Raw genomic sequence first — 72,089 nt, forward strand, 5'->3', positions numbered from 1 at the left:
CATGGTACCACTTCAGGCCAATGAGGAGATTCTCCTATTTCCTAGACAGGGAACAAGGTGACCAATCCCAGAATGCAATTGGTGCTTTGGTTACAGCAATTATCTGTCAGGTTCTGAGAGCTACTTCTCCTACAAGGAGACCAGGAAAAGGGGGACAATTCAGTTGATGGACTGGAGTGTTCGGGGGAAATGTCTTTCATTTCTAGTCATCTTCCTAGTTGCTTGTTTGTGCTTCTTCTCCAAAATTACTAGCTTTACGTCTGGATATGGGTGAGATATTTTCAAAAGTTCACCTGGGTAAGTCCTTTTTAAACCTTTTGTTTTCAAATAGTCTGCCACTCTTTTGCTCAAATTGCCTACAAACCACAGACTTGCTGAGGTCTGCAAAAAGGACATGATAAACGTTAACAACGGTAATAAAGATCTAACCAAACTCCAAATCTTAGAGAATTTGTTTTCCAATAGAAATCTGCCCCTCTCTTTGTCTCTCTGTCTGTGTCTCTTTTGTCTCTCCCTGTCTTTGTCCCTTTTAGTCTCTCTCTTTCTGTCTCTCTTTGTCTCTGTCTCTCTCTGCGTCTCCATATCTATGTATCTGTTTGTCTGTCTGAAACATGCCATTAAAAGGTTTTATATTCCAGAACTTCTCTTTCTTTGGGAGATTCCCTCCTTTGTTGGAGTTAGACTGGCCTTTTCTAAACATATTGAATATGCCCTCAAATCTTTTCTTCTTCTAGCCTTTTCTGTGTGAGCTGCTTGTATAAGTAGACTACCAGTCCATCCATGTAGTACTTCCTTGAGATTCCTAACCTTGGGCTCCAGGAGGACGATAATGACCTCACCACAGTCTGCTTCAGCCAGACAATTGGATCTGCCATTTACCTGAGCCGGTGCCAGGAGGGGAGCGTGTACTACATTTCAGGAAAAACAGACTGATTTGTTCAGGTGTGAGTCGTGGTTTCTCAACTGCCTAGGCATTCCAGTTCAACAAGATGTTCCAGGAAAATAGAATTTTGGAACCAGAGGAGAGACTGCTTAATTACTCTCAGGTGGTCAAACAGGCCAGACAAGAACTTAGCTTCCCAGCAACCAAAGATGTCATGAATAGGAACCCCTCCCCCCACTACCCTCCCCCATTGTGGGGTAAGACGGGGAAGGGGAAGGAACTGGATGGGGTCTGTGTCACAGCAGAAGTTACTGGAAAGTTCCAGAACTAAGTCATGAGCAAAGAAGGAAAGCACTAGGCAGAGAGCGCAGCAAGCCTGCACCCCATCTGTCTCAGATTCCTGAAGATCTTATCGGGGTCTGCCCCTGACGTTTTCCTCTCTACATTCCTGCCTCTCCCCCTGCTACCTTCTATTACTTTATCTCTCACTTGAAAAGGTTTCATTGTTTAATAATCTGCAGCATTTCTGCTAACGAACCAATTCCAATTTTTTTTCTTTTAGCTTGCAGGTTGAGTCTGCCTTGCAACGACTCTCTCCTTCATTTCGCCCTAAATAAACATAACCAAGTCAGGTTGCACGGGAGAGCACCACCTTGAGGGACCCCCACAGCCTAGCTGTAGTGAGCTGTTGAAAAACTGGATTTGATTCTGAAACTTTCAAAACTACAATGTATCTAAAAAATACCTCTCCTTCCAGCTGTGGTTGACTCGTATTCTGAAAAGGGACTAAGGATCATGGAGGGTTAAAGAAAAAGAATTCCAGGACTTAACATAAAAGAGAGGTTCCCAGGGTCCTAGGAGGATCGCCAGCTTACAAAGTTACTGATTTTTAGGTTCAGTGTCCCTACAATGGAGAAACAGCGACAGAGACAGAGACTGAATCAATGTATATAACCGAGATGTACAGAGATCATGAAAAGCCTTGAAATGAGTGAGAAAGAAGAGAAACCCATCGGCAGGGCAGAGTGAGGAATTCTAGTCTCTGGCCATGGTTTTTTTCCCCAGAGCTTTATTATAAATAAGGTTCCAAAGATATCAGAGTCAACTGAAATATGTGGCCCTCAACAACCAGTCTGTGTGAGGCGGGGAGTGCGTGCACAAACTAGTTTGACTCTTTGACATGTATGAAAATCACTTTAGCTCTAAGAACAGATTAAATTCACAAGTGCTCTCTCCTCTCCTACATATTGCCAAACGACTGGCTTAAATGAGTTTTTTTTTTTTCCTTTTCACCGCTCTCTGAGCACAGGATAAATAATTGTACAAATAGTAAGAACACAGGAAAGAAAGGCAATAATGTCGGGGAATTTGAAGAAGGTTGATCCAAAACCTACAGCAATGTTGCTTTGAGACTTCCATCCGGGAGAGGCCTTAGAAGACAGAGCAGCACCATTCACCACAGCGAGACTGGGCTCAGCCAAGACACCAAGCACTCTGTTTTCTTTACAGCCTATTAATAGTATTTCTTATTTACCTTACGGGGATATTTTAAAGAATTAAAATGGTGGCCTGGACCCACAGGCAAGAGAAGTTTAGTAAGCACAAGATTTTGTGATAGTGGCTAGTTTCATATCAAGATTTCATTAACCTAATTTAGATTTACATATCGTTCTTTATTCAAGTGTATTCCCCCCCCAAAGGAGAATGCATCCAGTCTGCTAAGGAGATAAATGAAGGGGGTGGGGCTAGGGAGGACATTTGAATTTAGTTCTAAAAGCAAGACAAACATCTGACTGATTCAAACAACGAGAAAAGTTGGTCCTGAGCAGGATACAGTATAACCGATATGGACACTGGGCTTTTAAATTACTATTTGCCGTCTGAGAAGCTGTTTAAAAATAGATTTCTAAGACTCCTAACGAAATTCCTTGCAGTACGAAAAAAAAAATACTTTGAATGCAAAGATGTTTAACAAAACATTTTCATTGCAGTGGAGGGGGTGGTGGGTGGAAACGAATCTATTCTCTCCTAAAAGCTGAGCAGATTGCGTTACAGATTCACTCCTTGGTACTTGCTTCTAAATATGGCGCTTCTTTTCCAAAAATCAGTAGAGAAAACTTCTGTAGCGTAAGGTGATCTCGAAAGCTATTTAAATACTAGAAAATGCACGGTCTCATCTCGCTGAGGGTACGAGGTTAACCTGGGTGAAGAAAAATAGTAAATGCAAAAATACCGTTATCATGATAGGATGAGATGGGAGAGATTTTTCTCCCAGTTAATAGTATCTATTCATTTTTTGTTTCCCACCTTTTAAAGAAATTTAAGGGCTAGAGGTATAGTTCCGTGGTAAGGTGATTGCCCAGTGTTGAGTAAAGAAAGCTTCAGACTTTACCCTTGGTTTCAGACAAGCAAAACCAGGCAGAAGCAAAACGAAAAGGTTTAATCGCTACTTCAAAGCGGGGCTGGAGAAAAAGAAACAATGAATATTTTGGACAAGGGAACTACAAGTCATTGCCCTATCCTAAAAGTAGCAAAACAGCTTCTCTTCCTAAGAGGAACAGCTGCAAAAACGGTCTAACCTAGAGACAGGCGCAGGATTCAGGTGAAATTTGCTGATTGATCTGGGGTACAGCGTCCTGCCCTGGTTTCAGTTACTGTAGTTGAAAACCATCTCCAGGTTGTAGGAAAATGAGAACGAAGCAGCTTGGGCTTCTGAAGAAAGATTTGAGAGGTTAAATATGTTTCGTCTGGGACAAAGATTCTGATCTGATCTCATTTCAGTATTTGGATACTGGCAGCCGAACGAGGAGACCTGTCCTGTCCACTCAGAAGCGATAAGAAACTGCAGAAAGAGGGGGCTGCGTTAGAAAGAATTCCTCTCAGGGATAATTAGATGTTTATTCCAGTTTTAGTCTGAGTGACAGGATTACGGTCCCCTCCCCATCTGTAATCCACGGAGAATAATGTCTGCCGTATACATTTTAATGGCTACAACATCTGTAAAATACGTTGAGCCTTTGAGCCCTTCAGATGAAAGATGCTATGTGAGGGCAAAGAATTATTGTTATTATTTTTGTCTCTTGTCTTCCTGATTGCTAGGCGTCCTCCCGGTGACATTTATGAGACCCCTCCAGCCAGCCAGCTGCTTCCATAGCGCTGTGCTCCGTGATATTTTAAATCCTTCAGGTGGTTCTGATTGGACGCAGAACAAGAGACGCTCGGATGTTAATTGTTTGTCCTGAAGGAAGTGGAGGTAGTCACAGCATCTGTCCAGGGCTCAGGGATCAAGGCTTTCCCTAAAGTCGACTTCAAGGGGTTGACCTCATAGCCGTGGCCTGTTTGATGGCTCTTGTTTTTCCATTCCTTTTGAACATCCTCGGATGTCCGGATCCTAGGCATTCGTTCTCCTGCTGTCGTTTGTGATTTATGAGTTTGTATTTGGAGTCAACAAACACCAGTGAGGTAGCACGTATTCTGTGGGTACCTAGCTGAGGGTATTTGTGGGCTCTTGACACATTATCCTCTTACTTTTGTTTTCTTGTGCTTTTCAATATTTGTTTTCTTGTACTTTTTTCCCCTTATTTAACAATGACATATAATTATTTTTAAGACTATTTTATTTTGGGTACATGTATGTGTTAAATGTATGGGTTGTATGTATCGTGGCACATGCACAGAGGTCAGAGGGCAGCTTGTGGGAGCTGGTTCCTTACTATCATCATAAGGGTCTCCCTTCCACTGTGGGTCAGATTAGGGAACTGTGGTTATGGGGTTTGGCAGAACGCACCTTTCTCTACTGAGCCATCTCACTGATCCCACGTGCTTTTGGTTTTGTTTCTTAACTTTGCAGACCTAAAGTTTTAAAGTTATGGAAAAACATACATTTATGAATCTCGGTATTCTAAGCAATAAGTGTGATTGACAGCTGGCTTTACTTTTTCTCAGGATTTATCCCTTTTACTGCGTGTGTGTAGAATATCCTTCAACTCAATGTTATTTCGTATATTTTTTGTAGATTATTAACTTTTCTGTACAAATGCTCAGAGCAGCTAGGCAGTCTGTCCTCTGGAGGGAGCGCAGGCCTTTTACACGTTACCTTACCTCACTTCTATACCACGTGCATCTGAGGTGAATCCCAACCCCTGTGGATTACTTGGGACACATTAATCTCTCGCTACTTACTTGGTCCTGAACATAACAGAGATGGAGAGCACAGATCATCTTACTGATGATACCGTTGAGGGATACCCAGAAGGATAAATGCCCTGGATCTGGTTCAGATATATACAAGATGAAGAAATAGAATCCCAGTCTAATAGCAGCACCTGCTCCAGTCTCCCTTATGGCACCTCTCTCTCTCTCTCTCTCTCTCTCTCTCTCTCTCTCTCTCTCTCTCTCTCTCTCTCTCTGTGTGTGTGTGTCTTTCTCTGTTTCCCTCTCTGTCTCTCTGTCTCTGTCTCTCTGTCTCTCTCTCTGTCTGTCTCTCTCTCTCTCTCTCTCATTTATCTATCTTCATGGTGGTATATATAGATTTATGCTGAACATATTCTCCTTCTAACCTGGTCCCCCACCTCACCCCTCCCATTTGTTCCCTTTGACCTTCTAGAGGATTCTTCTTCAACTTTCACTTCCTATATACATGCATCCTTGTTGCCTTGTGTGTGACCAAATAGAATCTAGGAGCCGCAGATGGTTTTATAAGATCATGATATTTGTTTTGCTTTGCTTTTGAACAATGTCTTACGTCTCCACCTCAGTGAACGACATCAAATACTGAGCGTCCAGATGATTCGATTGGATTCCACATTGATGGTCCAGATAGAGGGGGAACCGGGGGGGGGAGCCCTTAAATAAAAGCAAGCAGACTGTGGGGGTCTTTAAAACAGTGTCCTTGTTGTCCTTTCCCAAACACCTGCATTCACCCATCATGCCTCGCCCTTTACATGTATATAGCATATCTGTGTGACCCCCATCTCTCCTCTGACCCTCACATACATCTTTAGAGTCGGGCTGGAAGTACTTGACTCACTAGCAAGCTTAGGAAGCCAGCAACCTGCTAGGACCCTGAGGGAGCACACAGACCAGTTCTTCTCCCACCGAGTCCTGTGGTCCAGATGCACAGTTATCTGTCACAGTCCAGCACTTTATGGTTAGTGCTAATCTATCAACCTTCTTTTCAGTGCATTGTGAAAACTGTCTGACTCTTATATTTGATTTTTTTTCTATCATTTTGTATTAGTACTAAATGAAAAGATCATTGTCCTTACTCAGAACCTCCTCAGATTTCAGGGGGGTGTGGAATGTGTGTCAAAGAAACTGACCATCAAACCCTTTCTCTGGGTGAACTGTAGCAAGGCTTAATACATACGAGTCCATTAATTCTCCCAACAACTCTTCTAGGTAAAGACTGTTACTTTACTTTCTTCCGCTTTAGTTTGGACAGTTTCATACTTGTGTGTGTAATGTAATATTATTATATTCACCCTCATTGCCCTCTCCTGTCTCCCTTCCTTCCCTTCTAACCCCTTCTTCCTACTGTCCCGTTGGACACCCTCCCCATCATTAACTGTCAGGTCTGCTAAGGAAGTATAGAATTCCCTGCACACTTCTCTGTCAGTGATGAGATGTAGAAGGGCCCAATCTTATACGGAGATCCTTAATCTTACTTTTACAAATTAAGGAGGTGAAATGTAAAAGGGCAAATAAGTTGCCAAAGCATTAGGGAGTTGGCATTACATGGAGACCACGCTGACCCTTAACCATCAAGGACACTGCTGTACTCCGTGACACCTTCTCTCCTAAAGCACAGTTTGAAAACTGTGATGTCCTTGGCTTCACGTAAGCAGTAAATACAAGATTTCAGTCCCGTTTTCAAGAGGAACTGAAGCAACCTGAGGCTTAGAATCAAGTGGCTACAGTAATTGTGTGCGCGCGCGCGCGCGCGCACACACACACACACACACACACACACACACACACACACACACCCCTGAATCGTCCTGTATTAAAATCAAGTCCCCAATGTGGTGCTAATAGGAGGTGAAATCTTACAGAGTCACCAGATCAGGAACGTGAGGCACTCGTGAGTCAAATCAGTGCCTTTCCAAAGGGCCAGATGGGGCCAGCACCATCCCCATCACTAAGTGAGGACAATAGCAAACAGCATCACCTACGGACCAGGAAGTGGACCGAACACAAACCTGCCAGCACCCAGACTCCGCCCTTCCAGCCCTGAGAACTATGCTTCTGTTGCTTAGAAACGCTGTTTGTAGTGCTTTGTTACAGAACTGCCCGGGACTGTAAGACATTACGAAAACTAATGCTCTGACTCTCAGTCTCAATCTGGTCTCATAAATATATTATTAGGTAGATGACAATGTTAATGATGATCATAGGTGATGATAGATAGATAGATAAATAGATAGATAGATAGATAGATAGATAGATAGATAGATAGATGATGCATATATAGGTGATAGATGATAATTGATAGATATAACAGAAGTAAATGAGTAGAGGTGGAAATGCAGACAGATAAAATATTGATAAATATGTATTTTCACAATTTGCTTTAAATCAATTCAGAAATCAACCATGAATAATAGATTAACTGGGGTATTTTTGCATATGAATAGCTAAGGGATAAAAGGTATAGGCCATATTCTACAATGAAAACATATTCTTTGTAGTCTTGCTCGTTCCACAAGTCAAAGCTCTCTAATACCTGACTCCTGATGTAGCAAATAGTATAAAACTATGGCTGAATTCCTACCTCAGCTAAACAAAGCTATAAAAAGAAAATCAGGCAAAATGATTGAAGCAAACAAGGAAACGAATAAGGCCAGAAGTAAATTGTTACACAAAACAGATTGAATTTCATCTTTGCAAGGAGAGATAACCCTGCCTTCTGCTTGCTTTTTCCTTCTGACCTTTGGCTCACACACTAAGTTCTTAGCTCTGTTGCCTGGGTGACTTGTAACAACTTTTCCCCTAGTTATCTGATCTATGTGTCATCAAACTACTTCATTGGTCATGAACATCTCCTCTCTCTCTCTCTCTCTCTCTCTCTCTCTCTCTCTCTCTGTGTGTGTGTGTGTGTGTGTGTGTGTATCTGTCCATCCATTCATCTGTCCGTCCGTCCATCCTCCCTTTGCATGTGTGTGTGAAGTCAGAGGTTGACTTCCAGAATATTCTTTTATCGTTTTCCACCTTATGTTTGAGACAGGGACTCTCATGGAACCAGAGCTTTCTATTGAGGCTGGTCTGGCTATCTGAAAAGCCCCCAGTGGTATCCCTGACTCAGCCTCCTTCTCACTCCCACAAAACCCAGCAGTGGAGTTACAGGTGTGTACACATGTGCAGCTTTTACCTGAATTCAGGATTTTCTATGTGCAAGGATGTTACATCCTTTTAATCATTCTACATATAGAGGAAACTTTAAGCTATATATTACCTAACTTCTTGCCTGGTAGATCATTCTCCTAGTGGTCTACAAAAGTGTCTAAAGTCTCCAGTACTTCCTGAATTCATAAATCTGTGCAACGTCATTTCTGCAGATCATTGCCATTTCTCTAGCCTCCTTTCATAAACTCTGCTCTCTGGGTCCCCACGACTTTCTACTAATATGGACTCTACTTTCCAGTCTTCAAAATTTACAAGGAAAAAGAGAAGGAAAGAAGGAAGGAAGGAAGGAAGGAAGGAAGGAAGGAAGGAAGGAAAAGAGAAAGCATAAAAGTTTGTAGTCACATTACAGGCTGGACTTCATGAGCCTCTCCTGAATTCATGCTGGGATTATAGCTTGAGTTAATTTTTACATGCAATCAAGGTGTTTGTGTGTACGTGTGTGTGTGTGTGTGTGTGTGTGTGTGTGTGAGTGTGTGTGTGTGTGTGTGTGAGAGAGAGAGAGAGAGACAGAGACAGAGACAGACAGAGAGAGACAGACACACACACAGAGACAGAGAGAGAGAAAGAGAGAGACTGGGGCAGAGAGACAGAGACATCATGTCATACCATGGTGCTGTCACATCTGGCAAATACTTACCTGCTATAGATGTCCAATACCTCTGACTCTTAAAACTCTTTCACCGACTCTTCTATAATTAGGTCTGAACTTTGAGGGGGACAATATAGAGACACAATTCAGAGCTTTGAAATCTCTTATTCTCCGCATGCTGTGGATCTCTTGTCTTAACTGCCACTGACGGTAAGAAGCTTCTCTGATGAAGGCTGAGGGATGAGAAGCAAGATGGCAGAAACATACATACTGAGGCAAGTGAAGAGCCCCCAGGAGCATTAATAATTGAAAGACCGACAAACAGACATGGTAGAAGAAAGAGCAGCATTATGATATGGAGGCAGCCGAGCCTGCAGCATGCGGTGACCCGAGAGCAGTAGGAACACACTGTGCTGGTCCCATCTTGGCTTCTCTGACCCTTCCCACAGCCAAGTCATTGCCTCATTCTTACTGTCTAAATATGTTTTCTGCTGTTAAAATGGGATAGCACAGACCTGCTAAAGCATAAACAATAGACAATCATTTGGCTCGGGCTGCTGGAGGCTGGGAAGGTCAAGAACAATGTGTAAGTGTGTGATGAAGGACTCCATGCTGTGCTACCATGTGACAGAATGGGTCACATCGAGGAGAAGACAGAGGGCAGAGGGCAGGGGGAGAACTCACAGTAAATTCACTGGCATAATGGCTGACATAAGCCTATAGTGTTCCATTAGTGATAGGAGAGTCCTTTTCCACAAGATTCTGAAAGAGAACATTCAAACCACAGTGACCCTGTGGCTGCTTTTTGTTTTCCACACTTATGCAGCGGAAATTTACAGTCTAGTGAGATTCGTCTTCCTACCTTAGTCTCTACATCTCTCTCCTGGAAGTCCCAACGAATCTCTTTTGGAGGACTTAGAAGCCAAATCCAGCTCTCGGTTCTTCGTCTCCATCCCAGTCTCATAAAGGATGACCTCAGAATCCAGGCTGACAATTTGTCTGGGATAATAAAATACCCAGTGGTTCCAACAATGCCTTCTCACATCTTCCCACTCCAGGGACTATAGTCAAGATATCGACACTGTCCAGAACGTCCTCCCCCCATCCTTGTGTTTTTAATTCCTCTATGATCATCAGCAGTGTGCCCAGATAGCTTGAGCTGTCACTTCATGCTCTTATGGTGTCTTACTTTCTTATGCAGCCCATACCCCATCAACCTGCATCTCACGTGCTTTGTCCTAAGTTTGTGTTCAACTTCATGAAGAAAATGAGGTGAAACTTCTGGATACACACCCCCAAAGCTTCTAATCTCTATCTAAAAGTTTGTATGTTCATACACCTCCATAGGCCAATGGGGAAATACCCCTGTTCACCATAGGGCTAATTTCTTGACCGGCTTCTTGATGTTACCCACCCCTGATGTTCTTGCTATGTTCGTTATTCTCATGTGTCTCTTTATGCTCTTGCTTTCATCCAACACCATCCTTATAGATTGTCAGTGGGACAGACAACTTCACATTTAAGAACATAGTCATGTCTGAGTTTTTTTAATTTATTTTATTTTTTATCAACTAGATTTATATCAATAAATTCTCACCCCACAAAACATCCACACAATAAACCCAGAGCCAACTGATATTGATATAAACTGCCCACCTAGATAAGACAAATTGCCCTATAAAATCCATCCCTTATAGGACATTCATAGCTAACTGTGGCTATTTAAAGCCACACAGAATCTGGACAGTCTTTCTCTTCCTCCATCTTTCTCCCTTCCTTCTTCCCCCTGATTTTTGTTGATCAATCTCAGCCCTCCTTAATTCTAGTCCCAAGTAGGTTCTTGCAAAGAATGACTTAAGATCTATTTCAAACTTAATTTTGTGCATGAATCTGAGATTCTTGTTCAAATGTGATTATGACTGAATAAGAGACTAAGAAAACTTCTGCACGTTTGTTTGTGTGCTTCCTAACTTACTTAACACAGGCCAGCTCAAAATTCTCCATGTAGCTGAAGATGACCTTGAACTGCTGATGCCCCCGACTCTACAGCTGGAGTGGCATGGACTACCACACCCACACCATGGGATTTTGATGATCAAAACCAGAACTTGAGCATGCTAAGCAAGCAAGCACTTTACCAACTGAGCTACAACCCTGGCTTAAGATCTGGGACAACTTTTAACAAGCTGTCACGTAAATCCAGTGGGAAAAGTCTCTACGTAACCCTCCTCCATTCACATTCCCTTCTGTTCAGTCTGCTAGAATCTGGATTCTTCTATTACTACCACTTCTGCACCTTAGCAATGATTCATAAATTGTCAAACTTAATGGACATATATCAAACTTTATAACCTATGGGAACATAGTCATCTTGCCATTTGTTAGCTGTGTTCCCTCTCTCGTAGATCCTAGTTCTTGCACTAGAAATCCCAGTTAAGGTCTGGCAGGGTCATTTCTTATAGGGGCTTCTTCCCAGCTTGCAAGATCAGTGAATGCCTTTCTCTCTTGGCTATCTTCTGTGTGTCTATTAAAAAAAAAAAAGATCTCTCTTCTTTCTCTTCCTCTTCCTCCTCCTCTTCCTACCTTACTCTTCCTTTTCCTCTTCCTCTCCCTCCTCCTCTTCTTCCTCCTCCTCCCCATTCTTGTAAGATCAGGACTCCATCTTCTCTATCCTTAAGACATCATTTAACCTGGATTACTTCTCCTAAAGCACTATCTCCAATATCGTCCCACTGAATTAATTTTAGGATTTCAACACACAAATTTGGGATCAGAGCCTACAATTCAGTCTGTAGAGTCTTCCCCCCCCATCCCCCCACTCTTCTTAGAAGTACACCCGTCCTGGGCTCCTGTCCTGCTCCTCTTCCCTCCTTAACCTCTTCTAGATAGTTTCATTTACAGTCCTGGCTTCAGCTACCAACCCCGCATCAGTAAAATATCCATAGCAGCTTTGCTGTGTGTACCCGAAGCTCTTCTCGGCGCCCCCACTCTCAAGGATCTCAGATCCCACAGAACCCTTCTTTCTTCCTCTCCAGGACACATCAGTCACAGCAGACAGAGGCTGAATGAAGCCCAGCATTGCTGTAGATGGACTGCCACAGCCCACCCCTGCTTCCTCTGCAACTGAGGTTCCACTCTGCCTGAGATCACTCTGGTTTTAGACCTTGAGACTTCTAATCAGGGAAGCAAGGATATTAAGGATTTAGACTCTGAGCTTCATTTCCAGTCACATTTCATTGCTTCTGCTTTAAAAGTACATTTACTTGGGGAGGAGTATGTGCTATGGTGCCCCTGTGGAGGTAAAAAAAAAACAAACCTGGGGGATTGATTTCTCTACTGTGTGTTTCCCAGGAATGAAACTAAGACTGTCTGACTCAGCTCATAGTTTCACAGCCCTCTCTCTCTCTCTCTCTCTCTCTCTCTCTCTCTCAGCTGAAACAGGGTTTTTCTGTGTTGGCGATCTTGGAACTCGCTCTCTAAACCAGGCTGGCCTGGAACTCAGAGATCCTTCTGCCTCTGCCTCCCAAGTGCTGGGATTAAAGGTGTGTATCACTGAGGTCCAGTTCCCTCATCACTTCTTAATGATGTAATCTATTTGTTGTCATCAGCTTCCCACGTGTAACATTAGGGCTATAGTCACAAGAATTTCATCCTTTTAGTGTGAAAAGAACAGAAAATAATTTATATACAGGTCCAATGTGAGCACATGGTGCACATTCTGCTATTCCTATTGTCAGCTGACATCGTGCTCACCTGCTCACTCTCTCAATTGCCCTTTGGTCTCTCCCTTGAGATCTCTCACCCCTTGTCTCTCTAGCAAACTTTCTCATCTTTCAAAGACCAACTCCAGGAGAATGGTCCTAAATTTTTCAAAGTGGCACAACTTGGTGAATTTGAAATAGGGAAGTTATATTATTATAAAACATGCCTCAAATAAATTCTATTTTAGAGGGGGGGTCTTCAAAATAAATTCCTTTGAGTTAGTATCCATTCCTGCCTTCACTTTGCCTACAAAAACTCTGTCTATCCCACTTCATGTAGTATTGGTTGTCTCTATTCTTCAAATGCAACTGTTTTGTTTTGTTTTGTTTTGTTTTGACGATATGGACTTTGTATTAGATCTTTGCATCTTCTGCTCCCAGCCCAATTAAACAAGTGAGTGAGTGAGTGAGTGAGTGAGTGAGTGAGTGAGTGGTAAAGATGTATAAGGCCTTGGTGTATAAGAATGCTTGCTTGTTTTATAAGCATGAAGGCCAGAGTCTTATCTACAACAAATATCAACATTTTTTTTAAAGCCAAGCATGAACAAGCCTGCTTGTAAACTTGTGGCCAGAATTGGGGAGCAGAGATAGAGAAGTCCTGGGATCTCCCTGCTTTACATCAGTCAGCCCCACCCAAACAGCAAGCTGGAGGTAGGAGAGCTCATCTCAAAGGGATAAGGCAGAGAGAAACACAGGAAGCCATCAATGTTCATGGGCACACAAAATGGATGTGTGTACCCACACAGAGAGAGGCAGAAAGAAAGAGAAAGGGAGGGAGGGACAAAGGAAGAAAGGAAAGGAAGGAAAGAGGAACGGAAAGAAAGTGATTTATCTATTAACCACCCATGACTCTTCTACCTAGAGAAACATTAATAAAGAGTTTCTAACATCACTGGCTGTAAAGCATCTAGCCAGCCAATCAAGCTGTATCCCAGGTCCTGATGCTGACTAGAAATCTAACACATGTCCTCTTTTAGGAAGCTCTCTGGTGCTTTCAGCCTTATAGAGACATTTTTAAATTGTCTTTAGGAATTCCATAACATTATGAGGAAGTATATGCATCTATGTCCCCAGTGTCTTGTAAAATCCTTAAGGGACGTGCCTGAGTCTTCTTCATGCCCCTTATTTTAAAACGATGTTTCCCAAACCGTCACCTTTGTTTTCTGCTAGCTTTGTTCTTTAGACAAAGGAGACAATTTGCTTTGGTCTATAATAGTTTCCCTTCTTTGAAAAGTCTATATGTTTACACAGTGCTTGGTATCCCTTAGCCTTAAAATGTTTCTTTTTCTCTATTTCACGTGTGGGGGTGAGTTTGAATGATGTAGCATGCATGTGCATTTGTCTCCCATCTTACTGTAAGGAGTGCTGGGGTTCCAGACAGACTCGCAGCACCGTGTCTGGCATTACATCTGCCAGAACTCAGTCTCTCATAGGTTCAGCAGGTGCTCTAACCACTCAGCCATCTCTCGGTACAAGTATTTTCTTAACACAAGCACACAAGCGCTGTAACACCACCAAAATAAAATGTTTCCTAACACCATTTAGTGACAGGCTGGTTCATTTCCCCCATTTTTCTCCAAGGAAGTCTCTTTATCTTGAGTAATAGCCCACATTTCGGACATTTTATTTCATTATTCTGATGCTGTTTCTTATCAGAAACTCCTTGTCTTTTTTCTGCATTTTCATTTGTTAGAGAGACTGGATCTCTTTGTTCTTTAAGATTCCTGAAATTCTGTGTCTGTGTCATCAGTGTTGTCTAACCTGTTCCCTTGCCCTTGAATTTCCTACAAACACATGGATTTGGTCTAGATAATATTAAGAATGAGGTCTAGATCTGGTGGCTTAGGTTTGTAATCCCAGCTATTGGAGAAACCAAGGCAGAAGGATCACAAGTTCAAGGTCTGCTTGGGCTACTGAGTTAGAGCAGTTGGGCGGCTTGGCAAGAACGTGCTTCAAAATAGGAATTTGAAGGAAAATGGATTGGAGTATGACTTAGTAGAAAGCTTCCCTGACGTGCATCAGGCCCTGGGTTCATCCATCATCATTGAAGCAGAAAGAGGTAGGAACGCTGAGAGGACCTATCCTACAAAATGAAAGGTCAGCCTGTCTAGGTTTCATGAATACTGGAAAGAGATACAAGACTCCCTAGTCCCCAAGGGAGGAGAGCTGTTTAACTCACAGAATGTGTGCTGTACCCTCAGTTACAACTGCTAGAGGGTGACAGATGAAAGGAAACATAAGAAAGTGATTCAAATGAGTTGTAAGAATTAAGATTTGGAGCTAGTCAGTGAAAGCTCACATCCTTGTGCTGTCTATCAACTCAACTCATGCTAGAGTATTTTGGAAGAGGACCCGGGACTGAGAAACTGTTCCCACTAGATTGGCCTGTGATTGATTGATTCGTTGATTCATTGATTGATTCATTGATTGACATGTGACTATTCAACCTATTGTGGGTGGGAATACCTCTTATCAGGTGGTCCTGAGGTACATAAGAAAGCAGGTTGAGCAAGCCACAGGGAGCAAGCCAATAAGCAGCACTCCTCCATGACCTCTGTCTCAGTTCTTGCCTCTGGGTCTTTACTTTGAGTTCCTCCTTGGACTTTCCTCAGTGATGGAATAAAAGGTTTCTGATGAAATACATCCTTTCCTCTCCACATTGCTTTTGGTCATGATATTTTATCACAGTCATAGAGCCCCTAACTGTGGTAGTCCCCATCAACTCAATGCCTAATAGCATTCATGCTATGAAATGGGCTCTTAATATTTAACAATAGCTCACATTATTAGAATATCTATTACATATTCTGAGTATCTTCTGCATTGCATTACTTAATCCTTTTAACAATCCTGGATCTTAAGTACTAATGCCTGAGATCTTCTCTATGTCCAAGATGAGAAAGAACAAAGAAGTAACTTGCCAAAAATTAAGGGTGTAGCAGAGCCAGAATTATGCTCTCAGTGCCAGTGGCATGCAGGCACCTACCATGTGATAGTGTTGAGTCCATGCCCATATTTGTCTCTTGCTACTGTCATAAATGCCTGGCAAAAGTAACTTAATGAAGGGTTCATTTTGACTCATGGTTGAAGGGTACAGGCCAAGATAGGAGGGGAGTCATGGTGCTAAAGGGTGTGAAGCAGACAGCCTCATTGGATCCACACTTGGGAAGCAGAGAACAATGGATACCAGGAGTCAGATTGCCTTTCTTTTATTCAGCCAGAGACCCCAGCCCACGGAGGTGCTGCCAACAGTTAAAGTGATTATTTACATTCCAATCAGTGCACTATAGATACTGCCTCACAGGTGTGCCCAGAGGTTAATCTAATCTTGATAATCCCTCATAGGCTTTCCAGGTAGGTGATTCTAGATACTGTCAAATGGGCAATCAACACTAAGCATCACAGTGATGACTCCGAGAATGAGTGTCTTTCCTCCTTTTCTTGGACAATGACTGTTGCATTTAAGAGTTAGGACAGCCCAAGCAAGAGATATGTTAACTGCTTCTCTCCCTTAATCCTGAGAACTGGAATTACTGTAGCCTAATCTAATGAGTTTTTAATTGTTTTTTTCACAAATAAGGAAGTTCAAGTCAAAAAATGACATGAGCCAAAGTGGCATGTCATGTCACATGGTTAATTAGTTACTTGGTGTCTGTGGGGAGACTAGAATGTACATGACAAAGTCTACTCTGTACATGAGGACCTAGGACAGACTTTGATGCTAACAAAGAAGTGTTGGGATACAGATATGGCTTTTCTGTTTCCTTCGAAAATAAATTATTCTAATTTAACTGTAAAGTATCTGGACTTCAGAAAAAGGAAGATGCCTACAGTGCAAACGTCCCCACCTCCAGCTCGCCCTCTCCTGAAGGTGTTCAGTGTGTGAAAGCAAGACTCTTCAACCCAACCCTTCAGGGGCCACTTCCTGGTGAACCTGACTTCCTGGTCTGAAGAAGGAATAAGAAACAAACACTCAAGAAGCATCCGTTAGTCAGCATGACCCACCCATAGTGATCACAGTGAGAGTCAGATGCCCCTCCTCCTCAGTGTACTCAAATATAAAACATGTAGACTTTACGTTCCCAGGCTGGTCAGGAGTGTCACAGGGCGAGGCCATTTTTGGAGACTATCTAAGGCTGAAGATCTCGGTCACCTTTGCATTTGGGCTGCCTGCCAGTTTCTTTTCTGTCTGTCCCTCCTCCTCTGCTACTCGGAGGAACTTGTTGCATACAAGGCAGATTTTATTTCCCAGCAGAACATGCATAAAATATATACTGTCTGGCCATTTCCTTTAGTCACTGAATGCATGTTTTCTATGCACTGAACATGTGAGTCCCTGTGTTAGGTGTGAAGGGTATCTTAATAATAAGCAAAGGGGTGGCACCTGTCTTTGGGGGGAGGAAAGAAACTTGGGACTCAAATAAACAAAGAAGGATCAAAGTATGACCAGTATCGAGTCCTGTGAAAGAAAGAACAGACAGAGTTAAATAGCTTAATAGGTCAAGTCTAGTGTACATCAAGGTGTAAGAAGAGGCCAGTTTGAACTGTATCCCAAGACCAAAACTAGTGACTTAAAACAAAGAGAATAGTGACAGAAAATGCTGTGTGGGAATCAGTAAGCTCTGCTGCCACCAAATGAGAAGTGACCACAAAACTTAAGAGATGGTGAATACCATGTGAGGGACAAGTGACGGGCACATCTGACTGTATCTTGGGAAGCTGTTAGGAGTTGGTGACTTTCTCACTAATATGTCAGAATACCTGAGCAAAGTCTGTTAAGAAAGGAAGGGTTTACTCTGGCTTACAGGGCAAGAGGCTCATTGGATCATGACAGGGCATTCATGGCAGTAGGCATAGGAGACACGGTGGTGGTTGCTGGAAGCCAGATGGTAACATTGCATGCGCAGAAATGATGCATACAGTGTACAAGAAGTAGGGCCAGGCTATAAAGATGAGAGGCCAATCCCCAGTGACCCACTTCCTCCAAAAGGCTCCACGTCTAGAAGGCTTCACGGCCTTTCCGATGGCACTACCTGGGGTTTGGGGGGTGGGGCAGGTGTCCAAACATATGAGCTTATGGGGGGGGGGGATTTGACATTGAAACCTTTGAAGCTATCATCCAAATTATCACCCACATGCCAAGCCCTAGGCTGGGTATTCAAGGGCAAGTTTTAAGGGAGGAAGTCTTTTGAATACCACAGTGGCATTGAGTCACCTCTCTAGCTTGACCAAGCCTTTTCAAATCAATAGCTACTCTCGGGAGGTTGCATTAAACAGGGACACAGGCAGAAATAAACAGGGATGCTGATTCCATGTAAAATCCAGCAGCAGCAGCAGCAGCAGCGTGTAATTTCATCTCATTGCTCACCGTAGGAAAATAATACCAAAACAGCTCCTTGTAAAGTCCCGATTTGCAATACTAGGAGAGCATGTAACCTGAAATATTAAAATGCAATTACTAAATAACAAACTTCATTCAGCCACAGACATTAATTGATGTCACTACTCCAGAGCACACAACATGATTGAATTGGCCATGGCTGGCTAACATGGTATTTTCAAATGTTCTCACAGGGAATTTTATAAAGACACACCAGAGTTATCGGAAGGGACATTTGGTGATTAGTTTGTCTGGGACGAACCTCCCCCACCTCTCTCCTACAAATGTCAACTGACATGTTTGGGGGGCTCTGTATCTGCCCACTGCTTTCCCTACTCTGTGTTTATTAGGCTCTTAAGTATCGCCACAATCCTTCCTGAATCTCTTCCCCCTGCTATAGTGATTGTCTCCAAAATAGGCCTCTGGGCTAAGCAAAGCCTTCCAGTTTTTGACTGTCTGTCCTTGCTCCAGCTATCTCTAGGAATTAGGTAATAGGATCTAAAAGAAAAGCATCTGACTGAAGTCTAACCACTGTTGAAATCACACTCCATTCCTCATAAAGGACAGTGGGGTAAGATCTGATCCCAGGCGTCAATTGTGAGAGGCTCAATTCCTCCCTCATGGAGAATGCTGAGCTGGAGAGAGAAGTGAAGACAAAGTCTCTGGTTCCCTGGAGTAGTCCTGGTTGCTCTATGTCTACGACTTACGGATGGATGAGTCTTACAGTTCAGGCATTCTTCTACCAACTAACACCCCTGTTTTATATAAATTGCACAAAAGCTCTTTCCCTGGAAACTCATGGAGTCTAATGAGAAGCACAAAGCATCATCTCCTGTGGTAAACCCATTCACCACGCTGCGCTCTTCTCCACTCATGTAGCTTTGAAACACGCACTGCTTTAGGAGATAAGAGGTGTCTCTCATGAGGTCGAGAATAGTATCGCTTGATGACTGTCATCTTAAGGGTATAGAAGTTCACCAGGCATTCTGAGTCGAGGGAAAAGAACTCCTAAGACTTAGAGATATGAGTTGGGAAGATAGTTTGCTCAGTAAAGAGCTGGTTGTGCAAGCAACAGGGCCTGTGTTTGGCTTTCTAGTACCCATGGTAACATAAATAAACAGCCGGGCACAGGGCCACGTGCCTGAAATCCCAGAGCTAGCAACAGAGAGACAGGAAGATGCCTGGGGCTTACCAGTCAGCTCGTTGAGTCAAATTAGTAGGCTCCAGGTCAGTGAAAAATTCCACCTCAAAATTAAGGTTGAGAGAAATTGAAGAAGACACCAAATATCAACTTCTGGTCATTTCTTTCCCCTGCCTTCTCAGCCACACATTAACTAGAGGCATCAAGTCTATGAGCCTTGCTATTTTATAAACTGTATCTTGCTCATGGGGTAAAGAAGGCAGAATGTGGTTTTAAACTGATATGAAAGCTTACATGATGATAAGCAATAGAAGTAATTGGACCCCTTGATGTTTACAATCCATTTTTGTTTACATTTGTTTGTTTTTGAGGGAGGGTTGCTCTGTGTAGACCTAGCTGTCCTGGAACTCACTCTGTAGACCAAGCTGGCTTGGAACTCATAGATCTGCCTGCCTTCCTGCCTGCCTGCCTCTACCTCCCAAGTGCTAGGATTAAAGGAGTGTGACACCAATGCCTGGCTGCAGGCTATTCTATGTGGACTCGTGCCAAGGTACTGTCTTCTTTACCTAAGAGGCAAAAATGTCACTGAAATCCAATCCCGGGAGATTCCAAGGAGACAGTACTGTAAAATATGTCCACAGGCCTCAGATAAACCTCAGCCTCAGTAGCATCGCTTGCCTAGGATGGGCCAGGCCTCCATTCAATATCCATAACTTCAAAAACAAGTTAAAAATAAACAGCAAGATAATGTGAGTGCCACTGAGAGCCACCTACCTGGGGGCACCAGTCACAGTGTTGAGGAGAAGACAGGTCTTAAAATAGAACTTGAAATTCACATCTTTATAGAACTTCCCCCAAAGCAAAAATGGGTTAGAACACAAATCTTCAATGTGTCGTCTGGGGGAGCCTAGGAAGGTGGCTTCATGGGTATAAAGTGTTTGCCCTGCAAGAATAAAAACCCAAAATCAGATTCCTGGAATAGTGCATCCCCATTTATTACTCAGGGCTTGGGGGGGCAGACACAGAAAGATCTTGGGGTCTTTCTGGTTGTGGGGAAACCCTGCTAACTAAAGATTGCAGTCTGCCATGTCCGGACAGCTCCTTTATGCTTGGCCCAAAATGGTGGCATCCCTCTACCCACAGGGCTTCTCCTTTTCTGGCTTTGTCTGGGGAGCCGGACCCCCAACCCCATAGCCTCTACCTGTGGAAGGTCAATTAGTCCTTGGCAATCCAACGAGTTCAACTTCCTCCTTTCCAATAAGAACCCCACCAGCAAGTACCTGGGATTCCTGGAATGCCTCTCCACACAAATACGCAGCATTCACAGGACATTAAACCTTAGCCGACGATTTTACAATCACCCTGAAAACTCCTTCAAACTCTCCAAGGTTAATATAACTCTGTCCACCACGAATAAAGTGTACGCACAAGTTAAGATCATCTAAGAGAGCAGGGTTTCATTAAAATCCTTGAAGAAGGCCTCCCCGCTCCCCCAGCACTTAATCCCTGCTGAACCAGGATCCTGGAGACCCCACCCCTTCCAGATTCCGACTCATCTTCCCCCAAACACCCTAAGGAGAAAATGGAGCATGCATACCACAGCTGACACACATACTCCACTGGCCAGTGAATCTACCCAATCAGTGAGTTCCAGGTTTTAGTGTGACATCCTGTCTCAAAACACCAAGACGGAGCATGGTAGGGGAAGACACCCAAAGTTGACTTCTGTCATCCACATGCACGCACGTGCACCTGTATACATGTGTGGATGCACACACACACACACACACACACACACACACACACACACGTGATTAGGGGATCCAAAAGTGTCCCTGAGACCCTCTTAAGGGAATTATGTGTAAGGTAAGAAACCTTTTCCTGTAAGGACTAAGCTCTCTGCTTTCTTTCCTTCTCATACTTTTATAAGAATGCAGTGAAGCTTCCTACGGTGCATTTGGGAAAGCTACATAACTCAGGGGGCCAGTTTTTAAAATGACCATTGTGTAATGGGACCTAATTATGCACTAGTAAAATAATCTTTCAAATTGCAAAAGATACTGGAGGAGTTTGATGAAACGAAAGAGGAGTCTATTAACATGCTAGAGTATGCCTATAGCCCCAGTACTTGAAAGGAAAAGGCAGGCAGAATTCTATGAGCTCAAGGTCAGCCGGCTCTAGATAGTGAGTTCAGGCTAGCCAAGGATGCAAAGTGGCCTGTGTCTCAAAAACAAAACAAAACAAAACAAAACAAAACAAAAAGAATCAAGTTCCATAGAATGATGGCTTTTAAGAAATTACTGGATTCAAGCATGGGGGCACAGGAGGAGCTGGAAGAAAGTGAAGGGGGTAGAAATGACAGAAATACCATGTATTCATGCATGAACTCCACAAACCTAAATGTTTGTTTGGTTGGTTGGTTTTTGAGGCAGGGTTTCTCTGTGTAATAGTTCTGACTATCCTAGAACTTACTATGTAGCCCAGGCTGGCCTGGAACTCACAGAGATTCACCTGCCTCTGCCTCCCAAGTGCTGGCATTAAAGACGTGCATCACCATGCATGGCTAAATAATACATCTTTTAAAAAAAATGAAAAAGAAAGAAAGAAACTACTACTTGCCAAGTTACAGAGTAGGGCCAAAGAAAATGTTCTACCATTAGCTGAAACTGCTGCTAGGATCTACCTATCAGTTAAAAAGGACTCCATTTTTCTATAGATATTTCAAACAAAGCGACGTTGTCCCAGCAGATTAAGAAACAACCTTAACTGGATTCTATTACGCCAGGTGCTAAAGAGATTTATAAAATGTAAGGCAATATTTACCTTCTTGCTAAATTTATTTTGAAAACTAGAATTATTCTTTATAAAAGTATGTATGAGCAGGTGTTGTACACCAGCCTATGTTCCCAAAAAGGTGTGTAAATAGCACCCTGTGGAGAGGACCTTATTTTAAGATAGATTTTATATATGATCAAATTATGTTATTTGAGTCACTCTTAACCCTGGATGAGTGATGTCCCTATAGAAAACAATTTAGACACTGAGTTGATGCAAAGATAATGGCATCTAGAAGCTGAGGACCTTGAAGTGCCCCAAGCTCAAGGAGGACTCGAGGATGGAGTCTCCCCTAAACCCTTCAGAATTAAGCTCTTCCCCAATCCCTCCATCTTTAGTATGAAACTTCCAACAAAACCAATAAATGTGTGCTGCTTGCATCATTAAGTGTACCCTTATTGATTATTAATAAGTTTATTAATTATTACATGTCAATAAATACTGTGTGTGCATGGTGGGGGTGGGTCATGGTGGTATACGTAGGTCAGAGGACAGCCTGCTGGCATATGTCCTATCCATCTACCATGTGGGACCCAAGGACCAAACTCAGTTTGTCAGACTTAGCAGGAGACACTTTTAACAGCTGAACCATCCTGCTGGCCCAGTTTGTGATGTTTTTGAAATGACTGTAATAAAACACGGGATTGGCTTACTGTTCTTAATGAACCCGTTAAACATTTTAAGTGTGATATGAGGAATATACAAATTATGTTAAAGAAAAGCTCTTTGGGGTTTTAATGGTTTCTAAATACAGAAAGAGAGCTGAGACTAAAACTTTCAGGAAGACAGGATTGGTGGACCCCTTCCTGTGCATAAACCAAGCCAGTGGATGCCGAAGACAGACTCTTGTATCAAGCACCAGGGGACTTTGTCATACTCATCTAATTGGAATCTCCAGAGTTCTATCCCAGGAAATTACTTTTTTTTTTAAACAAGTTTGCCAGCCAGTCCTTCTGTTAACTAAGAACTAGAACTAGAAATACCCAAAACGGGCATTTCATCCGTCTCTGGGAATGCAAGAATGGAGACTTGCTTGGGTTAACTCCAGCACCCAAAGTGACGATGCCAGTGAGGTCAGCTCGTACAAGAACTCACAAACCCCTTTGAGAGCAGGGCCTGCAGCTCCTCCCTCCAAGTCCTGCCATCACTGTCACTACAAGACTTGGTCTTCCCCTCCCAGCCCCCCCATCTCCGTGGGTTTCCTACTGACCTTCCTCCAAAACAGCCAAACGCCCCAGACTCCTTCATGCAAATGGCTTTGGCTCACTGTTGCCTCAAATTCACCTCCAGGCAACTTGGCAGTTTCTGCTTGATTCCCAACTGGCAGATGCTTTTGTTCTTTCTTTGTTTTTTTATTGGATATTTTCTTTATTTACATTTCAAATGTTATTCCCCTTTCCCTGATTTCCCTTCCAGCAACCCCCTATCTCATGCCCCCTCCTGCTGCCTCTATGAGGGTGCCCCTCTACCCACTCCCTCCCTCCTCCCTGCCCAGGCATCCCCCTACACTGGAGCATCAAGTATTCACAGGATCAAAGGCCTCTCGTCCCACTGATGCCCGACAAGGCCCATCCTCTGTTACATATGCGGCTGGAGCCATGGGTCGCTCCATGTATACTCTATGGTTGGTGGTTTAGACTCTGGTAGCTCTGGGGGGTCTGGTTGGTTGATATTGTTGTTCTTTCTGTGGTGTTGCAAACCCCTTCAGCTCCTTCAGTTCATTCTCTAACTCCTCCATTGGGGACCCTGTTCTCAGTCCAATGGTTGGCTGCAATCATTCGCCTCTGTATCTGTCAGGCTGGCAGGGCTTCTCTAGTGAGAGCTATATCAGGTTTGTTCGCACTTCTTGGCATCCCCAATGGTGTCTGAGATAGGTGACTGTATACAGGATAGATCCAGAGATGGGGCAGTCTCTGGATGGCCTTTCCTTAAGTCTTTGCTCCACATTTTATCCCCATGTTTCCTCCTGTGAATATTTTATTCCCCCTTCTAAGAAGGACTGAAGCATCCACACTTTGGTCTTTCTTCTTCTTGAGCTTCATGTGGTTTGTGAATTGTATCTTGGGTATTCCAAGTTTTGGGCTAAAATCCACTTATCAGTGAGTGCATACCATGTGTGTTCTTTTGTGATTGGGTTACCTCACTTAGGATGATATTTTCTAGTCCCATCTATTTGCCTAAGAATGTCATGAAGTCATTGTTTTTAATATCTGTGTAGTACTCCATTGTGTAAATGTACCACTTTTTCTGTATCCATTCCTCTGTTGAGGAACATCTGAGTTCTTTCCAGCTTCTGGCTATTATAAATAAGGCTGCTATAAATGGAGTGGAGCATGTGTCCTTGTTATATGTTGGAACAACTTTTGGTTATATGCCCAGGAGTGGTATAGGAGTGGTATAGCTGGATCCTCAGATAGTACTGTGTCCAATTTTCTGAAGAGTCACCAGACTGATTTCCAGAGTGGTTGTACCAGCTTGCAATTCCACCAACAATGAAAGAGTGTTCCTCTTTCTCCACATCCTCACCAGCATCTGCTGTCACCTGAGTTTTTGATCTTAGCCATTCTGACTGGTGTGAGGTAGAATCTCAAGATGGTTTTGATTTGCATTGACCTGATGACTAAGGATGGTGAACATTTCTTTTAGGTGCTTCTCAGCCATTCGATATTCTTCAGTGGAGAAATCTTTGTTTAGCTCTGTACCCCATTTTTAATAGGGTTGTTTGATTCTCTGGAGTCTAACTTCTTGAGTTCTTTGAATATATTGGATATTAGCCCTCTATTGAATATAGAATTGGTAAAGATCTTTTCCCAATCTGTTGGTGGCTATTTTGTCCTAGTGACAGTGTCCTTTGCTTTACAGAAGCTTTGCAGTTTTATGAGGTCCCATTTGTCAATTCTTGATCTTAGAGCATAAGCCATTGGTGTTCTATTCAGGAAAATTTCCCCAGTGCCCATGTGTTCCAGGCTCTTCCCCACTTTTTCTTCTATTAGTTTGAGTGTATCTGGTTTTATGTGGAGGTGGTTGATCCACTTGGATTTAAGTTTTGTACAGGACGATAAGCATAGATCGACTTGTATTCTTCTACGTGCTGACCTCCAGTTGAACCAGCATCATTTGTTGAAAATGGTGTCTTTTTCCCCCTGGATAGTTTTAGCTCCTTTGTCAAAGATCAAGTGACCATAGGTGTGTGGGTTCATTTCTGAGTCTTCAATTCTATTCCATTGATTTACCTACCTGTCTCTGTACCAATATCATACAGTTTTTATCACTATTGCTCTGTAATACAGCTTGAAGTCAGGGATGGTGATTCCTCCAGATGTTCTTTTATTGTTGGGAATAGTTTTCACTATCCTGAATTTTTTATTATTCCAAAAAAAATTGCAAATTGTTCTAACTCTATGAAGAATTGAGTTGGAATTTTGATGGGAGTTGCATTGAATCTATAGATTGCTTTCGGCAAGATGGCCATTTTTACTATATTAATCCTGCCAATCCATGAGCATGGGAGATCTTTCCATCTTCTGAGGTCTTCTTTGATTTCTTTCTTCAGTGACTTGAAGTTGTTGTCATACAGATCTTTCACTTGCTTGGTTAGAGTCACACCAAGATATTTTATATTATTTGTGACTATTGTGAAGGGTGTAATTTCTCTAATTTCTTTCTCAGTCTGTTTATCCTCTGAGTAGAGAAAGGCTACTGGTGTGTTTGCTAAAGTTGTTTATCAGGTTTAGGAGTTTTCTGGTGGAATTTTCGGGGTCACTTATATATACTATCATATCATCTGCAAATAGTAATATTTTGACTTCTTCCTTTCCACTTTGTATCCCTTTGACCTCCTTTTGTTGTCTGATCGCTCTGGCTAGGATTTTGAGTACTATATTGAATAAGTAGGGAGAGAGTGAGCAGCCTTGTCTAGTCCCTGATTTTAATGGGATTGCTTCAAGTTTCTCTCCATTTAATTTGATGTTGGCCACTGGTTTGCTGTACATTACTTTTGCTATGTTTTCCTTGAATTTCTGATCTTTCCAAGACTTTTACCATGAAGGGATGTTGAATTTTGTCAAATGTTTTGTCAGCATCTAATAAAATGATCATGTGGGTTTTTTTCCATTGAGTTTGTTTATATAGTAGATTATATTGATGGATTTCCATATATTGAACCATCCCTGCATCCCTGGAATGAAACCTACTTGATCATGGTGGATGATCATTTTGACGTGTTCTTGGATTTGGTTTTTGAGAATTTTATTGAGTATTTTTGCATCGATATTCATAAGGGAAATTGGCCTGATGTTCTCTTTCTTTGTTGGGTCTTTGTGTGGTTTAGGTATAAGCGTAATTGTGGCTTCAAAGAACAAAGTGGATGGTGTTCCTTTTGTTTCTATTTTGTGGAATAGTTTGGAAAGTATTGGTACTAGGTCTTCTATGAAGGTCTGATAGAATTCTGCACTAAACCCATCTGGTCCTGGGCTCTTTTTTGGTTGGGAGACTTTTAATGACTGCTTCTATTTCTTTAGGGGGTTATGGGACTGTTTAGTTTATCTGATCCCGATTTAACTTTGGTACCTGGTACCTGTCTAGGAAATTGTCCATTTCATCCAGATTTTGCAGTTTTGTTGAATATAAGCTTTTGTAGTAGGATAATTTTTTCAATTTCCTCAGTTTCTATTGTTATGTCTCCCTTTTCATTTCTGATTTTGTTAATTTGGATACTGTCTCTGTGCCCTCTTGTTAGTCTGGCTATGGGTTTATCTATCTTGTTGATTTTCTCAAAGAACCAGCTCCTGGTTTTGTTGATTCTTTGTATAGTTTTTTGTTTTCTACTTGGTTGGTTTCAGCTCTGAGTTTGATTATTTTCTGCCATCCACTGCCCTTGGGTGAATTTTCTTCTTTTTGTTCTAGAACTTTTAGGTGTGCTGTCAAGCTGCTAATGTATGCTCTCTCCAGTTTCTTTTTGGAGGAACTCAAAGCTATGAGTTTTCCTCTTAGCACTGCTTTCATTGTGTCACATAATTTTGGGTATGTTGTGCCTTCATTTCCATTAAATTCTAAAAAGTCTTTACTTTCTTTCTTTATTTCTTCCTTGGCCAAGTTGTCATTGAGTAGAGCATTGTTCAGCTTCCATGTGTATGTGGGCTTTCTGTTGTTTCTGTTGTTATTGGAGACCAGCCTTAGTCCATGGTGATCTGGTAGGATGAATGGGATTATTTCAATCTTCTTGTATCTGTTGATGCCTGTTTTGTGACTGATTAGATGGTCTATTTTGGAGAAGGTACCGTGAGGTACTGAGAAGAAGGTATATCCTTTTATTTTAGGGTCAATTGTTTTATAGATATCTGTTAAACCCATTTGGTTCATAACTTCTATTTGTTTATTGTGCCCTTTTAGTTTCTGTTCCATGATCTGTCTGTTGCTGAGACGGGGGTGTTGAAGTCTCCCACTATTATTGTGTGAGGGGCAAGGTGTGCTTTGTGTTAGTAAAGCTCCTTTTATGAATGTGAGTGCCCTTGCATTTGGAGCATAGATGTTCAGAATTGGTAGTTCATCTTGGTAGATTTTTTTCCTTTGATAAGTGTGAAGTGTCCCTCCTTATCTTTTTTGATAACTTTTGGCTGAAAGTTGATTTTATTCAGTATTAGAATGGCTATTCCAGCTTGTTTCTTGGGGCCATTTGCTTGGAATTTTTTTCCAGCCTTTTACTCTGAGATAAAGTCTGTCTTTGGCACTGAGGTGCTGGGTCTTGTCACATATCCAGTCTGTTAGTCTGTGTCTTTTTATTGAGGAACTGAGCCCATTGATGGTAAGAGATAATAAGGAAAAGTGATTGTCATTTCCTGTTATTTTTGTTGTTAGAGGTGGAATTATGTGTGTGTGACTCTCTTGGGTTTGTTGCAATGAGATTACTTTCTTGCTTTTTCTAGGGTGTAGTTTCCCTCCTTGTGTTGGAGTTTTCCATCTATTATCCTTTGTAGGCCTGGATCTGTAGAAAGATGTTATATAAATTTGGTTTTGTCATGGAATATCTTGGTTTCTCTATCTATGTTAATTGAGAGTTTTGCTGGATACAGTAGCCTGGGCTGGCATTTGTGTTCTCTTAAGGTCTGTATGACATCTGCCCAGGATCTTCTGGCTTTCATAGTCTCTGGTGAGAAGTCTGGTGTAATTCTGATAGGTCTGCCTTTATATGTTACTTGACTTTTTCCCTTACTGCTTTTAATATTCTTTCTTTTGTGCATTTGGTGTTTCAATTATTATGTGACTGGAAGAATTTCTTTTCTAGTCCAATCTATTTAGAGTTCTGTAGGCTTCTTGTATGTTCATGGGCTTCTCTTTCTTTAAGTTAGCCAAGTTTTCTTCTATAATTTTGTTGAAGATGTTTACTGGTCCTTTAAGTTGGGAGTCTTCACTCTCTTCTATACCTATTGTGCTTAGGTTTGGTCTTCTCATTGTGTCCTGGATTTCCTGGATGTTTGGGGTTAGGAGCTTTTTGCATTTTGCATTTTCTTTGACTGTTGTGTTAATGTTTTCTATGGTATTTTCTGCACTTGAGATTCTCTCTTCTATCTCTTGTGTTCTGTTGGTGATCTGTCATCATCATTAGATGTACTTATAAATCCAAATCTTGCTTTTCCAGTGTGATAGGGTATCCAGGACTTGCTGTAGTGGGAGGACTGGGTTCTGATGATGCCAAATAGCCTTGGTTTCTGTTGCTTATGTTCTTGCACTGCCTCTCACTTCTGGTTATTTCTAGTGCTACCTGCCCTTGCTGTCTTACTGGAGCCTGTACCTACTATGATCCTTGTCGTGTCAAAACTCATCAGAGTCCAGCTTTCTCTGGGATCCTGTCATTCTGGGATCCTGTGATCCTGAGATTCTGGGTGTGTCAGAGCTCCTGGAAGTCAAGCTTTCTCTGGGTGTTACAGGAGTGAGTGGAGAGCCAGAGCCTTGGGTTTGCTCAGAGCACTGGTGTAAACTGGAAGGAACCTGTGCTCCTGGCTGGGCAAGGGTTTGTTTCCCAGCTTCCTATAGGGGTCTCAGTTACTATGGGTGTTGGGAAAGATGCTGTGGCCTCAACTGTGATCTTGAGTGTATCAGAGCTCCAGTGATCCTGATTATGTCCAGTTTCCTAGGAGTCAAGCTTCCTCTGTGATCCTGTGATCCTGTGATCCTGGGTGTTTCAGAGCACCTGGGAGTCGGGCTCCCTCTGGGTGTTGTAAGAGTGGATGCACAGCCATCACCCCAGGTCTGCTCCAGGTCCAGGTTTAGACAGGAAGGAATCTGTGCCACTGGCTGGGCTGGAGTTCCTGCATCCCTGGATCCTAGGGGACCCAGTTACTCCCCAGGTTTTGGGATAGATGTTGTGACCTCTCCGGTGGTCCTGGGTGTTTCAGAGCTCCTGGGAGTCAGGCTCCCTCTAGGTGTTGTAGGTGTGGATGCAGAGCCAGTGCCCCAGGTCTGTACGGGGTACAGGTTCAAACTGTAATGCTGGGCGTGTTAGAGCACCAGGGAGCAGAGCTTCCTCTTGGTCTTATGGGACTGGGTGCAGAGCCAGCATCCAAAGTCTGCTCAGGGAACTGGTTCAACCAGGAAGGGCTCTTTTGTCTTTCTTAATTACACTTCCAGAGATAGAAAATCTGATCGGTCTACTTTGTCTCCTAGAGCCAGACCATGCTCAAATTTGTCAGACAGCCCATGCCTCTGCTGCTCTGAAATCAAATTCACATATCTGCCTTAATAATCTCAGTACAGAGGCCTAGATAAACAAGGTATAAGACGTGAGTAGCCATGCAGCAGGCACCATGGGCAGGACACTCTTCCCTCAGAAGGGCCTGTGGCAGAAGAATTATTATGATTGTTATCATCAAAATGGTTCTCGTTTTGCTCTCACAGTACAAAATAAAAAAGAAAGAAGAACTTGTCTTTTACCGTGCCATAATACTTATCAATTCATACTTCAATTCAGTTGTCTTTTGATGTAAATGCTGATGGATGGCCCGACAGTTCAAGCATTGGTAGGATATGAAGAGTCTAGGAATTTAGGCTATGAAATCCTCTCTGCTTCTTTCATGTATCCAGTATTCACTGCTAAGTAATGTAATTCTAGTTATTCTAGTTATTCTTTTTCTCCCCCCTCCATCCTCACGGCATCTCACTTGACCCTCTCTTTCCTCCCTCCCTCCCCGCCCCCACCTCCTTTGCAGTCTTAGTGTAAAACAAAAGGGAAATAAAGTATGCTCCCCATGCGTTCTACTTCACTGGCTTCACACGAGGGTTTCTTCAGCTCTAGGACAGTTTTACGAACTGTCTTTGTCCTTTGATTGTTTTTTAAAGGAGGGAAAGCATGCAAATATTAAATTATTTATTGTAAATGTAACAACCAATGCATACTTCAGTTTTTTGGGGTTGTCACTTTAGAGCAGGCTGTAAGTGTTGAGAGAGAGCAGAGACCCTGCCTTTGTGTATCAGTGCCCACGGGTTTCAGCATGTGTGACGGTTTAGTTTTGTGTTTGGGTAAATTATTTGTGTGTGTGTCATTGTATAATTTTCTTCTGTGCTCGTGTGTGTATGTTTGTAGTTTTCTTGGTATGTGTATGTGTGTTTCAATGGAACAAGATCACATTGTTTTCTTATGCCGCGCTGTATATTTTTCATTTGTTGCTGAGAATTGAAAGAAGGCAGTTTCTATTTTGACTAAATTGCTGGACTGCTCAGGAAAAAAAAAAAAAGGAAGGGGAAAAAAAAAGCAGAAACATCTCCAAGATTTTGTTGAATCCAATTAGTTCTATGCAACTCGTGGTGCATCTGATTCTTATTACAAGCTTTTGTGTTTTCTCCAGCAAATCAGTTGAAGCTAAGTAACTGTGGCATTTGACCTACATAGTGAAGGTGTAGATTTGAATTTGCATCTTTTATTGTTCTCTGTCCTTTACACACCAATATTCCTCTCTGGACACTTAGAAATTATAGTGGCATCTAACATTATAATGGCATTATGACAGAGCAACACGTCGACTCTTCTCTACGGAGTCCTGCTGATTCCAGTTCATTTTATTTAACCATGTTCCCAACTCAACTGATTCATATGTTTGTAAAAAAAAGAAAATACTGGCTCCCAAACTCAAAAGTTGAGGTTTGATCAAGATCTCAGCTCTGTTTTTCTGCAGTTGTCCAAGCTCTGACTACTTCACCTACTGTCTTTGTCTTCCAGGCACTTTCTTCTGCTGAAGGCAGAGTGGCCAATATGTACCCAGCCTTCGGCCTGTTGTTGCGTTGCTTTAGTTTAGAGATGCAGTCTCAGTACATAGCTCAGGTTAGCTTTGAACTCCCAATCTTCCTGCCTCAGTCTCTAGCATGGTGAGATTGCAGGCAGGTACCGGCACGCTTGGCATATCCTCAGTTCTTACATCCTATTGCCCAAAGGAGAGAGAGAATTTATGATGAAAGTCAGAGAAGAGCCTAGCTATATGGCTAAGGTATTTGTAAATATATTTTTGAGTCCGAGAGACTTATTTCTGTAAGCGTGGGGCTGCGAGGAAGAACCTGGACCTAACTTCTACATTATGGCCATAGAAGCACTGAACAGGAAGTCATTGCTTCTCCTTAGAGAGAACAACTCTAATCATCAGATCTTTCTGAACTCCTCCCAGGGGCCAGAAAAATAATGATAGATTGGCTTCATTCTGAGTAAATTAAAAGTAACTTTTTCTCACGGTAGCGAAGTGGCTACATCAGTCCCAGACTTTGCATCCCTATATCATGTCATTTAGGAGACAGTGGTACCTCTATCTTTGTAAACACAAACACAAGAGCTGAGTTTTACTGAAAGCCACTCATGCACCCTCTCCCTATCACTGCAAGGAGGGCAGAATGCTTCCCGGGTCCAGCCTTCCAGGTCCCCATGGAGAAAGCTGCTCTCAGAGACCATATCACCATCAGTAAACACGATTATATGGGAGTAGATAATCAAGAGCCCAAATCTATATATAATGTCCTCCACAGCCTCACTTAATTAAAGCAAACTCACTGCCTACAAGCTGATGCGGTCTTCTTTCTGCACTTTGCTCTTTGAGAGCTGTAGATCTTCCAGACATAGAACCAACCTTGAAGCACTCAGCTTCTGTGTGCAAGATGATTCATCTATTAAACTTATATGACTTTAAGTTAACTATAAGGGAACCTGTTAGGGGAAAGTTGGTGTGGATTCATTGCCCTTTTTTTTTTTTTTTTTTTTTTTAAACTCTGAAACCTAGGAAACTTGTTGCAAATCATGACAGTCCAAGACACCATTCCCCACATGTCTTATTACCTTAAATTTTTGTAGTGCTGCTTTTCAAATATTTCATTTCTACCTATTCCCAGCTCAATTTTGAATTTTTATTTGTTTATGGACTAAAACATGGACCCTAATAAGTATATCATAACACCTCAAAAACACTCTCAATCAGGCAACGTTACGGCAGCCATGTTTTGGAGTTAGGCTCTTGTGAATTCTCCAAGAACAACTGTAGATTGCTTTCTCCAGCAATCCCACGGGTGCATAGGAAAGAGGCCTGGCCAACAGGCAGAAAGGTGCCAAAGAAAGGGACAAAATGATATTTATGTGGTGGGACAATTGTGATCAGAAAGGAGCCAGATAAATCCCTCAGCACCGATACAACCATATAAGGTACCCCTGCCCCCATGTTTTTAGTGTCTCTTCTATTTCTTAGGTACTGAAAAGGGTTGCCAGGAGCACTGGGGAAAAGAAAGCATTCTCTCGGCAGCCATGTAAAAATACTTTTGAGAAAATGCAAAGGCTTTAGAAACTCTTTCCATACTCCCAGATCTTCCTAATTATACAAAATATCAAAACACTTGGGAAAACAGCGAAACGTTTGATGATCTTAAATTTCTATTTCCCAAGTGGGCCCCAGGGGTTGGACTTTCTCAGAGCCTTCCAAGGCTTCACTGGAGAAGTGTCTGCCAGACACTGGTTAGCTAGCATGCTTCTCATGGGGTTCAAGAAAAACAGCTACACTACGACTACTAAAATAAAATATATCTTTGGGGCAGTTTTCACTGCTAAAAGACAAACACAAATATGCAGAATGAGCACTTATTGTAGGTGGTTGTGGAAGATTGACAGGACACTCCACCCAACCAGCTGATGGGCAAGACGCCCCGCCCAGCCATTCCCGCTACCAGGCCAGCGTGATCTCCCTCCCAACTCAGCATCCATCCTGTCCTCTCATTTCCCAGAGCAATCCTGCATAATGTCTTTTCATGTTTGTTTTGAAAGCTAGAAATGTTGTTTTCTGTATGCTATGTTTCCCACATGGCATGCACGCCGTGTGGTGTGCAATTTGAAGCTTTTCAGCTAATCCTTCCAAATGTACAGGTGGGTAAGATGCTGGAAAACTGTACCCCAAGAGGACGGGTGTTTAAGCAGTTCAAGATTTCTGAACGTGGAGATTATGTCATTATTCAAATTTCCATTTCGGGAGAGATGATTAAATCATTCCATCCCGATGACTGTTGTGTGGCTAAATAAACTTCCCAAGTGTCCTTGGTATTTGCCTAAATTGGTTGTGAAGGGCAGATCTAGTTTCTATTTGTAAAGAGTTTCTTGAAGTTTCTTTCAATCTCACAAAAACAATCCGAAACGTGGAAAATTAGGAGCAGAAAGCTCTAAAGGTCTTTAGGCTTAGAGGCAGCATTGAGGAAGCCATGGATATGTGCCTCGTACAGGATGAAGAACAATGGCGGATACAGGACCCAGGCAGGAAGAGATAGAGATAACGGATTAGCTGTATGGGAGTGTGGGGGGGCTGCACTATATCCCTTCTCTCAGACTAGCCCCCTCACAAAGCCCCTGCTCACCTCCCCACCCCCAAGAGTTTAGTGAAAGGAGATGCTGATGGGAGATTTTCTCTCCCTATAACCTACCGTGCCATGGACTCGAGACGCAACAGAAAAGAGGTCCCCAGCTCATCCGGTATAAACAAACACGTTATCACAAGAAGTTTTGTGTCTCCACATCACCAACCTGCTGCCCATGCTGGCGGCACGCTGACTTTGAGAGGTGTTTAATAACACAGAGTTCTAAAACAGAAAAAAAGAGCTCAAGGGGCAGCAACACAAATTCATGAAAAGGGAAAACAAAAGCACCAAAGAAGTCACAGAATTCCTCAGTGGTGTCTTATATGATGACATAACCCGTCCTTGGATCTCCCACTTGTATATTTAAACTTAATGTCTCAGAAGGAGGTCATGGAAGACAGAGATGTTGGTGCCAGCACATTCTCATTCTCTCTCTCTCTCTCTCTCTCTCTCTCTCTCTCTCTCTCTCTCTCTCTCTCTCTCTCTCTTTCTCCTTCCCTCCCTCCCCCCTGATTACTTACACTTACTTTCTCCTTCACTGTAGCTAATTAGAATATTGCTTTGAGGAAGAGGAAAGACCAAGGGAAACAGACTCCAATTTTCCTAGAACAGATCAGTCTTAACAACAATTTACTCTCATGGATGAAAATCCCATTTTTCTTTATGAGGGACTGCTCAGTCAGAAGGCCATGTGGCCCCAATTTGAAAGAAATAGGAAAAAAGAAACCAGTCGGGTCCACTGAGAGCCTGGGAAACAGACTGTCCAGGAACAGAGGGGGACCAGTATGTACTAGGCTCCTAAATTTTATAAGGATTAAAAAGAGCAGAAGAAAATAGTGAAATAATAATTTGGTGCTTAGAGACTGTGGCTCAAAAAAAAAAAAAGGATACAATATTGAATTATAGAGATATGAGATGTTTGCCAAAACTAAGTTTCTTAATTTATTTTTTTAAAAATTTGGCCTTTAAGCCATTTAACAGAAAGATTCCTTTTAAATGATCTGGCTATGGAAAAAAAAATGGAAGCTCACAGAGCTCTCAGAGCTTAAAAACTACAGACAAAGGAAGTCACAGAAGTACCTCTCTTGATTGAGCCTTAGACTCATAAGGTCTGCAGGGCGACTGCAAAAGAGCGCCCCCGCCTGGACATAGTGAGGACGCAGCCTCTGCTGGAGGCACATGGGAGCGCGGTATTTGTCAGGGTGGTTAGAAAGTGTCCACCATCTAAGGCGAGGACCACACAGTGATGGCAACCATTCTCTCAGTGAAAAAGTAGCTGTGAAGGGAAGCAGGATATTGACTTAGTGAGCCCACTTCTCTTCTCTCTCTCCCATGGCTTTGAGCTATTTTGTTTTCTCTGGTGTGAGTCCAAGGTAATAGGACCAGTTTCTGCAAATCGCACTGGAAAGGCAGCCCTGGTATTTTGCATGCCTGGAGCCTGCAGAGGGCTTATGGAAGCGGCAACAGGTGGGCCTTATTGAGGTTTACAGAAGCAGTCCTGCGGAGGCAGCATGCCAAGTCTCAGCTCTGCATTCCATAAATATGCATACATTAGCGTTTAAGATCTCCCGGCATGAATCGGGGTTATTCTATTCTGAAGCACATAAAATTTCATGTGAATTCCATTTCTGTGCGACTTGAAATACGCCGCTCACTGACAGTACAATTTCTCATCTGATACCCACAGTAGAATTTATTTAGCATTTAACAATATCATGATTGACTTGTTAATAAAAGCTATCATATTTCAGATGGGTCATAAATCAGACTGAATCTTTGAAGAGCTGTGCAAACAAGGGAGGGAAGGATCCAAGATGGCTGTACAATTCTAATCTCTATTCATTTTGGTCCCTAAAGCTGGCGTGATGGCATGTTCAAATTTTGGAGAGTACTTCAAAGTGAAAAAGTGTCATTTTACAGAAAAAAAGGAAGAAGAAAAGAAGAAGAAAGGAAGGAAGGAAGAAAAGAAAAAGAGATAAGATTTCCAAGTTCATAATCTTACCTCCTTAGCTATGTATACTTAGTGCATATCAAACACACAGGCCTTCAACATTTTCTGTGACCGAGCGAGACAGGATTTTGCCTAGCAGTGTAGACACTGAGAAAACCTGAGGAAGATGCAGTCAGTCTAGGGAATCCGCCATGCTGCGGTCCCTCGCTGTGCTGTCTCGGTTCATTAAGTGCTATGTTAAAGAACGCTGCAACGCCAAAGCGCTTCTTTATCGTTGTTCTTCTTAGAAATGTGACTTCTATGGATGAATCCCAACATGATCTAAAGATTCCCCTCCTGTCCCCCTTTTTGGGGGGAGCCATTATCAGTCATTCCATGAAAATCCTATGTACAAAGACAGGGCATTTTAAACTTAATTGTAAGGTTTTCGTTTTATGATTTTTTTTTGTTTTATGATTTTTAAAAGATTTATTTTATTTCTCTCTCTCTCTCTGTGTGAGTGTGTGTGTGTGTGTATGTGTGTGTGTGTGTGTGTGTGCACGTGAGCATACACAGATGCCTCTGGGGGTCAGAAAAGAAAGAGGGTACAAGATTCTCTGAAGCTGAAGTTACAGACTGCTGTGAGCTATGGTCAAAGTCTCGTCTTCTGAGCGCTCTTATCGACTGAGCCATTTTTTCTAGCACCGATGTTTGCATGTTTTTAAACTATGCTTCCTAACTGGATTGAACCCTTGACCCCCTATTGGTATTTGAACGTGAACTCCTCACCCTCACCCTCCAGGCTCATGTGATTGCACACTTGGTCCACACCTGTTTGGGAACGCTCGGGAGTGTTCAGGGGTAGAAACTCGTGGCAGGAAATAGATTGTTGGGGATAGACCTTGAGGTCTTACAGCCTAGCTCCACTTCCTGTTTCCTGACTGCAGATACGATAGGAGTAGCCACTTCACATGCCAGTCACCATGCTTTTGCCACCATGATGGACTCGGTCCCCTTAAACTGCAAGCCAAAACAAATCCTTCTTCCCTTAAGTGACGTCATATCAGGAATTTGGTCACATGAATGAGAACACTAATGCATACCTCACTTTAGCTCCCTGGCACTTGCCCTCACTCATGCCCTCCCGCCCCTTCCCCCCCTACACACTCTACTTAGGCCCCCCTCAGGCACATGAAGCCCCTTCATCCTGGCCTTTTGCATTTCTCTTCCACATGCCTTCAACCTTCCTTTCAATCCACAAGACTCCATTCATCTGAAGTTCTGATAAGATAAATGGTTCTCTTCTTATTTGCAGGTGGCTTTTTCCCGCTTTTGTCACATTTTGTCACCTGTCCATGCATTTGTTGACTGTCTCCATCCTTACCTTCCTCGTGTTCCAAAGGAAGAACAGAGAAAACAAGCTCGGCGTGAGCATCCTCGCCTCTCTGCTTCCTGACTGTCGATGCAGTAGATCAACGGCCTTACACTCTGTCTGCCAAGCATTATCTCCTCAGGCTATAAGCAGAAGTAAATCTCTCCTCCCTTAGGTCGCAAACAGCAACAAGAAAAGTATCTCATTTTTTCATTGGCCTAGGGATTAGTCTTTGCAATCAAAATAAAAATGGCAAAGAAGCGTGCTGGTAGAATAAGCGTGCATGTGCCGCCGGCTGGATCCCCGGGAAAAGAGGCATTTGGACGGCAGTCAGGTGGCTGGAATAGATGTGAACATCCAGGTCTTAGCCGCTTCCTTTTGTGTCTAGACCGAAGCTGTAGGCAACATGGTGGAGCATAGAACAGTAAAGACCAACATGGAGTAAACCATGGTGAGCTGGATCATAGTTTACCTCCCTGGGCCTGCCTGTTTCAACATTATTTAGCTGTTAAGTAACTCCACAGAAAACATTTGCCTTATAAATGCATGGACATTACTAGTATGAGATAGGCGTGAGCATGATCTCCCCTACGAGAGGTTTAAGTAGATTAGGGGGTAAGCCACTAACAGGTTGGAATCACAGAGCTTCTCGGAACATTCAGTACATGAACATACAGCAGGACCTTCCACTACGAAGGTGAGAGAGCAATTCCCTACATTTCTTTAACCAAAAGATTTTTTATTCACATCTCCTAAAACAGTCTTCTGAGGCCAATTAATATGTTGGCATTGTCTGACTGTGACATCATGATATATAGGACAATCCCAAGGCTGAAAAAAAAAAACAAAAACAAAAACAAGCACACAAGAAAAGAGACTTTAAAATAGTAAATTGGTGAAGGGGCAAAGATACTTGCTGCTGAGCCTGCAGACATGAGTTCCATTCCCAGACTCGAAGAAGAAGAAGAAGAAGAAGAAGAAGAAGGAGGGAGGAGGAGGAGGAGGAGGAGGAGGAGGAGGAGGAGGAGGAGGAGGAGGAGGAGGAGGAGGAGGAGGAGGAGGAGGGAGAAGGAGAAGGAGAAGGAGAAGGAGAAGGAGAAGGAGAAGGAGAAGGAGAAGGAGAAGGAGAAGGAGAAGGAGAAGGAGAAGAAGAAGAAGAAGAAGAAGAAGAAGAAGAAGAAGAAGAAGAAGAAGAAGAAGAAGAAGAAGAAGAAGAAGAAGAAGAAGAAGAAGAAGGAGAAGAAGACAACAGTGGATGTTTAACATCAATAGATAACACAACCGTTGTGAGCAGAACCTAACATCCTAATCTCCCCTCCTACTCTAAGTTAGAAATCTTCCAGTGGCTGAAATCCATCACTGGGACTAACAGCCTCTCACCTCCTACATTGTGTCTGCCTTGCTCCTGCAGTCCAAAAGCAAATTCCTCTCTTCTGCATTCCCTCTTCCTCCCCAGACCTGGAAGTCCTGCCTTCTCCTTGCTCAGGGATTGGCTTCTTGTTGTCTTTATTTAATCAATTAGGGGAGATTTCTAATAAATGTTTTTAATAGTATGATCTAATAAGAAAGAAACCATTATAAGGTGTACCTTACTAAACATTTTGCCATAAACAAATACACAAATGATCAATACGCATGTTAAATGACTCCTAGCATCATCGGTCTTGGAGAAATGCAAGCTCAAACCCCAGTGAAAAGCCACTGGTTCAGCTGTGATCAAAAAGACTCAAAACAGCAAGTGTGAGCAAAGATGTAGAGAAACTGAAACACATAGACGTTGCTGTGGCAAAATGAAAACAGGAGAAGGATTCATAAAGTTAAATAGAGTGATGGACCAGCAATTTCACTACCAAACATCTACTGTGGGAAACGGAAATACAGATCCTCAGGAAAACTTGGGCATAGATTTTCACAGCAGCGTCAGCTAATGGTGCTAACACCTTGGCAAATATGAATGCCTATCAACTGGTGAATGGAAAAAGGAAATGTGTGTGTGTGTGTGTGTGTGTGTGTGTGTGTGTGTGTGTGTGTGGTAACAAATGACGGATCCATACAAAAGCATGGGTGAGTCTGAAAACATTATGCTAAGCGAAGGAAACCAGACACTAAACTAATCAAAGCTAAATGTGTCTGAAATGTCTAGGAAAGGCGGAATTATAGAGACAGAAAGCAGATCCACGGTCATCTGGGATGGAGGTACAAATGGAACCCAACTTAAACAAGATGGTTAAGTTGATGGTGTGAGAGGAAATAATAGCATTGACTTAGGGGGTGACCCACACTGAGTAGTTACCAAAGATTGTTGAGCTTTCCACTTACAACGTATGAACAGCAAATTTATGACACATGAACTCTAGTAAATTATTCATCCATAAAAGAGAAAAGTCTTCGGAGATGTTTAGGAAAGAAAAGGAAACTTCAGAGATGCTTGTGTGTAAAGATGAAACCAGAAATAGGATAGGTCATGCCCACGGAGGGTTTGTGTATTGTTCTAGAACTCGATAATCCCCTTTACACACTTGGCTGTGTATACCCAACACAGAGAATCACACGACCTGGTGGGACTTACCTGCTTAAAGCCAGTAACATAGGCAGCATGAGAACAGAGATGGGGCTCAAGAGCAAATGTGAAAAACGATGGCACTTCTCTAAAACTTTACATACATGTACAGGATAGATGTAATGATCTGAGTGGAACTGTGTGTATCTAAATGTCTCCATATACAGATACACCATGAACATGTAAACATACATCTGAACTCACTCTTTTGCTGCTGCTGCTGCTGTTGTTGCTGTTGTTGTTGTTGCTGCTGCTGTTGTTGCTGTTGTTGTTGCTGCTGCTGCTGCTGCTGCTGCTGTTGTTGTTGCTGTTGTTGTTGTTGTTGTTGTTGTTGTTGCTAAAACGATAAAGAAAAGGGTGGTGGAGGTTACTGAAGACTCAGATTATCAGTCTCAAAAGCCATTGTGTTTCTAGTTTGGACTTGAATCTCCCTCTAAGGAATGAACATTTCAGCTGAGACAGCAATGGTGAAAAAGAGCCATGGATGCCAAGATCACGAAGGAATGGATTCCAAGGTGAGAAAACAGCTAGTGCAAAGGCCTTGCAGCTGGAGCAAGCTCAATGGTTAGAGAAACAGGAGACTACGCCATTGTAATGAGAGCTTGACAGACCAGACATGAGTGCTGAGGAGAGGGAGGACTATCACACTGGGCTTTGCAGACAGTGGTGCATGGCTTGGAGATTTTAGTGGAAGGAAGAGATGATTGGAACTGTGTTTTCACAAAACCACTTTGAATGCTCTGTGACAGGCGAGCATGACCCAAAGGAGAAGAGCTGAGGGCATACTGCAGAAGACCAGGTGAGGTAGCACAGCCAGAGCACAAATGTATTTAGAAAAGGCAAATGTCAAAGTGCAAGGAAGACGGCATCAGAAACATGTAGACCCTTGGGAAACAGGTGTTCTATAAGTGGTAGGGATGATGGCATTTCACAAATCCATCTACTAAACCTGCCATCAACCAGGTAGTAATGCCTGCCAACCATACCTTAAACCATTTGAGTGCACCAACAGGTATGACAGGCAGTCTCCGGTTGGGAAATTCCAGTTGACAACTTCCTATCTTTAATGTCGCCATGGTGGTTTTTGTTTGTGGATTTCACTAGCATTTTAAGAATGTACTCAACTGGACCAGACGTTGACCATGTAGCCATAGACAACCATTAGCCAAGAGGGGATGCTTACTACAGTAAGCCCACCAGGTTCCCTTCCACTGGGCAGCACATTTCTGAGGCATGCTCTAAGCATATCGGTCTCCATTGTGACAGAGCCTCGGTGGTACAAAGGGACATCCAATCCTGACTCTCCCTTTCCAGTCTTCCATGCCCTTCTTCATATCCATTTCCTGGGAACACGCCAATTGCCTTTGGCTACTTTCCCATTTCTTCACATTTGTTTTCTGGGAGAAGTCACTAGGGACATGATCCATGCCTTTGTATCATCTGCGTTAGAGCAATCCCAAAGAGGCAAATTAGCTGGGTAACCTCAGTAGACCCCCTTAGCTGAACATTGGGCAACTGGAGGGGCAACTTCTATGATTATAAGTCCTACTTATTTGGTCCATATACCTCACAGGTCTAACCTAAGTGTGTAAGGGCTTTGGAAATAAAGATGTGTCGGGCATGCTCAGTTGTAGCAGACCATGTTTTCTAAAGACAGTCACATCAGAGCCTCTCATCGTCCACACCTCCTTGAGGAGCATCTTGCCAGCATCCATCATGAGCAGAGTCTTGCTCTGTCACTGGATTTGGTGCAGGCTCTGTAACAGCTCAGTCAGGAGACAAAATGGGCGTGACCTGGTCTCCATTATAACTGGACCATTGAACCATTAATTAGCCTGGCAGTGTCCCCTTCCTGTCTTTCAGAAGACAAGTAGGGAGGAAAGGTGGTGTCCTAAGACTTCCTTGCAGTGAGAAACCTCAAACACACAGAAACCATGTAAAGAGAAAAGGGCACCAGAGTGACTGAAGAGGCCGCTGCTGAGTCAGATCCTTCAGGCTCTGCTACCCCAGCTACACCAGTCAAGAAGTGACTGTCCAAGGAGCCCTCCATGAATCTCAACCTGGCCACTACTGAGTCGGATCCTTCAGGCTCTGCTACCCTAGCTACACCGGTCAAGAAGTGACTGTCCAAGGAGCCCTCCATGAATCTCAACCTGGCCGCTACTGAGTCAGATCCTTCAGGTTCTGCTACCCCAGCTACACCGGTCAAGAAGTGACTGTCCAAGGAGCCCTCCATGAATCTCAACCTCCCAACGCCCTGGAAAAAGAATAAATGGCTGGTTTTTTTGGGGGGGTAGGGGAAGGCTCAGTTTGTTATGTAATTGAAAATGGTAATAGAAACCCTAAAGTAACAATTGAAAAATTAAAAAAAAATTTAAAATTCATGAAATGTTATTCCCTAGGATTAGTTTGACTTTAGGACAACATTGTAGATATGATTTCAGAAAATGTGATGAAGGTCCTTTTGGGGAAACAGAAACAATAAAAGCCGAAATGCTATTTGAAGTCTCACTTTTTTCATTAGCTGCGGAGTAATGAAAAACAGCCACCCTGAATATCCAATTTCCCCCAATACTTTAATTCTTTTCTTGGGCTGGAAGTTTTAACAATTTATTCTTTTCTACAACTTGAAAAAAAAAACCCTACATAATGATTTTTGAAACGTTTTTGTTTCTGGGCAGCAGACTCGGAAGGTGAAGCTTTAATCACACCCTCCTCTCATAATCACTGCTGGTTTCCAACTAAAGTATTACAAATTGGGCTTCGGTTCAATTCCAATTGCATGGGGCAAATCCCTACCCTTGGTTATTACGAGCAGCTCCCATTGAAGTCATTAGGACTTGTACATGTGTAACTGAGGAGATAATGTGGCCATATGGGCTCTTGTATCCATGTGTCTCTACATGGTGCAGGCGCAGAGGCTGGGTTGCATGGGGGAACCATCTTGGGCAATTTGGACTAAGTTATCCTTTTGTCGGATTGCATTCATGTCAACATGATGAAAAGAAAATGCAAATTCAAGGAGAAGCAGCAATTCTTTTATAATTTTCAGCAGCCTGGCGGTTCCTGGGAGTTCTGCTCAAATGGTAACCTTAAGCAGGTCCCCCATGTACCTTCCTCAGCACCCTCTCCTAAGAGACTGTTCCTTCCCCAGCTGGGTAGAGGAGCAGTTCTTAAAACCAGTTACTGTTTCCAATCCTTCCAGAGACAACTCTTCTCCCTGCTAAACTGTTCATGTCTGGGGAAACAAATGACTGGCGTACGTATATTCCAAACCACTATCTTGAACATTCTGGGGCACGGGGGTAGAGATGGGTAATGTTAATTTCCATTGCCAGTCTGACTGGATTGAGGAGACGGGTCTCTGGGTATATGTCTATAAAGGCATTTCCAAGGAGGTTTAACTGAAGAGACAAGACCCATGCTAAACCGGGGTAGCACCATTCCATAAGCTAAGGGTGGTAGAGAGACTGAATTAAACAGGAAAGCCTGGAAGATACCAAGATTCATCTCATTTCAGTCCCTCATCTCCAAAGTTGTGACCAAGCAGGCTCACACTTCTGTCACTGTACTTCCCTTGATAGAATGGACTGTACCCTCACATCGTGAACCAAATCCAACCCTTTCCCCTTAAGTCACCTTTTGACAGCTACTTGGTCACAACGACAAGAAAATTAACTACTACAGTGGTAGAGACATTGTGCTCCATCGAAACTTTCAATCACCTAAAACAGCATTACTCTGTCTTTAACTTCAGAACCACCAGCGGATTAGGCTCCCATTTCTGAGACAGTAGGTCTGGAAAGGTGGTCTAAGAAGCTGCAAACCTGACAAGTCTGTGTGAAATGCTAATGCCCCTAGCATTAGCTAATGCTAATCCAGAGATCGATCGCATATGAAAACAGTCACCTAGAATGATAGGTCAACAGATAAATGCTATAGCAGGGCAGGTAAGACAGTGACGGAAACATTTGTGGTCACATAGGCAGGATCACTGAGAAAATATAGGCTTCCCAGTGGTCTATGGGTTGGTTTAGAGGAAACGGAAGAGACTGGATATTTAGTGATCAAAGAAACCACCTGGAGTGAACATTGGTTGTTTCTCTCTGCTATGCTCCCCTTTATTCTTCTAGTATCAAAGAGTTGGTTTTCCATTCTGGAACAGACTATCCCTGGCTTAACATAACTTTGTCAGCATCTGCAGTTGGGTAAACATATGACCCAGGCTGGCCAACCACAGTTCTTTCCTTGGGATTGACAGTGTACTAGGAGAGGAAGTGTTTCTCTTTCTGAGAAGCCAAGAAATAAGTCTCAGGTCTGCCTGGAGCTTCTGCCAGCCACTCTCCCTACCATGTGTGTAAAGCCAGGCTGTGAGTGAAACCATGCTTGTTTATATTTTCCAAGGATGACCACAAGAATGTCTGTCATCCACATCTTCGTTTTTGACATGCCTCCTATGAAGATGGGTCTCCATTCCCTCGCCTTGAACTCGTGAAATGCAGAAGTGACACCTTAAACTTGATGAGAAAAGGCAGACATGTTTTTACCTGGCTGTTTCAAGATTCCTACTCGTGGGAACCATCCACCAACCACAGAGTAAGGAAGCCCGAGGAGCCACATGGAACTGATATAGGTAAATATTCTATGCAATAAGCCGTTAGTATCAATTGTCACTCACATAAGTAGATGAATCTTAAGAACTTCCTAGGCTGCAGGCATCACTGAATCTCAAGTCTTCCCAGATGAGGTGTCAGACACTTAAACAAAGCAGTGCAATCTTACGGTGTTCTCTGTGCCTTCCCAACTCACAGAATACCGTGAGCGCGACGGAGAGTTTATGATGATTACATAGACTGGACTTGAACTCTCTTCCAAAGGCCCAAACCCACAGCTTGGAACACAGCTGTTGCTACTGAGAAACTTGAGGTAGTGGTTGCTACTCAGGCCTTTACAGCATAGCCATAAACAATCTCTCTCCCTCCCCGTCTCTCCCTCCTTCCCTCTGTTCCTCTCTCTTTCTCTCCCTCTCATCCTTTACCTCCCTCACCTTCTCTTCTCCCTCTCCTTTTCCCTAGATCCATTTCCTAAGAATGAGTCCTATCCCATGGAGACCTTGTGGCCCTGAGAAGACTGGTAAATAACTAATCACGCTAATATAAGGTTGCTCCTAAGGAAAATCTGCCTAAAGGGGGAAATTTTTTTTCAAAAAGAAAAGCTGTGAAGCAAAAGGCTTAAATCAAAGAAATTATTACTAGAATCTTTTCAGAGCACAATTTTGACCAAATTGTAATATTCTATAACTTCTGGTGAGTGAATTATTTCCCACGGAGTAATCTTTCCCCCTCCTTTTTATTTTTTATTTTTAAATCCAGGAGATTTTAAGGTTTCCAAAATACTAGTCATATTTTCCTCTTTTGTGTATGATTATTCTAAATCATATCAACTATGGAAACAACTTGCCCAAAGAAGAAAAAGAGAAGAGTTTTCATTTACTTAGGTTTTCAGTGTCCCACTGTGCCAGTCTCTTACAGGTGTCCTGGGAAACAGGCAAGGGGATGATTTCGGAAGTTTATAAATGAAAAGAGAAGACTTACAGTGATCATTTCTCCTGTATTCTGGGAAACACAGTTACGGCAGTCTTTTTAAACATGCTGTGTTAATTACTGTGATTAGTTAAAAAAAAAAGAGAGAGAGAAAATGCTTTCTTACACAGCAAGTCAGTTAAAGGGAACAGCTTGGTTCTCCACATGAAAGAGGAAGTAGAATGGTAAACTTGAACCACCATCAACAGTGATTTGGACAAATCACTTAACTTCTGGGAGAATAAATGCCTTCATTTATGAAATCCTTCAACCCACCCCTATGAACGCTAAGTGTCCCAAAGCAAGTAATAACAAAATTCTTCACCAACTCTGAGTCCTTTACCTTGGAAACACTTACTCAAGTTCAAGTTACACAGGGAAAGTCAAACATATTTACATTAGATGACCTTAACATATCCCATGGCTAACCTTCATCAAAGGGAGAAGTATTGAATGTAAATAGGTAAGCTCACATACCGAAAAGTCACTCTTAACATAAATCCTAGAATAAGTATCTAGAAGCTTTGCCCTGTGGAATCCTCACCTCAGAAGCACCTGGCCCAAGAATAGAGATCGTTTTAGAGTTTGTTTTTTTTTTTTTAAATGTAATTTGAATTTTTTTAACTGATATATTAAAAAACAAAAATTTGAGTATGCTTAGGGGACAATCCACGGTATTTCAATATGTGTATATATGGTATAATTGTTAAGGCAAATTCAACATACCTATTGCCTCAGACTTACATATCTCTTTATGGAAGTCTTTCTCAACCTGTGAGTCCCAACCCCTTTGGCAATCCTCTATCTCCAAAAATATTTACATTATGATTCATAACAGAAGCAGAATTACAGCTATAAAGTAGCAAGGAAAATAGTTTTATGGTTGGGGTCAGCACAACATCAGGGACCGTATGTGTTAAAGGGTCAAAGCATTGAGAAGACTGAGAACCACGGCTCTGTGGAGAAAGCATTCAAAGTTCTTCTACTTTTTGCAAGTGTTTATCACCCTTCTTTGTTTATAGTCACCCTCACGGAATACACCAGAAAATTTTTGCTGTTGTTATCATTAATTCTTTATCCATTTAAACTCTTGACAGGGTTGGCTTTTGCTTTTTCCCATGTACAAAAGCGAGAAAGCCAGGGATTGAACTCTGGTCACCAGGTTTGGCTGTAAGTGACTTGACCTGATGAGCCATCTCGCCAGGCACATAATTTTGGTCACTCATCCATTTCATGCGGGAAAATCAGAAATTATATTTGTAATAATATGATCTTCATCCGGCGTAATATATTAGACTGTCACTCAACAAATTTTGTTCAGTAATTGCAACTCAATTATCTCCGACGGCAATCAAGGGCAAATGACATTTTCCGACTTCAGTCTCCTGGAGGCAGGTGTCTGTAACTCCTGACTATTCCAAGGGTCTTAATGATGAATTAGACTCAATTATCCACCACGGAGCCACATTCATTTAATCCCTCTTGCTTGCAATATGGTTATCGACAGCTTTTTGTACCCTGGTCGGAGATCCTCTGCCTCCCATGCTTACTCTACAGAATGTGGTGTTTGTTATTAGCTTGCTGTATTTGGAATACTTCATGCAGCCACTAGAATGTGGCGAGAGGGAACACAATGGCTCTAATCCCTGAAAGGATCCATTTCTAAAGAACACCACCATTGCATCAAAGAATTGTACTGCCTTTGTTTGGGTAATTTCTAAGTACAGTGAACTGGGTTGGGTTTTCTTTCTTTTCTTTTTTTTTCTTTTTTCTGACAAGAAGTCAGAAAACACTGATAGTTATAAACATTGATAGTTATTAAACAAAAACAGACAGTGAGAGGGTCTGTAGTATACTAAAGGAACAATTTCCTCTTTGTGTGTGTGTTTTTGTTTATTACTGACCATGGAATAAATGATTCAATCCCTTTGCAAACTGTAGTGGAGTTGATACATTCTTATTCCCAGGAAGATAAATCTGTACCTTGTTTAGCTCTAGGTATAATGTGTCTGTTGAGAATTAAAAATGTGTTGGCACTCTTCGGAGGGAAAACAAAGAAAGAGTGTTTACTGTGACTTTTAGCCTCATATTTCCTTTTGCCAACTGCCAACCCGATCATTCTTCCACAGCCTCATCTGGCTGGGATAGAAAGCCTCATAGAAATACCTTTCTCCTGAGTTACCAGTCTGCCTTTTTGCTTTCTTCCTGCATCCATCAAGCTCTTCTCTTGGCTGATTACTGGAGAAAGATGCTGCCATTCGGCCCCACTTCCATTTCAGAGATAGGACAGGTTCAGAATTCCTAGTCTACTAAAATCTTCAGAAAAAAAAGAGAGGCTAACACTGGAGGCTTTACTACTGTCTCAAGCAACAGCTGCTGCAGCTGAGGAAATTTATGGCCGCAGTAGCTTCCACTGTGTTGAAAGGAATCCATAAAAGGGTCTTAACTTTACATGATGCCAGACACTGGCATTAATCAAAATCACGACAGTTCGTTATCGACAATGAAAGTGTCTCACCAGGACTCTCTTCAAGTTAAAAATAAGCCATTAACTTCATGGCCTTCAGTAAACCACTGTCCCGCCATAAACTGCTATTTCCTAATTTCTTTAAGAGTTCATTGAGATTTCTTTAGAAGTTCATTTCCAGCACAGAACGCAAAGACTCTGTGACCTAGTGAATACTCTTTACTTCCCGTATATAAACATCAATGTTGGTATCTTAATTCTGGGGTCTCTCTTCTCTCTACTTGCAAGGTTGGAGGTGTAAGGAGATCTGATCAGAATTAGTCACTGCCTGGGAACAAAGGAACAGCCAGATGTGCAGCAGGACCTTAAACAGAGACTTTATAACCAAAGGCAACTCTGAGAACGGTTTAATGCACATACCATATGCATAAGCGTATAACCAAAATTTACCAAGCATTCAAATTAAGCATATACAACTCATTACAAATCTCTTACACAACCATATCTACAAATAAACGATGCATATGTGAGTTTCATTTAGATTACTTATACTTCCCCCAGCTCGGAATTAGAAACAGTCGATAAGCTCTTTGTTTGACTCTGTGCTGCTGCACAAGTCTAACTCAGTTGAATGTCAAGTGTAGTTGGTGAGCTCTTTGTGCTCAAGGTGCAGGCAAAAGCATTGCCTTCCAGCCAATTGGCAAACATGAAACAAGGAGTACAGAGAGCAACACAGTGGCCATGTCCTGTGATCCACGGTGGGGCCCTTGAAGACACAGAATACATATATGGAAAATGCAAGTTATTTTCAAAGCTAAAATATGAAACTATTCAGGAAGCTTGAACTTCAGTGGGTAACTGCTAAGCCACACACGTCCCCACTCCAGGCTCTGGTCTTCCTTTCAATGTTTCCTCTGCTTCTCCACTCCCCATCCTGATGGAAAAGGCCGCTTCCTACCTTCTTAGGAAGCCCAGGTGTCACCTCGGGTGGGAAAAGAGAAATCCAGAAAGATAATACCTCAGGAAGTAAAATTCTCCATCAGGAATATTTTCTAACTCCTGGCAACAGGCTCTTCTAACTGGGTCTTTTAAATCTTGTTGTTAAAAATTAATCTAACGAGGGCTGGAAAGATGGCCCAGTGGTTAAAAGCCTTGATGCTCTTGTGGAGAAACTGAGTTAGTTTCCCAGATCCCAGGTTGGGGAGCTCACCCCACCTCTTCCTTGTGCTCGAGGAGATTCAACAACTTCTTCTGGCCTCCATGGGCACCTGCATTCATGTGTATATATCTATACACATATAGTTTTTCAAAGGAAATAATACACTTTTGCTTAAAAGTGGTATGGTGGAAGCAATAGATATGTTGTAGCAGACACGCCACTTAGAGGTCACCGATAGTGTCGTATACACTTCCTGAACGTGTGTGCTTGGGGTTTCTTACCTTCAGCACTTTTTTTTTCTGTCTTGCAGTTTTCATCTAACCACAGGCAAGTGCAAAAGAGAGGCTGGATAGTCTGAAGTTAGTGCCTCAAACTAGGATGTGGCTCAGCAGGGGAGGGTACCTGCCGCCTAAGCCTGACACCTAAGTGGGATCCCCAGAACCCACATGGTAGAAGACCAACTCCTGCAATTTGTTCTCTGATGTCCACACATGTGTATGACATGTACAAACACATACACACACACACTCACACACACTCACACACACTCACCCACACACACACATACACAAATAGATAAATGTAAAAAAAATATTAATCTCATACTGTAAGAGATAGTTGACTGAATCTATGAGAATCGGGTAGAGAATTGGAGTATCTGTTCTGGGGACCCAGAGGCTGAGTCAGGACAGAGAAAACTGGCTCGTTGGCAATAGATGCCAGATACAAAGCTTGCCAAGGACACAGCTGGGGTGACAGAGGTGGGCTTTCCTAACACATAGTCAAGGAATCTGTGCTGAGACATTAGAACTTGTCAAGACAAGACTGATGCTCTAAAGCTTAGAAACGTAGTTTTAAGCTGCTGGGACAAGCAGGAATAAGCTAGAACAGAAGCTAATTGGAGTAGAAGAATTAATAGGCTTTCTGTCTTCATGTCATAAATTAATGACACTTCCAGGGAATCTCAGCCGAAAGCAGAATCATGAAGCTGGATTTCCCCCAGAAAGCCAAGTTGCACCAGAGAAACTGGGCGTCTGATTCTACTTTGTCAGTGAGATGAAGCCAAGCTTCCCAAGTGTCTCAATTCTACAGCTGGATAGAGTTCTTTTGACACTCGCGGAGTAGACCTAGAGTCTCGATCTTCTGATTTCCTGAGTAAGGCAGTCTGTTGATTTAACTGTAAATACCTGGTATTGCCTTTTTATAATATTTACACATTTGTTATCTCAGAAGCCTGGGCTCTTATCTGGGTGATTATATTAAATTAGATAAAATGAAATCATCAGTGACCAATAGTACCAACATCCTTTATCAAATATGCTCACTTACAAAAGAATGTATAGATTTTACTGCCAAAACGCTACACTTAACGTTTCTGTTGCTGTCCTGTTTGGAAGATGATAAAATAGAAATATTGATTCCACGGGATGAAAACAGCAACGCATTGCCTCTGCTGATTACGTCAGGGGATTCTTGCCTCTTCCCCAGGCTTGTGTTCTTTCGATTGAGTTTGATGTGCCAGGTCCCAAAGTTGGGAATTGCATCAAGAAAAATATTTTTTAAATAAAATAAGTATTGTTGGTTTCAAGTATGATTGTCTCAAATATAAACAACTACACAAATTCAAAACATGTTGGGCGAAATGGTAGAAGAAAAACAGAGGAAGAGGCAGAGTAAAAATAGAAGCCACGTACGTAACGGCATGCTGTGAGAAGCAGAGAATTTATCCTGGAATTGTATGAGGCCAGCGAAAAAGATATCATTTGGAACCCAGCATTGTGCAACTCTAGTCAGTGCAAGAGGCAATCAAAATGTTTCGAGGGGGCTGGATGTTTGAAACATGAGGACACGTATTGGCCCATTCAATACCTTAGAGAAAAGAAAGCTATGGGAAAATTGTTTCCAAGAGTATATGAGTGAGTCAAATTCTTCACTCACATACTTGTACATGGGACCCAATCCTGCACTCGGATATTTGTGGCAACTTTGCATTCTGCAGACTTAGAGCTCGTGTGAAACAGGAGTTGGGCATATGGCAAACTTCAGCTCGCGTGGAGACACAGCTTCTGTTAGCCTTAAGCTGCTCATTAGTATGCAATGGAACTTTTTAAAAGGCAAACAACATTAATGACAATACAGCATTTGTAAGCTATTTCAAACGTTGGAATTTAAAGGAGGATTGAAGAGAAGAAAGCAACATGGCCGGGATCCCCAGGCCCATCCATCATGAAACTTCTGCTGGAGCACAGGACACAACCAGGCTCACTTAATCGAAGACAACAGAAACTTAATTTAGCATCCTGGGTTCTGTTTCATGGGCGGTGGTGAAGCAGACACACATGGAAGACCTAAGGATGTCACTTACATACAGCCTTATTCCACTAGCAAACAGCTATCCTCCCATTGGAGCTGGGAAGAAGCTGGCTGGGTGGTGGTACTCTGCTCCCCTTCACCTCACAGGTAGTGAGTTCTCGTTAACCATTAGGAAAGGAAATTTCCCTTCTCCTACAAAGCAGGTTTGCTTCCTCCATAGTTCATACACCGCCATGATCTCCACACTACAGAACACAGAAAGAAGCTCTAACGCTACAACTCAAAACGGACCACTCCTCAGAAGCATTTGGTTGTCCCAGTGTTTCCCTTATCAGTTACTCAATGGATGGAATGGTGACACCCGTGTTCCCCTTCGTTATATTTGACCTTCACCTATGAAAAGATATGCGTCTTCATTGAAAAACCATGGCTCTCTCCAGACCTGCTCTCCCTCCCCACCTCAAAATAAAAAATTGATTTGACAACTGTGGCATATGCAGCAAGAAATGAACAGAGAGACTTAGAGGAAAGCAATTGATTTGGGGTGGTATGAACCACCACGATAAAACAAATTATAAAATAAAATAAAAATAGAAGGAAAACGGAGGTCTTTGGCTGCCTTCATTTGGGGATGTTTGTTTGTTTTTTGTTTGTTTGTTTGTTCTTAACAACAAAACCAAAAGCGCAGAACTTAATGCCTTGGCAGAGACACACCCCACCCTGGGGGTAGCAGAGGGAACTGGCACATTTGGCTGAGTCCTGGGCCGACTGCAAAAGGACAGAGTGTGAAATCGGAACAGAAGTCCAGCTTGAGATGCTTAGGGAGGAGCAGACAGGGAAAAGACAGTTGTCCACTGCACGACAATAAAACCAAACGCTCTTCATTTCAGAGAGCAAAGAAGGAACGCACGTGCACTGAGAGTATGGTCGGCAGAACCCCAGAGCCTAAGGGGAAAATTATCCAAGGAGGGAGCGCTAAGCTGCCCCACAAGCCACAGAAAAGCTAGATTATTTACTCAAGAGAGGGAGCTGAAGAGGGTCCACGGGAAAGGCAGTGGGAACAAAGAAACTCAGTCATTGAACATGCCAAGAGAAATAAGTGGTAGCAACAGCATTTTAAAACCCCAATTTAGGGGAGAAAGAAGAAAATGATCGGTCTTAGCCAAGAAAAATAACAGTTTCACATAGCTTCAGCCCTTGGATTTTTGCATTCCTAGATGCATGTCTGTGGTCTGCGATTCCCAAGTCGCTTTGTGAGCGTGAAAACTGACCTCCTCCAACTTCTCACTGAGCCACTCTTCTCCTACTGAAATGTGGGCGAGGTGTCTGTCTATACTCCCGAGCCAGCTGGTGAGCTCAGTGCCACGGGCACAGCATCCATCACTGTGAGGACCCAGAGGTCCTTGTAGCTCGGAGCCATTATCATCGAGGTAAATAAGTCTAGCGTCCGGGTTCTCAGGGAAGGAAAGTGGTGTCGAAGGTAGGGGAACAACTCTCCATGTCCTTTCATCAGAGCAGAGACAACCCCGAAACCAAAGAGGAGCCCCTATAGGGTACACTTCCAACTTCATGTTGGATTTCACTCCAGTTGGTAAACTATAAGAAGGACCCAAAACCGTGCTTCAATGCTGAATGAGAGATGTTGAGTGTGAACGTGTATATGTACAAACGTGTCTGTGTGTGTGTGTGTGTGTGTGTGTGTGTGTGTGTGTGTGTGTGTGTGTGTGTGTGCAGGTATGCATACATAGGTGTTCTGGTGCACGTGGAGGCCAAAAGTCTATCCCCACTCTCATTCCTTGGGTATCACCCACCTTACTTTTGAGATAGTATCTCAAACAGTAGCTTTTAGTAGCTATTAGACGTAGCTTGCCAAGTAGGCTAGTTGGTCAGTGAGCCCTGGGTACCCACCTCTCCCCACCTCCCCGGTGCTACCATACAAGCACATGCTCTACACTTGACTGTTTTAAAATTGGTCGAAGCAATTTAACTCACGTTCCCAGGATTGCTAGGAAAGCACTTTGCTGACTGAGGTGTCAGCCCAGCACCCACAGATGATGTTACAAACTGTCATGCAGCTTAGTTTTGAAGTAGCTAAACTTTTGGAAGGAGTGGCTGGGCATAGTGGCATATGTCGTTAATCCCAGAACTCAGAGCTACATGGAGAGAACCTGTCTTTAAAAAACAACATCTGCCCCATCTGGGGATCCAGCCCATATATATATACAGGCACCAAAACTAGACAATATTGATGAAGCCAAGAAGTGCATGCTGACAGGAGCCTGATATAGCTGTCTCCTGAGCGTGACAAATACAGAGGAGAATGCTAGCAGCAAACCATTGAACTGAGAATGGGGTCCCTGTTGGAGGAATTAGAGAAAGTATTGGAGGAATTGAAGGAGCTTGCAACCCCATAAGAACAACAATGTCAACCAACCAGAGCTCCCAGGAACTAAACCACTACTGGAAGACTATACATGGACTGACCCAGGGCTCCAACTGCATGTGCAGCAGAGGATTGTTGGGTACTAATGACAGGAGAGCCCTTGGTCTTGCCAAGGTTGGACCCCTAGTGTAGGGGAATGTCCAGGGGAGGCTGGAAGGGGGTGGGGTGGAAAAAAACAACAACAAAAAAAAAAAGAGAGAAGAGAGAAAAAAGAAAGAAAGAAGAAGTTATTTTCAAACATTAATTGGGGAATGTTAATGTTAATTAGGTGTGAGAAGTTAACAAGGAATGTCTGTGGTCTATACTATTAAGATTTAAGAAATTAAATAAGAGGTGCATAGAATATCAGAGTTACAAAAATATCAGAGGCCTTTAACCCTAGCCACAAGTTGCCATCATGTGACAAGCAATTTTTAAGAAGGCTAGCCGTGTACATAGCTCACTGAGGACAATTTGAAAGAAGGATCAGTAACTTTGGGACTTTTCTAAAGATGCCTCGGTAGTTCCAATGTGTGGCCAGAGGCGACAGGGACTCTCATCTCGTGTAAGGTTGCCTCTGTTCTCCTGAGATGAAACCCGAAGAGCTTCCAGGACCAGATTTGCTAAAAGTTGAGAAACTTCAAACAACCTGTTTAATTTCCTTGGGACTCATGTCCTTCCACAGGAAAAGAATGAGAAGGAGGAAGAGGAAGAGGAAGGGGAGGAGGAAGAAGGAAGATAGAGAGAGAAAAGAAAGGCATTGCCCTAATCAAGTAAAAAGGTCTGATCTTTGTCCCAAGTTCTATCCATTAAGTGTAGAAGGATGGGAACAATTGACTTGTGGTCTGTTGATGGGCAGTTCTGCAGCAGCACTGTCAGTAGAGCACTGACTGTGCACTTCTTATGGCTCCCTTGTACTCAGATTGCCTCATCAAAGAATGTAGCACATGGCTAATTCCAGACACTTTCTTCAAACCACTGTTACTGTAACAGAAAAATCGCACTTTCTCATCAGCACGAGCTAGTGGGATCCACTATGAATCAAGGGGACCAACTGGCCTTAGCGAAACTACATGTCCTCTTGTAGATAAAGATACATTTCTAAATGCCACTATTAAAGAGGGACTCTTTCAAAAGTAATTTGTTTCTAAAGTAGTCTGGGTTCATACCTGGGAGAAACATTAAGGAATTGGAATTTAACACTAATAAAATCACCCTCTCTGTTCCCTTACTCCTCAGCATCTTACTTAAGTCTGTTACCTCCATGAAGCTGACCAGGTTGTCCACATGGGCTCTAAATGGATCTTGACAACAACATGGGTAAAATATTCTATAGGGGGGAAAATGGCCAGTTTCATTGGATAAAAAGGAAAATGCTTTGAGTTGCTTCTCTTACTCACACCTTAGATAAAATAAGAACTTTTTCTTTGGGGTATGTATGTGTGTGTTTGTGTGGTTTGTGTGGTTTGTGTGTGTGTGTGTGTGTGTGTGTGTGTATCTATGTCTGTGTGTCTGTCTATATCTGTGTGTATGTCTGTGTCTCTGTGTGTCTGTCCATTTCTGTGTGTGTCTGTATCTGACTATGTCTCTGTGTCTCTATGTGTCTGTCCATTTCTGTGTGTGTCTATATCTGTCTGTTTATGTCTCTGTGTATGTCTCTCTCTCTCTCTCTCTCTCTCTCTCTCTCTCTCTCTCTCTCTCTCTCTGTGTGTGTGTGTGTGTGTGTGTGTGTATGTGAATAACCTAGGTTTCTAATTCAAAGGGAAAAAACATGACCTCAAGGGCACACACAAGTCAACATTGTGGTGCCTTGTGACATGACCTGGAACAAATGGATTAGCAGCAGGGGGTTGAGAAAGCTCAAGAAATGCCCTGAGAACTAGAACCGGACAATGAATGAAGGAGAGGGCCTTCCACCACCAGGCTGACGACCTGTTTTCTACAGACCATGATAATAGAGACCATCCTGCTAGGACCCCAGCTGGAATCAGCTTCCACTCTGCTGGGAGCAAACAGCTCCTGTCTGAAGAGACCTGAGAAGCTAAGCACAGTATCCCCATCAGGGTTAGGGAATAAGGGGATTGAAAAGAATTTGGCACTGTGGCTACCAAACCACCTAAGAGGGCTCAGGAATAAGTCAGTCAAGAAGTCAGCTGTGGACCCCGCATCAGAAAGCTAGAACAGAGCCAGAAAAAAGAAGGGCTGGCCACTGATTCTACTGGGTGTGTGTAGATTAAGAATGACTAAGTTGTCCTCTGAGGAAGATGGATATCGAATCCCCTGACCTAGCCGGAAGTTTTGATTAAGAGATCTGGCTGGCTGGATATGGTGGTAGAGGACTATAGTCCTCACACCCAGGAAGCTGAGGCAAGAAGACTGAATTTGAGCCAGTCTAAACTGCCTCATAAGACCCCGTCTCCATGGCTAAACAAATCTCTCCTATGCAAATAGGCCAGTAGAAGGGTAGCCAACTTAGAATTAACTGATTTATGTTTCCTTTTTTTGAGGAAGGTGGGGATGAGAAAACTCAAGTTGAGATGATATGTAGCAAAAAAAGGCTGTTGTTTAATAGACATTGAAAAAAGTGAGGTGGAAAAGACACACAAGCCAAAGCATTAGAACTGATAGATAATTTGTAAAACTAAGGGCCAGAGGTAATACTGGGGGCAAAAAAGGAGAGAAAACAAGAGAAAGAGGCAAACATGCCGCACCCAGGCGGTTTAACATCCCTAGAACATGGCCATCTCCCCTGTATTGTCCCTTGCCTTTTTCTTTAGGTTTTAAATTTTTTATTATCTTTCCTTCCACCATGTGGATCCTAGGATCAAACTCTGGCCATCAGGTTTGGCAGCAAGTGCCTTTACCCTCAAAGACATCTAGACAGCCATGTTTTCATACTTTGCTCTCTGTCTTTCCCACTGAATAATAAAGGAAGACTTTGAGGGATGTAGTAGTTTGAATGAAAATGGCCCCATATGCTCATAGGGAGTGGCACTATTGGGAGGCGTGGCCTCTTTGGAGGAAGTGTATCTCTGGGGGCAGGTTTTGAGGTTTCAGAAGCTCAAGTCAGGCCCAGTGACTTAATCTCTCTTCCTGCTATCTGCTGATATGTAAAACCCTCAGCTACCTCTCCAGTACCAAGTCTATGCTGCCTGCAGCCACTCATTCCACAATGGACTGCACCTCTGAACTATAAGCCAGCCCCAATTAAATGTTTCCCCTTTAAGAGTTGCTATGGTCATGGTATCTATTCACAGTAATAGAAACCCCAAGACAGGACAGAGGGTGAGTTTGCTGGAACTTTCCTCCTCATAGCCCATTCTATCACACCATACATCAATAATTCCCACGCATGCCTCTGAAGTTGGTCTAGACCCTCTGGAAAGTTTCTCCTTCTTCCCTCCCTCCCTCCATGCAGCATCTCTTGTGTCTGCATGGCTTTATCCAACATGACCGAGTTCATTAATGAGCCCCCGACAGAGGTCATCGCTCCATTAGAGTCATCTAGGAAGGTATCTCTGATGTAGGCAATTAATCTCTGAAAGTATGTAGGAAAATGTGTATGTACAAAAGTCAAACTAGAAATGAAAAAGACACTTGCTCTGACACACCACATTCAAAAGAGCACTTCCAGTGTTTCCATTTCTGTCTTTTGTTTGCACTGTTATGGACAGCAATTCTGCCTTTTGCTTGCTTTTCTTTTTGTTCTCCCCCCTCCCCCCTCTCTCCCTAGCCTCACTTCTGATTCTCACTCTCTGACAGGGTCTTGCTATGTAGCCAAGGCTGGCTTCAAACTCATGTCTTCTTGCTTTGTCCCTTTCCCCACTGTTGAGACTGCAATGTGTACTATCTTGGGCAGCCAGAAGGATACGGTTTCAACAAGAAGATTTATTTAAGAAAGTCTCCTTAAACTCTCAAAGAAAGGCAAAGAGAGGACAAAGGAAAGGCTCATAGGCCCCAACCATACACGATTTCTTCTCAGCACTCACTATCCCTACATAGATATGGAACTGGGCTCAGCAGAGATGACGTCTTTATGACCTTTGGACTTCATAACATCTAACATTACCCCTGTCTTTGCTTAAGCACTTTAGCACGCTCCATTAATTCTTCCTCCAACCCCAGAGCCCAATATTTTGATTTTTAAAAGATGAATAAAATCCCTATATTTGTTATTTATATAGATTTTTAGCTTATATAATGAATTTCTGTGATATTGACAGGTAAAGTGCATTGCCTGTGGGTTATCAGAGACATTAAATTTTTTAATATTAATGTCTTTTTATTTGATACACTGTCCCATGCAGTTTGGGAGAGCCTTAGACTTTCTATGTATACAAAATGGTCTTGTTCTGCCTTTACATCCCAACTGCTAGGTCTACAGGCATGAGCCACTGCAGTAGGTTTATTTCGTGCTGGGGATCTTACTCAGGGCTTGGTGAATGCTGGGCAGGATACTCTACAAACTGAGCTATGTGGTCAGATTGTACTCATTCTTCTTATAGTAATAAATCCAACTGCATCGTCTAGCCATGGTACAGTGTATTTTCCTATAACATAAACCTGAAGTATGACAGAGACTTCAGTCACCTTGAGAAAGAACACTGTCCCCTTTTACTTCTCTGCTGTAAACAAACTATCCTTCCTTGAGAGAACGATATAAAAATATTGTTTGAGTTTAGATGGCATCTTCTCTGCTCCCTCTTAACAAGGATAGAGTTTGACTCTTAGCTCAAATGTCTCCTCCCCAACACAGAGGTGTCAGCTCTGCTAGAGAGCAGGGTAGAGCCTTTCTTTACTCTATACGTTAACAGGACCCCCACTGTCTTAGCTAGGGTTTCTATTGCCGTGAAGAGATGCCATGACTACATTAACTCTTAGAAAGGCAAACATTTCATTGGGGTTGGCTTACAGCTTCAGAGGTTTAGTCCATTGTCACCATAGCATGGTGGCATAGGAACAGAGATGGTGCTGGAGAGGGAGCTGAGATTTCTACATCCCCATCAGCAGACTGCAGGAAGAGAGGTTAAGCCACTGGACCTAACTTGAGCTTCTGAAACCTCAAAGCCCTCCCCTAGTGATATACTTCCCCCAACAAGGCTACACCTCCCCATACTGCCACACTGTTTTGTTGGTCCAGCGCAGAGGCATACAGCATGGACAGCGCCTTGCAGTAAATGTGCTCCTTGGACAATGTGGGTCATTTTGAGATCAAAGCCTCTACAAGTAGAAACCAAAGACAGGCGTAGATGCTCCCGCCCATGAGCAGGAGAAACAGCGCTACCTCCCTTGCTTTTATTGGTTGCTCATTGTGCTCCTTACTCCTCAGTTCTTCTTTCCTAGCCCCTCCCATTTTCCTTGCCACATAACCTCATCCTAAGTTTTTATTCTGAAAAGAGTGATTTCCCCACTTTGTCCATATTTCTGTAGACGAAGACTCCACAGTGGGTGAACAAATCTAATTAATTTACGTATGTAGCACCTAACAGCTGCCAGACATATTTTCACTTGAAAACAAACAACAACTATGCTTAGATTATGCTCCATCATTATTCTCAGGACAACTTTGTTAACTTCCCACTCAATGGTATGGGAAGATAACAGTTGTTGTGTGCATTTTAATTCATGCTCTATGAAAACACCAACAGATGAAGAATTCTCCAAGCTGGAATGCTAATGAGTGAATTGGAATTTTCTTTAAGAAGACTGTTTTCCAGAGTCTGCAGAGAAGCATTCCTTAAAGGACTAAAAATTTTACACAGCATTAATTTCATTGCACAAGGCTATTTTGGGTGCATACTGTCAACAGATCTCAGTGGCTAGTTTATTTCAAATGCAGTTAACATACTTCACATACTAGAAATTAATGCCAAGAGAATCATAACCAAGTCCACAGTCTCAAGACTTGGTATCCAGGAACTAAAAAACTAAAACTAGAAAACAGACACAATGTAGCAGCGTGAACAAATGACTTCAGGAGTCTAGAATTTCAGGGTCTAGTCTCGGCTTTGCTCAGAACCCGTTCAGACCAAGAAAGAACCAATTAAACATCCCAAGCTCCCAAAGACAGTAAAAGAAAGGGGTTTGATAAAGTTGGAGGACTTTGCCTGCCTCTCAGCTTTGTGAAGGGTGACAAAGACGTTACTAAATCCATTTTCCAATAGGACATTTTGTTTCAATGTGTGTTTTTATGTGTTGGTATGTACATGTGAGTGCAGTGCTCACAGAGGCAAGAAGAGGGAGGTCAGGTCCTGTGGAATGAGAGTAACAGGCAGTTGTGAACTATCTGACCTGGGTTCTGGTAACCAAACTCTGGTCCTTTACAAGAGCAGTGCACACACTTGAGACCTCTGACACCCTCCTCTGGCCTCAAAGGGCACCAGGCAAAAACATGGTACATAGATACACATGCAGGCACTCATACATACATACATACATACATACATACATACATACATACATACACAAAAAACAAGAAGCCCTTCAGTAGGGAACTGATGAAGCATAGTGCATCTATAATATTCAACACTAAAGAAAAATGAAATAAGAAGCCATGAAAAGAGATAACATCAATACATTTTACTCAGTGAAAAGGCTATGTGTACTATAACTATTCTAAGAAAAGGCAAAAAGTACTGATGAGCTCAAAAAAAATCAACTAGTTCCCAGGGGCTGTGATAAAGAGTGGAGATAAATAGGCAGAAAACAGGGAGTTTTTAGTACAAATAAATCTTGTCATATGGAAGTCTCATAATGGATACTTGAAGCCACAGAACTCACTCTAAGTGTGCCTTAAAGTAACCTTGGCCTTTGGGTGACAGCAGTGTGTCTGAGTAAACTATGTTCCACTCAGGTGGGCTGCTGGTCATAGAGGGTACATGTGCAGAAGTATATGAGAAGTCTGTCCCTAAGCCTGAAATTTGCCATAAGCTCCCTCCTTTAGGGATTTGATCATCTTCCCCTTCATCCCCCATCTCTAGTAAACACTTCCTGTGGAACATTCCACATTCTATTGAAATGAAAGAGGTGCCTCTTTTCTTGCCTTTTTTAGGATTCCTTGTGAATTTCACATCATAAATCCTATCCCTCTCATCTCCACGTCCCTCCATATCTGCCCTCTGCCCTTGCAAACCTAACCCCCTAAAGAAATCAAAACAAAACCATCTCTTTGTGGAAGCTGTGATATGTGACCCAGAACACCTTTTGTCTAGACAGCTTCACTGAACAAGAGGTTATTATGTTCATTGCAAGGAGTCATGGGTCCAGTTCGAGGCCTCTGGCCTCTGCTACACCATCAATACTGCATCCTCAAGGGGGCTCCTCTGGTGGGGCAGGCTCTGAATGGCCATTCCTTCAGTCTCTGCTCCAAACTTTGTCTCTATATCTCCTCCTATGGATATTTTTATTCCCCCTTTTAAGAAGAAGTGAAGCATCTGCACTTTGGTCATCCTTCTTCTTGAGCTTCAGGTGGTCTATGGATTGTATCTTGGGTAATTCGAGCTTTTGGGCTAATATCCACTTATCAGTGAGTGCATACCATGTGTGTTTTTTGTAATTGGTTTACCTCACTCAGGATGATATTTTCTAGTTCAATCCATTTGCCTATGAATTTCAGGAAGTCATTGTTTTTGATAGCTCAGTAGTATTCCATTGTGTAGATGTACCACATTTTCTGTATCCATTCCTCTGTTGAAGGGCATCTGGGTTCTTTCCAACTTCTGGCTATTATAAATAAGGCTGCTATGAACATAATGGAGCATGTGTCTTTGTTATATGTTGGAGCATCATTTGGATATATATGTATGACATTTTCAAGTAATTAAAATATTATTTAAAAAGTAAATAGAAGGGCTGGAGAGATGGCTCAGCAGTTAAGAGCACCCGACTACTCTTCCAGAGGTCCTGAGTTCAATTCCCAGCAACCACATGGTGGCTCATGACCATTTGTAATGAAATCCGATGCCCTCTTCTGGTGTGTCTGAAGACAGCTACAGTGTACTTATATATAATAAAATGAATAAATCTTAAAAAAAATAAGTAAATAGAAATCATGAAATGCAAAAAAAACGACCTAAAAGTACAACTTAGAAATGAGTAAAAAGCAAGGAAACATGAAATCTCAGTAACAGGGGGAGCCATCTGCCCTATACATGGCTCCATTGATGCGACAGGGATTACTCCATTCCCACAGTCCCTGCTCCATCCAAGCTTTGGAAGAAGGAGACTAAGGGCAAGCTGAGAACACCGGTCTTTCTTTAACTCCCCAGAAAGAAAAGCAGACTCCTCCCTGAAATTAAATTATCCACAGAGAGGGATGCCCGAGAAGTGGCCATTCGGATCTTTAAAAGATGAGACTAGCTGATAGGCATTCTCCTATTGAAAATCTTCCAAAGGCCCTGGCAATTCTGGTCTCATTTTGTCATCTGTACATGGATGGGTTGTTCAGGGGTCTCTGCCATCTTAATGGGCTGAAGAGAGACAAGCCAAGAGAGGCAAGAAGCCAGTTTAGCTCAATACAACTCAGGAGCCAGTGCTAGTTCAAACTTCTGAAGCCCAACCCCAGGAAACACATTTTAGGAGTGTTTAAGGGGAATTCAATTTGGCTATGGTGGCAATAATTAGCTCAATCTTGCATGCCCAGTAATGTATACACAAATCTCTGAAGGATCAAAATAAGGTACATACAGATCAGGCATGACTATAGCAACTTTTTATAAAGTCCATAACAAGAGGTTCTATAGATTGAGGAAAACAGGCTTATGATAAGGGTCTCGGGGAGAACCCAGTGTTGGAAAAGTCCCTAGTCATACAGATCAGTGTTCTCCAGGCTGAGAAGCCCTTTCGCCCCAGACTTCTGGGCAGATAACAGGTATTGCACTCTTTCCCTGTGTGCTTGCCATCCCAGGTTCCTCTTGTGCCTCCTACAGGGCTGAACTCAGTAATGTGTAAGATTTCTCCCAACTCAAACAGCTCTGTTATTCTCTGTCCTGATTCTTCCTGTAATCATTGGTTGTATCCCTGACAATCAACAAAAGAGTTGGCTACAGACAGGTACCACCTAATCAGGCGTGGGAACAGCACGTTTCCTGGGACATCATAAGCAGGAAATGAAGGCTGGGGCTGTAGATCAAGTTAGTAGAGCCTTCTCCTAGAATGCACCAAGCCTCGAATAGGATTCCTACCATTACATAGACTGGGCACGGTGTTGTACATAGTCCCAGCACTCAAATGGAAGCAGGAAGCTCAGAAGTTTAAAGTCATCATTGGCTACATAGCAAGTTTATAGGTAGACCCTGCTGAAAGAAGAAAGGAAGAGAAAAAGGCAGAGAAGTGGGGAGGAAGAGAGGGAGAAAGGAACGGGAGGAGGAAAACATTCTGACATCCCAGATGTGTCTCCCTGCTTGTAACTATGTTCTCAAGATCCCTCCTTTTTTTTTTTTAGTTCAATCCCAGGACAAAATGCTCTACCCTGATCTTTTAAAATGGCTTTCCCAAAGCTGCCTCTGTTCTTGGGTCTCCTTCATCCCCAAACTATTTGTTTTCTGAACCCCAAGTAATTTTCCTGAACTTTTGCCAAATCCTCCTCTTCACGAGCCATGCGTCTAACCAAAATCTAGACTGCTGGTTAGTGGCTGAGGTGAACACGTTGCTGTGTGCTTTCTCCTTTAAAGAGCAGAGCTGGTTTTCAAAAATTATCCACCTCTTAAACTTGTCTCTCTGGGTTTTGTTTTCAACTCCTTTCTTACTCTGGATTAAAAACTCTGTTGCAGCTCTTGTCAGAGCAGTGATACAAATGACCACCTTGGGTTGTTTCTGTCCATTTCTTTAGCAAGGGTTCCAAGGGGCTCCCTGAGTTCACTTCTCCATACAGCCCTTCCCAACCCTCCTAGCATTTTGACCCAGAAACCCTGGCTATCGCTCCCTTGCTGGTGTTTGGATTCCCTTCTCGGCAAATTGAATAGCCCGCCCTGCATTCTCTGGTGTTACCCGCGGACTATCCGCATTAAGTCCTATATTCTTTTTCAGGCCCGTGGTTCTTTGAGCTCTAATTGTGGTGTCTTGGATTCCTCAGCTGCTTTCATGCTTGTGAATTTTATACTTCCTCTTATTGCACCTTGCTCACTAGATTTCTTAATTCCCCCAAATTTACTTTCTTGAAACCTGACACCTCTGTATAGTTGCATTGTTTGGAGCCCACATCTCTCCAATCCTCTGCTTGAGTCCTCTGGACAGAGAAATCCTTCTGCTACCTGTCTTACCGACCTATCTGCTCTCTTAACATAATGGTTTTTATGCAAAATCTACTGCCCCAAAGTGATATGTATTATCTCTTTCCGGCAATTTACAATTTCTAAAGGTACATGAAAGTCTAGCATTGATAGTGTTAATATACATGAAATCATCAACATTAATGAAATACATTTCATTTATCATTAAAATGATACAACTGTCACGTTTGTTAGAAAGACCAGGCCAGAGTTCCCTGGTGCAGGGCTTTCAATGGTCAGCAATCATTTCTTAGGTGAGACATAGCGAATCCAGAAGAGAGAAATACGTCTGTAATCCCACTACCTGCATCAATGGCACAGAACGAGGAGGGGGCAGGTTTCCAGACAACTGGAAAATGCCTATGAAATGCACACACCTCTGTCTTTTCAAAGCAAAGAGCTAGAGATTAATACAGAATTCAAACATGGAAGAATAGAGGTTAAAACCACTTCCTGGAACAAACTCAGTTCTTGGAATTCTTTTGGCTCAAATGTGGGGTTATTATCGTAAAACTGGTTATGTAGTGCAACCCTGTACCGACTTCAAAGCGAAGTGTCAACAAAGACAATCACTCTCAGACAGGAGGACGGATCGTCTGATGGGAGCCAAGCAAATAACATGAATTCTCATTGGTTTGCATAGAAAGAGAACCAGTAATTGAGAAAAAAGGCTTTAACCAAAAGGATTTGAGTCCATTTGATTAAAAGTATTTTTAAAAGTCTCACATAAGCATCCTGACTATTAGAGTCTCTGAGGTTTATATACCACTAGTCATTTTCCAATTAACTGTACATCCTAATGCCCCCATCCTACTTCAGTGACTTCAGACACTGGGAGGTTTTGCTTCTTTTTCAGAACAGACATTTAACACGGAAGCCTTAGGACTGTGAGTATTATCATTTCTGTGGGCTTGGGTTTGCGATTCCCCCAAAGACCTTGTATTTCTTTCAGGCAGATTCCATCAGGTGAATTCGAGAATGGACTTCTGGATCTACTCACGGGTTTTCTTCAGTTCAATCTCAAAAGCGGTTCACTTAATCTGTCTGTCTGGATACTAGACACTGTAATCATTCATGCGCAATACTTAACCACAGGTCCTGTATCTCCGAGCACAAAATACTCAGAGACATACATACTGTTTGATGACTATTTAACAAAAAGCTATACCACATATACTATGAATGACTAATTGAGCTATATATTCTATTGTAAAGGAAGAAGGAATGTTTATTATAGCAGTCAATAGTGTAATATTTTTAAGAGCATGAAGAATAAGGAAGAGGAAAGAAACAAGGGGGGGAAGGGCAGAAAAGACTCAGGGTACAAATCTGCATTTATGTTCTTTCTGCCGAGGGTTCTATCTATTCATCCCTGAATCTTGGCAAATGCCCACCCTGCTCCATCCTGCCTGACACGCTAGGAATCAGAGCTTCAGACCTGTTAGACATCCTTTATCACTATATATGGTCCCGCCAATTCCAGAAACAGGTAACGCATAGAGAGAAGCAAGGTTGTTAAGGCTCAACTTCAGCCCTGGACAAAGGGTAAGGCAAGCGAGAGGCCATGCTATGAAGGTGAAAAATACCAAGAGCCAACAATGACCCAAGCCAGACCTCCCACATCTTCACTTTAAACAGTCTCTTTTCTCCTGGCTTGATGCAAGCTTGGAAAGGTATCTTGTGGCTGTGTGAGTCTGTCCTCACATCCAGGAGACACATGGTCACCTTCCCAGCCTCAGCTATGTCCCCTCCCAAACACACATCTGTGGGCTCCGATGCCCAGTGTCCCTCAGTGCCCACGTAAGCAATCCTCTTTCCTGCCTCCACTGCACGTGTGGGTACCTTCTCTGCCTCAGAGCTGCTCATCTGAAGCTGAAAGTTTGCCTCGCCTAACTGCCAGAATGGAATCAATGCCCCTGTAGTATGTTTTCATGGCCTGTGACTGTTTCTGTCCAGCGCCTTTGTCACTGTTTCTATTTCCTTGTGGGATTATTCACTTTCTCATCAGCCTGAAGTGCTGTACATCACCTACTTGCTGAAGCAGCTTCCTCCACTCCTAGCGCCCATCGGGACTGAGACACTACTCCAACGGTTGACTCGTGAGCCAGTAAACGAATGACTCGCTTGGAAACCAGTCCGTCTATACGTTTCTACCTTCCACCAAACAGTTGGCTTTTAGGGGTCCATAAAAAGACTCTTCAGTAGCTACAGCAGGTTTTCCATAAAATTGGAACTGCCTAGAAGCAAAAGACTGAGTTTCTTCCACTTGGCAGCTGGCGGTATCAAAAAACACACCTTAGGTGCCCAATTAATTTTCTTTGAATAAACGACAATTTGGTTTCTTTTAACCAATTACACTTTCGTGCATGCATTGTGTGGGTGTATTTGTGGGTGCGCAGGTGCTACAGTGGTGGGTATATGGAGGTCAGAGGACAACTTGTAGGTGTCAGCTTGCTCTTTCCATCATGGCATCAGCTTGCTCCTTCCATCATGGAGTCAGCTTGCTCTTTCCATCATAGGGATTCCCCCCAGGGAATCCCCGCTGCAGGATCTGATTCAAGGCATCAGTCAGGCTGGGCAGCAACTGTTTTCACCTATTGAGCCATCTTGCCATCCCAGTAATCACAATTTAGTGACTATTTTAGTAGACATGTGAACAGAAGAGGAAATTATATAGACAAAGTGGGGGAGGAAAAATGTAGCTTATACCATCCACCTGTGTATTCTCCAAGGAACAGAGATCCTGAGCTACTTAGAAGAGATAGCGAGAGTAGCAGACTATGTTAGCTTAGGGTAAAACGTCCTGGCCTTCAGTGCTAAGTTACTGCTCTCTCGGCTTCACAAGTCCGACTGACTTCCTTCATTTCCTGGATATTGGAAAAAGTATACTGCAAAATCAGTAACTTCTTTAAAGGCTGTACAACTATGAAGTTGAAACATTGTAACCAGGAACTGTTTCTGGCAAGATGCTGGGCAAGGGGCTGGGAAGACAGCTCAGATGCCACACAAGTATGGGGACTGGAGTTTGGATCCCTGGCCGGGAAAGCTAAACACACGGACGGGTGTGCACCAGTAATCCTGGGACTGAGAAGGCAGATGTAGAAGAATCTCTGGAAATCGCTGGCTCACCAGACTAACCAAGACAGAAAACTGCAGGTTCAGTGAGAGATCCTGTCTCAAAAAGTGAGATAGAGAGCAATTGAGGAAGACACCAAAGGTCAACCTCTAGCCTCTACAAGCATACACACCCATGGACACACCCCTGAACACAGACACACACACACACACACACACACACACACACCTCACACTGATTATAGACAAGAAACATTTATTCAATATTTAGATGCAAGACCTACTCTTGGGGAGTTTATACCTACCGTTCTTGTATATTAAATGAAAATTACCCTCCGAGAAGATCTTTCATGGTTCTGCAGATTTATGTTTACAGTCATTGTTCCTAGGAGGAACTAATAGCACGCAATCAACTTTTAATCCAGGTATTTGCCCTGTCACAATGGCATACACACAGAGAGGTAATAACACGCAGAAGAAACTGGATTGCTTTCTGAAAACTGCTTCCTGGCCTTCTCTGCATACAGAGCTAATTGAAGAAAGGGGTTCAAACAGACCAAGTGAGTACTTATATTTTAATTTGTGCAAATGCATAAAGAAACCATGAAATTCATCTGTTCTGCATTGGGTGTTGCCCAAATCCCTAAAATTTTAAGTACTAAATGGCCAACATTTTTTGAAATTAAGTATGTACACGGCACACAGTTGGATGACAGGTGTTATGCTTACTGACTGGTTTTAGAAAATAGATTTTCTGACTTCAGGTTAAATTAGGAATTACGGAAATTTCTAAGACATAGAAGAGTGACCCATCGTTCAGGCTCTAACAATATCTAACGTGTAGTCGAGGCAAATGGCAAGTAAGGGTGGATAAGATGACCCGTTCATGGGACCACGTCCAACACAGCCAAGCCAAGTGTCAGAGTGAAGGTCTATAAGATGGCTCGCTCACTGGACCACTTCAGGTCTCCCTGAAGCTCCTTGACAGTATCTGGACAGCATCCTGGATAGCACATATTTCATACCAGAAGGATTCTGTTAGGCAGCACTTGTTGAGACCTGGAAAGCAGTTAGAAGAATGACCCACCGAGAGTTCTGTCTTCTGAGTTTCTGAGATGGAACACTCTGGGACGTTGTGACGATTCAGACCTAACACAAGAAGGAAACCAAGTATTTTTTGCAAAGGAATGTCGGTAAAGAACTCTCCTATCATGTGCAAATCCTCCTATCATGTTCAATCCTCAGAACTCAAAAACAACATTTTTAAATACTAAATTCAATATTCTGTCTGGTATGTACAGCTAATATTGGATATTCAATATTTTCAAAGTATAATAGTATGTGACTTAGCTTATGAAAGTGATCAAGTCATTCATGCAACCTAAATAATTCTACCCAATGGCTTGGTCACATCGCTTATGTTTTTGCTTAAAATTTTACAAATCAAAGAAAAAATTCATTTTAATTCCCATTTATACCTGGATAGAGATAGGGTGATATTTTTCACGATCTCAAAGGTACTGATGTCATTGGTGGTGTGGGGAATGCAGAATATTCTCAGTATTTCGAAGACTCTCACATAGCAACTATGGCTCCAGGTAAGAGAAAGCAGACGAACTTAATAGCCATATTCCTAAGCTGGAGTCCAGATTCAGTCAGTGCAGTATTATGATCTCACTGTGATCAAAAAGTACAACTGGGAGTCCTGTCGATCTTTAGTTAATAAACATGCTTTTGAGGCCTTAAGGTTGACTTCATCCCATAAAGGTATTTGCTCCTAGACATTTGTATTTACCACAGCGTTGCTACTGTGGTGTAAAAGAAGAAGAAAGAAGCTGCTAGCTCATCCACAAGGAGCAAACGAGTTCGGTCTCATAAAATAATACTACACGACAATAACCAAGAACAGAATGGATGCGGTTAAGACATAAAGCAACTGGCAGAAAACATATCTGATCTAGATCCTGACAGTATTACCTGGTTAGAGCAGGTATGGAGAGTAGGGTGGGTGTGTGTGTGTGTGTGTGTGTGTGTGTGTGTGTGTGTGTGTGTGTGTGTGTGAGAATGGGGCTATGCATTTCCTCTGTTTCGCTTCTAAACTATTAATAGGGGGAAAAAAAACAGAAACTCTTCAGTGCTGGTGGCAGTGGGTGACAGGAAGGAAAAGAAGTTAAGGAAACTTACTCTAGCTTTTCATGTTAAGTCCTTACATCATTGGAATTTGGACAATGACCCCTCATTTGAAGTTTGTTTTGTATTTCAGAGTAAATATAGGGGAGGTGGTTGTTTGACAAACCTCCCCAGAAATGGTTTCAATATAGAATCAAAAGGATGAGTAACTTTAAGAGTTGAGCCTGATGTGGACATGACCTTCCTCTGCACATACAGCACATATGTAGTTCACCCCTCTGCTCTGCCTGCCACTGATGAGCTCTTAAAGCATTTCCAACGCTCCATTTCTCTCTGCCAGGAATCTTCATGATGCAGCAGCTCTCTTCTGCGACACTGAGAATACAGCAAGCTGTAGCCGTCTTAGGGGAACACCATGAGGAACCCCTGGAATGATGGTGCTGACTAGAGACTTGGAAGCAGCTGTATCTGGAAGGGAAGTTGCTATGAAACCTACTCCATGTGGAACTGGACATCTATGCCATTCCTACCAAAGGAAACACAGACCAGGGACCTGCTCCATCCCCTGTAGCGGGATCATCACGCTTTCTCCTCAGCTTCCCACTCTAGCGTAGCCCAGCCCAAAGCATGAAAGGAGAACTTCCTTTGCAGCGTCTCTTCCAACCCCGTCTCATATTCAGTCTAAGTCTTTTACTCCGAGTGTCTTGGTTTCTTCGGAATGGCAGCACCGTGTGTGAGCCACCTCCATCTGAGGTAGACCAGTGTAAGCCTATGCCACCGGCAGGATAGCCAACTGGCAGGAGGACTGTCGCATAAGAGACGTAACGATGTGAGAGAAATAGACTGAGAAAGGAAAACATGGAGCAAAACCTCGGCCCCATCTTTGCCAAGACTCGCAACTCGCAACACATCAAGGGGGTGAGGAAACCGGAGAAGCACAATGTCCAGTCAGAAAGCACAAGCTTAACTATACAACCAGCAGGCAGTTGGATACACTGGGATTTTCGCACTGGGGAGTAAATTTGGTGTCAACATAGAGGTTTGTTTTTTGTTTTTTGTTTTTTTCCTGAACACTTCCATATCTTTGATACCTGGAGATGTGGTACCCAAAGTTGTCCATGGCACAAAGCTTCCAGGTACCCTTAGGGAGTGGCCCCTCTGACCAGGATATGATGTAATCTTTCCTCTTTTTTTTTTTTTTTTTTGAGCTGGGGACCGAACCCAGGGCCTTGAAAGCTTCCTAGGCAAGCGCTACCACTGAGCTAAATCCCCTAACCCCGATGTAATCTTTCCAATGCATTGGAAATGGAAAAGCAATGCATGAGGACTCATTAATACTTGTCATATCAGTTATTTATGGAAATAATAATCTCTTCCATATGTCAGGCTAAGTCAAATATTACTTAAATTAATTTAAACATGACTATTAAACACGTAAAACAATCTATGTAGTTGATATTCTATCCCTATTGATCAACTCTGACCTAGACTTTTCCTGACCCACTATAGCTGCCCAACACTTATTTAAAAAGGAAGAGGCCCAAACACTGGCTTTCGGGCGATGATACTGAAAACTTGCTGAGTGTCTTTTTATTTTTATCTTTGCTGTGAAAATAAAATACCTGTGCCGTGGGACTTGCAAAGACTAAATGAAATACTCCTGCCCAAAGGCAAAAAAGCCCTACCCAGAGATATGTTTCTAGTATTTAAAGTTTGTTGAAGGCTTGAAAAACGGGGGAAAACAGTACAACTGAGTAATCCCCTAATTGTTGGGGCAGTCCTATTATCAGAGCATGTAAACACTGAGAACAAGTACCATGAAAAATGAGATTAATGCCCCGAAACCACATTCATTATCCGTCTTACACACTCAGAAAGCAGACCTCAGCAAAAAACAAAGGGTCCGCCCAAATTATGATGGAAAAACACACCTCCCTGACAGCTTAGAGAAAACGCAGGGACTTGGTTGTTTCGACTTCTAGACTCAGGCAGGTTGGGGGATGGGTGGGTAACTAACCTCTTGGTACTAAAGTCCACTTCATATGGAGTAGGGGGAAAAATGCCTTTACATAGAAAAATAAGGTAGGGACAATGAATTTTTTTTAAGTCAAATTAAGTCAAGACGGACGCCAACCAGAAGAAAAAACACGGCTGTTTTGACTAATGCTACCAAAAGCAATTATATTCTCAACTCTCTCTGATGCAATTAAAATTCCTAATTTAGGAGGAATGGGGGGGAGCATGGAACCAGTAATCTGTAGCCTCTTTTCTTACTCCTGGCCTAAGCTACTCAAACTTCAGCGCTTACCGTGGACAAAATATGTCTAATTTGCTATCCAGTTTGTATCACATAAAGTTCAAGGGAAAGTGGCTTTTAATCTCATTTCATGCCGAAAATTTAGTCAAATGAACCCCTTTCTTAAACACTAGCCTATCAGTCTTCTTTAAGGCGTGCCTCAAAATAACTAGGTCTGTGTTTTATTGTGGAGTGGGGAGTCTTGGTTCTTTTTCCTCTCTTGGTTACTCATATCTGCAGGAGACCTCACAGAGTCTAGAAACATTTTAGCCACCAGAGAGAGGGTGCATGCTACTGGCATTCTATGGATAGATATTAAATACCTTGCTAACTATCCTACATGGCCAATCATACCACTGTTGGGGGACACTTTGCTAAAATAATGGGGTCTGTGCAATGTTGCCTGAGTTTGTTTTCTTTTTCTTTCTAAGTGTTCAGTGCTTTGTATAATATAAAGCCAAAGATAATTGAATTCACCTCACATTACCCACACATGATTGTGAGTCCATCTCTCATTGTCTACTGGACACATGATGGCAAGTCTAAGAAAGCATGAATGTCGCCCTTACAGTGAATAAGATAACTCCTTATAGAAAAATTTAGCCAAGAATCAACCAACTAAATGCAAATCAACAGACTAGATTCGAACCAACTAAAGAA

This window comes from Rattus rattus, chromosome 4 (genome assembly GCF_011064425.1).
Source record: "Rattus rattus isolate New Zealand chromosome 4, Rrattus_CSIRO_v1, whole genome shotgun sequence".
NCBI classification, from domain to species: domain Eukaryota; kingdom Metazoa; phylum Chordata; class Mammalia; order Rodentia; family Muridae; genus Rattus; species Rattus rattus.